This window comes from Moschus berezovskii, chromosome 7, assembly GCF_049115385.1.
Source record: "Moschus berezovskii isolate FMDL1 chromosome 7, NW_MosBer_1.0, whole genome shotgun sequence".
NCBI lineage: Eukaryota > Metazoa > Chordata > Mammalia > Artiodactyla > Moschidae > Moschus > Moschus berezovskii.
Window position 1 is genome coordinate 36,567 of NC_142466.1, and position 67,547 is coordinate 104,113.

Consider the following 67,547-nt stretch of genomic DNA (forward strand, 5'->3'; position numbering starts at 1 on the left):
GCCCTTCCCTCTTCCCCAGGCACAGGAGCAACTGCCCCTGAGCAAAGAGCTCTCCAAGGGCTTTTCCCTCAGGCTGAAGCAGATTTCGCAGGAAGCGGGCCTAGAGAGCTTCCTTCGTGGATGCAGAGGCAGCAGAGCGGCCTGCGTGTGCACAGCTGCATTTGGCAGAGAGGAGCTCGCTTTGGCACTGGGAGGCTGGGAGACCTGCTCCAAGCACCGGGATTGCTGGGTTGGGGCCTGCATCTCGCTGCCACTTGCTGAGCTTCCAAAGACTTTCCTAGCTCACAGCCTCGCTAGCCATGAAGGAGCAGGCTGAGGGAGTGTGTCAGACATGACTCAGCACTTTCCTGGGCTTGCCTGTGGTTTCGCCTTTCCACTCCAACTGGGCCCCGGGACTCCCTGCAGAGGAGGAGGAGCCCGGTTGTCTCCAAACTTCCTAGGGCTAGAGTAGAGCAGGGAGAACTCTGTCAGCTGGAAGGGAAGAGCAGAAGGGTAGATGGGGCAGAGGTTGCCTGGCCGCTCTGGTGAAGCAACGCCCAGGGAGAAACAGGCACCATGGGCCTCCAGGCAGGGGATGCGAGATCCCAGCCAGAGTGCTTCTGCGTCTCAGCCGAGAAGCTTCCTGAGAGTTTGAGGTTGCCTGCAGCTCTCCAGAGGAGCAAAGACATGTGGGGTGTGTTTGGCCTTTCCCTGGGAGGGTGGTGCCCTTGCGGCAGCCCCAGGCCCAGGAGCAACGGCCCCAGAGGAAAGACCGTTCCCAGTGAGATTCGCTGAGGCTGAGAAGCAGATTTCGCAGGAAGCGGGAGGAGAGAACTTCCTTCGCCAATGCAGAGGCAGCCTAGCGGCCTGCGTCTGCACAGCTGGATTTGGCAGAGAGGCGTTCGCTTTGCCCCTGGGAGACGCTGAGATTGGCTCCAAGCACCGAGATTTCCGGGTGCGCGGCCTGCATCTCTCTTGCACTCTCCGAGCTTGAGAAGGCTTTCCTAGCTCCCAGCGTTGCTTCCCTGAAAGGAGCAGGCTGAGGAAGTGTGTCCGACGTGACTCAGCCCCTTCCTAGGCTTCCCCGTGCTATTGCCTTTCAGTGCAATCGAAGGCGCAGGACTCCTTGGAAAGGAGGCTGGGCTCGGTTGTCTCCCCACTTCAGAGGTCTAGAGCAGAGCACTGAGACGTCTGTCAGGCGGAAGGGAAGCGCTGTTGTGCCCATGGTGAAGACGTTGCTTGGCCGCACTGTGGAAGCAACGCCCAGAGAGAAACAGGCACCGTGGGCCTCCAGGCAGGGGCTGCGGGATCACAGCCAGAATGCCCCTGCGTCTCCGCTGAGAAGCGACCTCCCAGTTGGAGGCTCCATGCCGCCCTCCAGAGGAGCAAAGACGTGTGGAGTGTGTCTGGCCTTTCCTTGGGAGTGTGGTGCCCTTCCCTCTTCCCCAGGCACAGGAGCAACTGCCCCTGAGCAAAGAGCTCTCCAAGGGCTTTTCCCTCAGGCTGAAGCAGATTTCGCAGGAAGCGGGCCTAGAGAGCTTCCTTCGTGGATGCAGAGGCAGCAGAGCGGCCTGCGTGTGCACAGCTGCATTTGGCAGAGAGGAGCTCGCTTTGGCACTGGGAGGCTGGGAGACCTGCTCCAAGCACCGGGATTGCTGGGTTGGGGCCTGCATCTCGCTGCCACTTGCTGAGCTTCCAAAGACTTTCCTAGCTCACAGCCTCGCTAGCCATGAAGGAGCAGGCTGAGGGAGTGTGTCAGACATGACTCAGCACTTTCCTGGGCTTGCCTGTGGTTTCGCCTTTCCACTCCAACTGGGCCCCGGGACTCCCTGCAGAGGAGGAGGAGCCCGGTTGTCTCCAAACTTCCTAGGGCTAGAGTAGAGCAGGGAGAACTCTGTCAGCTGGAAGGGAAGAGCAGAAGGGTAGATGGGGCAGAGGTTGCCTGGCCGCTCTGGTGAAGCAACGCCCAGGGAGAAACAGGCACCATGGGCCTCCAGGCAGGGGATGCGAGATCCCAGCCAGAGTGCTTCTGCGTCTCAGCCGAGAAGCTTCCTGAGAGTTTGAGGTTGCCTGCAGCTCTCCAGAGGAGCAAAGACATGTGGGGTGTGTTTGGCCTTTCCCTGGGAGGGTGGTGCCCTTGCGGCAGCCCCAGGCCCAGGAGCAACGGCCCCAGAGGAAAGACCGTTCCCAGTGAGATTCGCTGAGGCTGAGAAGCAGATTTCGCAGGAAGCGGGAGGAGAGAACTTCCTTCGCCAATGCAGAGGCAGCCTAGCGGCCTGCGTCTGCACAGCTGGATTTGGCAGAGAGGCGTTCGCTTTGCCCCTGGGAGACGCTGAGATTGGCTCCAAGCACCGAGATTTCCGGGTGCGCGGCCTGCATCTCTCTTGCACTCTCCGAGCTTGAGAAGGCTTTCCTAGCTCCCAGCGTTGCTTCCCTGAAAGGAGCAGGCTGAGGAAGTGTGTCCGACGTGACTCAGCCCCTTCCTAGGCTTCCCCGTGCTATTGCCTTTCAGTGCAATCGAAGGCGCAGGACTCCTTGGAAAGGAGGCTGGGCTCGGTTGTCTCCCCACTTCAGAGGTCTAGAGCAGAGCACTGAGACGTCTGTCAGGCGGAAGGGAAGCGCTGTTGTGCCCATGGTGAAGACGTTGCTTGGCCGCACTGTGGAAGCAACGCCCAGAGAGAAACAGGCACCGTGGGCCTCCAGGCAGGGGCTGCGGGATCACAGCCAGAATGCCCCTGCGTCTCCGCTGAGAAGCGACCTCCCAGTTGGAGGCTCCATGCCGCCCTCCAGAGGAGCAAAGACGTGTGGAGTGTGTCTGGCCTTTCCTTGGGAGTGTGGTGCCCTTCCCTCTTCCCCAGGCACAGGAGCAACTGCCCCTGAGCAAAGAGCTCTCCAAGGGCTTTTCCCTCAGGCTGAAGCAGATTTCGCAGGAAGCGGGCCTAGAGAGCTTCCTTCGTGGATGCAGAGGCAGCAGAGCGGCCTGCGTGTGCACAGCTGCATTTGGCAGAGAGGAGCTCGCTTTGGCACTGGGAGGCTGGGAGACCTGCTCCAAGCACCGGGATTGCTGGGTTGGGGCCTGCATCTCGCTGCCACTTGCTGAGCTTCCAAAGACTTTCCTAGCTCACAGCCTCGCTAGCCATGAAGGAGCAGGCTGAGGGAGTGTGTCAGACATGACTCAGCACTTTCCTGGGCTTGCCTGTGGTTTCGCCTTTCCACTCCAACTGGGCCCCGGGACTCCCTGCAGAGGAGGAGGAGCCCGGTTGTCTCCAAACTTCCTAGGGCTAGAGTAGAGCAGGGAGAACTCTGTCAGCTGGAAGGGAAGAGCAGAAGGGTAGATGGGGCAGAGGTTGCCTGGCCGCTCTGGTGAAGCAACGCCCAGGGAGAAACAGGCACCATGGGCCTCCAGGCAGGGGATGCGAGATCCCAGCCAGAGTGCTTCTGCGTCTCAGCCGAGAAGCTTCCTGAGAGTTTGAGGTTGCCTGCAGCTCTCCAGAGGAGCAAAGACATGTGGGGTGTGTTTGGCCTTTCCCTGGGAGGGTGGTGCCCTTGCGGCAGCCCCAGGCCCAGGAGCAACGGCCCCAGAGGAAAGACCGTTCCCACTGAGATTCGCTGAGGCTGAGAAGCAGATTTCGCAGGAAGCGGGAGGAGAGAGCTTCCTTCGCCAATGCAGAGGCAGCCTAGCGGCCTGCGTCTGCACAGCTGGATTTGGCAGAGAGGCGTTCGCTTTGCCCCTGGGAGACGCTGAGATTGGCTCCAAGCACCGAGATTTCCGGGTGCGCGGCCTGCATCTCTCTTGCACTCTCCGAGCTTGAGAAGGCTTTCCTAGCTCCCAGCGTTGCTTCCCTGAAAGGAGCAGGCTGAGGAAGTGTGTCCGACGTGACTCAGCCCCTTCCTAGGCTTCCCCGTGCTATTGCCTTTCAGTGCAATCGAAGGCGCAGGACTCCTTGGAAAGGAGGCTGGGCTCGGTTGTCTCCCCACTTCAGAGGTCTAGAGCAGAGCACTGAGACGTCTGTCAGGCGGAAGGGAAGCGCTGTTGTGCCCATGGTGAAGACGTTGCTTGGCCGCACTGTGGAAGCAACGCCCAGAGAGAAACAGGCACCGTGGGCCTCCAGGCAGGGGCTGCGGGATCACAGCCAGAATGCCCCTGCGTCTCCGCTGAGAAGCGACCTCCCAGTTGGAGGCTCCATGCCGCCCTCCAGAGGAGCAAAGACGTGTGGAGTGTGTCTGGCCTTTCCTTGGGAGTGTGGTGCCCTTCCCTCTTCCCCAGGCACAGGAGCAACTGCCCCTGAGCAAAGAGCTCTCCAAGGGCTTTTCCCTCAGGCTGAAGCAGATTTCGCAGGAAGCGGGCCTAGAGAGCTTCCTTCGTGGATGCAGAGGCAGCAGAGCGGCCTGCGTGTGCAAAGCTGCATTTGGCAGAGAGGAGCTCGCTTTGGCACTGGGAGGCTGGGAGACCTGCTCCAAGCACCGGGATTGCTGGGTTGGGGCCTGCATCTCGCTGCCACTTGCTGAGCTTCCAAAGACTTTCCTAGCTCACAGCCTCGCTAGCCATGAAGGAGCAGGCTGAGGGAGTGTGTCAGACATGACTCAGCACTTTCCTGGGCTTGCCTGTGGTTTCGCCTTTCCACTCCAACTGGGCCCCGGGACTCCCTGCAGAGGAGGAGGAGCCCGGTTGTCTCCAAACTTCCTAGGGCTAGAGTAGAGCAGGGAGAACTCTGTCAGCTGGAAGGGAAGAGCAGAAGGGTAGATGGGGCAGAGGTTGCCTGGCCGCTCTGGTGAAGCAACGCCCAGGGAGAAACAGGCACCATGGGCCTCCAGGCAGGCGATGCGAGATCCCAGCCAGAGTGCTTCTGCGTCTCAGCCGAGAAGCTTCCTGAGAGTTTGAGGTTGCCTGCAGCTCTCCAGAGGAGCAAAGACATGTGGGGTGTGTTTGGCCTTTCCCTGGGAGGGTGGTGCCCTTGCGGCAGCCCCAGGCCCAGGAGCAAAGGCCCCAGAGGAAAGACCGTTCCCACTGAGATTCGCTGAGGCTGAGAAGCAGATTTCGCAGGAAGCGGGAGGAGAGAGCTTCCTTCGCCAATGCAGAGGCAGCCTAGCGGCCTGCGTCTGCACAGCTGGATTTGGCAGAGAGGCGTTCGCTTTGCCCCTGGGAGACGCTGAGATTGGCTCCAAGCACCGAGATTTCCGGGTGCGCGGCCTGCATCTCTCTTGCACTCTCCGAGCTTGAGAAGGCTTTCCTAGCTCCCAGCGTTGCTTCCCTGAAAGGAGCAGGCTGAGGAAGTGTGTCCGACGTGACTCAGCCCCTTCCTAGGCTTCCCCGTGCTATTGCCTTTCAGTGCAATCGAAGGCGCAGGACTCCTTGGAAAGGAGGCTGGGCTCGGTTGTCTCCCCACTTCAGAGGTCTAGAGCAGAGCACTGAGACGTCTGTCAGGCGGAAGGGAAGCGCTGTTGTGCCCATGGTGAAGACGTTGCTTGGCCGCACTGTGGAAGCAACGCCCAGAGAGAAACAGGCACCGTGGGCCTCCAGGCAGGGGCTGCGGGATCACAGCCAGAATGCCCCTGCGTCTCCGCTGAGAAGCGACCACCCTGTTGGAGGCTCCATGCCGCCCTCCAGAGGAGCAAAGACGTGTGGAGTGTGTCTGGCCTTTCCTTGGGAGTGTGGTGCCCTTCCCTCTTCCCCAGGCACAGGAGCAACTGCCCCTGAGCAAAGAGCTCTCCAAGGGCTTTTCCCTCAGGCTGAAGCAGATTTCGCAGGAAGCGGGCCTAGAGAGCTTCCTTCGTGGATGCAGAGGCAGCAGAGCGGCCTGCGTGTGCACAGCTGCATTTGGCAGAGAGGAGCTCGCTTTGGCACTGGGAGGCTGGGAGACCTGCTCCAAGCACCGGGATTGCTGGGTTGGGGCCTGCATCTCGCTGCCACTTGCTGAGCTTCCAAAGACTTTCCTAGCTCACAGCCTCGCTAGCCATGAAGGAGCAGGCTGAGGGAGTGTGTCAGACATGACTCAGCACTTTCCTGGGCTTGCCTGTGGTTTCGCCTTTCCACTCCAACTGGGCCCCGGGACTCCTTGCAGAGGAGGAGGAGCCCGGTTGTCTCCAAACTTCCTAGGGCTAGAGTAGAGCAGGGAGAACTCTGTCAGCTGGAAGGGAAGAGCAGAAGGGTAGATGGGGCAGAGGTTGCCTGGCCGCTCTGGTGAAGCAACGCCCAGGGAGAAACAGGCACCATGGGCCTCCAGGCAGGGGATGCGAGATCCCAGCCAGAGTGCTTCTGCGTCTCAGCCGAGAAGCTTCCTGAGAGTTTGAGGTTGCCTGCAGCTCTCCAGAGGAGCAAAGACATGTGGGGTGTGTTTGGCCTTTCCCTGGGAGGGTGGTGCCCTTGCGGCAGCCCCAGGCCCAGGAGCAACGGCCCCAGAGGAAAGACCGTTCCCACTGAGATTCGCTGAGGCTGAGAAGCAGATTTCACAGGAAGCGGGAGGAGAGAGCTTCCTTCGCCAATGCAGAGGCAGCCTAGCGGCCTGCGTCTGCACAGCTGGATTTGGCAGAGAGGCGTTCGCTTTGCCCCTGGGAGACGCTGAGATTGGCTCCAAGCACCGAGATTTCCGGGTGCGCGGCCTGCATCTCTCTTGCACTCTCCGAGCTTGAGAAGGCTTTCCTAGCTCCCAGCGTTGCTTCCCTGAAAGGAGCAGGCTGAGGAAGTGTGTCCGACGTGACTCAGCCCCTTCCTAGGCTTCCCCGTGCTATTGCCTTTCAGTGCAATGGAAGGCGCAGGACTCCTTGGAAAGGAGGCTGGGCTCGGTTGTCTCCCCACTTCAGAGGTCTAGAGCAGAGCACTGAGACGTCTGTCAGGCGGAAGGGAAGCGCTGTTGTGCCCATGGTGAAGACGTTGCTTGGCCGCACTGTGGAAGCAACGCCCAGAGAGAAACAGGCACCGTGGGCCTCCAGGCAGGGGCTGCGGGATCACAGCCAGAATGCCCCTGCGTCTCCGCTGAGAAGCGACCTCCCAGTTGGAGGCTCCATGCCGCCCTCCAGAGGAGCAAAGACGTGTGGAGTGTGTCTGGCCTTTCCTTGGGAGTGTGGTGCCCTTCCCTCTTCCCCAGGCACAGGAGCAACTGCCCCTGAGCAAAGAGCTCTCCAAGGGCTTTTCCCTCAGGCTGAAGCAGATTTCGCAGGAAGCGGGCCTAGAGAGCTTCCTTCGTGGATGCAGAGGCAGCAGAGCGGCCTGCGTGTGCACAGCTGCATTTGGCAGAGAGGAGCTCGCTTTGGCACTGGGAGGCTGGGAGACCTGCTCCAAGCACCGGGATTGCTGGGTTGGGGCCTGCATCTCGCTGCCACTTGCTGAGCTTCCAAAGACTTTCCTAGCTCACAGCCTCGCTAGCCATGAAGGAGCAGGCTGAGGGAGTGTGTCAGACATGACTCAGCACTTTCCTGGGCTTGCCTGTGGTTTCGCCTTTCCACTCCAACTGGGCCCCGGGACTCCCTGCAGAGGAGGAGGAGCCCGGTTGTCTCCAAACTTCCTAGGGCTAGAGTAGAGCAGGGAGAACTCTGTCAGCTGGAAGGGAAGAGCAGAAGGGTAGATGGGGCAGAGGTTGCCTGGCCGCTCTGGTGAAGCAACGCCCAGGGAGAAACAGGCACCATGGGCCTCCAGGCAGGGGATGCGAGATCCCAGCCAGAGTGCTTCTGCGTCTCAGCCGAGAAGCTTCCTGAGAGTTTGAGGTTGCCTGCAGCTCTCCAGAGGAGCAAAGACATGTGGGGTGTGTTTGGCCTTTCCCTGGGAGGGTGGTGCCCTTGCGGCAGCCCCAGGCCCAGGAGCAACGGCCCCAGAGGAAAGACCGTTCCCACTGAGATTCGCTGAGGCTGAGAAGCAGATTTCGCAGGAAGCGGGAGGAGAGAGCTTCCTTCGCCAATGCAGAGGCAGCCTAGCGGCCTGCGTCTGCACAGCTGGATTTGGCAGAGAGGCGTTCGCTTTGCCCCTGGGAGACGCTGAGATTGGCTCCAAGCACCGAGATTTCCGGGTGCGCGGCCTGCATCTCTCTTGCACTCTCCGAGCTTGAGAAGGCTTTCCTAGCTCCCAGCGTTGCTTCCCTGAAAGGAGCAGGCTGAGGAAGTGTGTCCGACGTGACTCAGCCCCTTCCTAGGCTTCCCCGTGCTATTGCCTTTCAGTGCAATGGAAGGCGCAGGACTCCTTGGAAAGGAGGCTGGGCTCGGTTGTCTCCCCACTTCAGAGGTCTAGAGCAGAGCACTGAGACGTCTGTCAGGCGGAAGGGAAGCGCTGTTGTGCCCATGGTGAAGACGTTGCTTGGCCGCACTGTGGAAGCAACGCCCAGAGAGAAACAGGCACCGTGGGCCTCCAGGCAGGGGCTGCGGGATCACAGCCAGAATGCCCCTGCGTCTCCGCTGAGAAGCGACCTCCCAGTTGGAGGCTCCATGCCGCCCTCCAGAGGAGCAAAGACGTGTGGAGTGTGTCTGGCCTTTCCTTGGGAGTGTGGTGCCCTTCCCTCTTCCCCAGGCACAGGAGCAACTGCCCCTGAGCAAAGACCTCTCCAAGGGCTTTTCCCTCAGGCTGAAGCAGATTTCGCAGGAAGCGGGCCTAGAGAGCTTCCTTCGTGGATGCAGAGGCAGCAGAGCGGCCTGCGTGTGCACAGCTGCATTTGGCAGAGAGGAGCTCGCTTTGGCACTGGGAGGCTGGGAGACCTGCTCCAAGCACCGGGATTGCTGGGTTGGGGCCTGCATCTCGCTGCCACTTGCTGAGCTTCCAAAGACTTTCCTAGCTCACAGCCTCGCTAGCCATGAAGGAGCAGGCTGAGGGAGTGTGTCAGACATGACTCAGCACTTTCCTGGGCTTGCCTGTGGTTTCGCCTTTCCACTCCAACTGGGCCCCGGGACTCCTTGCAGAGGAGGAGGAGCCCGGTTGTCTCCAAACTTCCTAGGGCTAGAGTAGAGCAGGGAGAACTCTGTCAGCTGGAAGGGAAGAGCAGAAGGGTAGATGGGGCAGAGGTTGCCTGGCCGCTCTGGTGAAGCAACGCCCAGGGAGAAACAGGCACCATGGGCCTCCAGGCAGGGGATGCGAGATCCCAGCCAGAGTGCTTCTGCGTCTCAGCCGAGAAGCTTCCTGAGAGTTTGAGGTTGCCTGCAGCTCTCCAGAGGAGCAAAGACATGTGGGGTGTGTTTGGCCTTTCCCTGGGAGGGTGGTGCCCTTGCGGCAGCCCCAGGCCCAGGAGCAACGGCCCCAGAGGAAAGACCGTTCCCACTGAGATTCGCTGAGGCTGAGAAGCAGATTTCGCAGGAAGCGGGAGGAGAGAGCTTCCTTCGCCAATGCAGAGGCAGCCTAGCGGCCTGCGTCTGCACAGCTGGATTTGGCAGAGAGGCGTTCGCTTTGCCCCTGGGAGACGCTGAGATTGGCTCCAAGCACCGAGATTTCCGGGTGCGCGGCCTGCATCTCTCTTGCACTCTCCGAGCTTGAGAAGGCTTTCCTAGCTCCCAGCGTTGCTTCCCTGAAAGGAGCAGGCTGAGGAAGTGTGTCCGACGTGACTCAGCCCCTTCCTAGGCTTCCCCGTGCTATTGCCTTTCAGTGCAATCGAAGGCGCAGGACTCCTTGGAAAGGAGGCTGGGCTCGGTTGTCTCCCCACTTCAGAGGTCTAGAGCAGAGCACTGAGACGTCTGTCAGGCGGAAGGGAAGCGCTGTTGTGCCCATGGTGAAGACGTTGCTTGGCCGCACTGTGGAAGCAACGCCCAGAGAGAAACAGGCACCGTGGGCCTCCAGGCAGGGGCTGCGGGATCACAGCCAGAATGCCCCTGCGTCTCCGCTGAGAAGCGACCTCCCAGTTGGAGGCTCCATGCCGCCCTCCAGAGGAGCAAAGACGTGTGGAGTGTGTCTGGCCTTTCCTTGGGAGTGTGGTGCCCTTCCCTCTTCCCCAGGCACAGGAGCAACTGCCCCTGAGCAAAGACCTCTCCAAGGGCTTTTCCCTCAGGCTGAAGCAGATTTCGCAGGAAGCGGGCCTAGAGAGCTTCCTTCGTGGATGCAGAGGCAGCAGAGCGGCCTGCGTGTGCACAGCTGCATTTGGCAGAGAGGAGCTCGCTTTGGCACTGGGAGGCTGGGAGACCTGCTCCAAGCACCGGGATTGCTGGGTTGGGGCCTGCATCTCGCTGCCACTTGCTGAGCTTCCAAAGACTTTCCTAGCTCACAGCCTCGCTAGCCATGAAGGAGCAGGCTGAGGGAGTGTGTCAGACATGACTCAGCACTTTCCTGGGCTTGCCTGTGGTTTCGCCTTTCCACTCCAACTGGGCCCCGGGACTCCTTGCAGAGGAGGAGGAGCCCGGTTGTCTCCAAACTTCCTAGGGCTAGAGTAGAGCAGGGAGAACTCTGTCAGCTGGAAGGGAAGAGCAGAAGGGTAGATGGGGCAGAGGTTGCCTGGCCGCTCTGGTGAAGCAACGCCCAGGGAGAAACAGGCACCATGGGCCTCCAGGCAGGGGATGCGAGATCCCAGCCAGAGTGCTTCTGCGTCTCAGCCGAGAAGCTTCCTGAGAGTTTGAGGTTGCCTGCAGCTCTCCAGAGGAGCAAAGACATGTGGGGTGTGTTTGGCCTTTCCCTGGGAGGGTGGTGCCCTTGCGGCAGCCCCAGGCCCAGGAGCAACGGCCCCAGAGGAAAGACCGTTCCCACTGAGATTCGCTGAGGCTGAGAAGCAGATTTCGCAGGAAGCGGGAGGAGAGAGCTTCCTTCGCCAATGCAGAGGCAGCCTAGCGGCCTGCGTCTGCACAGCTGGATTTGGCAGAGAGGCGTTCGCTTTGCCCCTGGGAGACGCTGAGATTGGCTCCAAGCACCGAGATTTCCGGGTGCGCGGCCTGCATCTCTCTTGCACTCTCCGAGCTTGAGAAGGCTTTCCTAGCTCCCAGCGTTGCTTCCCTGAAAGGAGCAGGCTGAGGAAGTGTGTCCGACGTGACTCAGCCCCTTCCTAGGCTTCCCCGTGCTATTGCCTTTCAGTGCAATGGAAGGCGCAGGACTCCTTGGAAAGGAGGCTGGGCTCGGTTGTCTCCCCACTTCAGAGGTCTAGAGCAGAGCACTGAGACGTCTGTCAGGCGGAAGGGAAGCGCTGTTGTGCCCATGGTGAAGACGTTGCTTGGCCGCACTGTGGAAGCAACGCCCAGAGAGAAACAGGCACCGTGGGCCTCCAGGCAGGGGCTGCGGGATCACAGCCAGAATGCCCCTGCGTCTCCGCTGAGAAGCGACCTCCCAGTTGGAGGCTCCATGCCGCCCTCCAGAGGAGCAAAGACGTGTGGAGTGTGTCTGGCCTTTCCTTGGGAGTGTGGTGCCCTTCCCTCTTCCCCAGGCACAGGAGCAACTGCCCCTGAGCAAAGACCTCTCCAAGGGCTTTTCCCTCAGGCTGAAGCAGATTTCGCAGGAAGCGGGCCTAGAGAGCTTCCTTCGTGGATGCAGAGGCAGCAGAGCGGCCTGCGTGTGCACAGCTGCATTTGGCAGAGAGGAGCTCGCTTTGGCACTGGGAGGCTGGGAGACCTGCTCCAAGCACCGGGATTGCTGGGTTGGGGCCTGCATCTCGCTGCCACTTGCTGAGCTTCCAAAGACTTTCCTAGCTCACAGCCTCGCTAGCCATGAAGGAGCAGGCTGAGGGAGTGTGTCAGACATGACTCAGCACTTTCCTGGGCTTGCCTGTGGTTTCGCCTTTCCACTCCAACTGGGCCCCGGGACTCCTTGCAGAGGAGGAGGAGCCCGGTTGTCTCCAAACTTCCTAGGGCTAGAGTAGAGCAGGGAGAACTCTGTCAGCTGGAAGGGAAGAGCAGAAGGGTAGATGGGGCAGAGGTTGCCTGGCCGCTCTGGTGAAGCAACGCCCAGGGAGAAACAGGCACCATGGGCCTCCAGGCAGGGGATGCGAGATCCCAGCCAGAGTGCTTCTGCGTCTCAGCCGAGAAGCTTCCTGAGAGTTTGAGGTTGCCTGCAGCTCTCCAGAGGAGCAAAGACATGTGGGGTGTGTTTGGCCTTTCCCTGGGAGGGTGGTGCCCTTGCGGCAGCCCCAGGCCCAGGAGCAACGGCCCCAGAGGAAAGACCGTTCCCACTGAGATTCGCTGAGGCTGAGAAGCAGATTTCGCAGGAAGCGGGAGGAGAGAGCTTCCTTCGCCAATGCAGAGGCAGCCTAGCGGCCTGCGTCTGCACAGCTGGATTTGGCAGAGAGGCGTTCGCTTTGCCCCTGGGAGACGCTGAGATTGGCTCCAAGCACCGAGATTTCCGGGTGCGCGGCCTGCATCTCTCTTGCACTCTCCGAGCTTGAGAAGGCTTTCCTAGCTCCCAGCGTTGCTTCCCTGAAAGGAGCAGGCTGAGGAAGTGTGTCCGACGTGACTCAGCCCCTTCCTAGGCTTCCCCGTGCTATTGCCTTTCAGTGCAATCGAAGGCGCAGGACTCCTTGGAAAGGAGGCTGGGCTCGGTTGTCTCCCCACTTCAGAGGTCTAGAGCAGAGCACTGAGACGTCTGTCAGGCGGAAGGGAAGCACTGTTGTGCCCATGGTGAAGACGTTGCTTGGCCGCACTGTGGAAGCAACGCCCAGAGAGAAACAGGCACCGTGGGCCTCCAGGCAGGGGCTGCGGGATCACAGCCAGAATGCCCCTGCGTCTCCGCTGAGAAGCGACCTCCCAGTTGGAGGCTCCATGCCGCCCTCCAGAGGAGCAAAGACGTGTGGAGTGTGTCTGGCCTTTCCTTGGGAGTGTGGTGCCCTTCCCTCTTCCCCAGGCACAGGAGCAACTGCCCCTGAGCAAAGACCTCTCCAAGGGCTTTTCCCTCAGGCTGAAGCAGATTTCGCAGGAAGCGGGCCTAGAGAGCTTCCTTCGTGGATGCAGAGGCAGCAGAGCGGCCTGCGTGTGCACAGCTGCATTTGGCAGAGAGGAGCTCGCTTTGGCACTGGGAGGCTGTGAGACCTGCTCCAAGCACCGGGATTGCTGGGTTGGGGCCTGCATCTCGCTGCCACTTGCTGAGCTTCCAAAGACTTTCCTAGCTCACAGCCTCGCTAGCCATGAAGGAGCAGGCTGAGGGAGTGTGTCAGACATGACTCAGCACTTTCCTGGGCTTGCCTGTGGTTTCGCCTTTCCACTCCAACTGGGCCCCGGGACTCCTTGCAGAGGAGGAGGAGCCCGGTTGTCTCCAAACTTCCTAGGGCTAGAGTAGAGCAGGGAGAACTCTGTCAGCTGGAAGGGAAGAGCAGAAGGGTAGATGGGGCAGAGGTTGCCTGGCCGCTCTGGTGAAGCAACGCCCAGGGAGAAACAGGCACCATGGGCCTCCAGGCAGGGGATGCGAGATCCCAGCCAGAGTGCTTCTGCGTCTCAGCCGAGAAGCTTCCTGAGAGTTTGAGGTTGCCTGCAGCTCTCCAGAGGAGCAAAGACATGTGGGGTGTGTTTGGCCTTTCCCTGGGAGGGTGGTGCCCTTGCGGCAGCCCCAGGCCCAGGAGCAACGGCCCCAGAGGAAAGACCGTTCCCACTGAGATTCGCTGAGGCTGAGAAGCAGATTTCGCAGGAAGCGGGAGGAGAGAGCTTCCTTCGCCAATGCAGAGGCAGCCTAGCGGCCTGCGTCTGCACAGCTGGATTTGGCAGAGAGGCGTTCGCTTTGCCCCTGGGAGACGCTGAGATTGGCTCCAAGCACCGAGATTTCCGGGTGCGCGGCCTGCATCTCTCTTGCACTCTCCGAGCTTGAGAAGGCTTTCCTAGCTCCCAGCGTTGCTTCCCTGAAAGGAGCAGGCTGAGGAAGTGTGTCCGACGTGACTCAGCCCCTTCCTAGGCTTCCCCGTGCTATTGCCTTTCAGTGCAATCGAAGGCGCAGGACTCCTTGGAAAGGAGGCTGGGCTCGGTTGTCTCCCCACTTCAGAGGTCTAGAGCAGAGCACTGAGACGTCTGTCAGGCGGAAGGGAAGCGCTGTTGTGCCCATGGTGAAGACGTTGCTTGGCCGCACTGTGGAAGCAACGCCCAGAGAGAAACAGGCACCGTGGGCCTCCAGGCAGGGGCTGCGGGATCACAGCCAGAATGCCCCTGCGTCTCCGCTGAGAAGCGACCTCCCAGTTGGAGGCTCCATGCCGCCCTCCAGAGGAGCAAAGACGTGTGGAGTGTGTCTGGCCTTTCCTTGGGAGTGTGGTGCCCTTCCCTCTTCCCCAGGCACAGGAGCAACTGCCCCTGAGCAAAGAGCTCTCCAAGGGCTTTTCCCTCAGGCTGAAGCAGATTTCGCAGGAAGCGGGCCTAGAGAGCTTCCTTCGTGGATGCAGAGGCAGCAGAGCGGCCTGCGTGTGCACAGCTGCATTTGGCAGAGAGGAGCTCGCTTTGGCACTGGGAGGCTGGGAGACCTGCTCCAAGCACCGGGATTGCTGGGTTGGGGCCTGCATCTCGCTGCCACTTGCTGAGCTTCCAAAGACTTTCCTAGCTCACAGCCTCGCTAGCCATGAAGGAGCAGGCTGAGGGAGTGTGTCAGACATGACTCAGCACTTTCCTGGGCTTGCCTGTGGTTTCGCCTTTCCACTCCAACTGGGCCCCGGGACTCCTTGCAGAGGAGGAGGAGCCCGGTTGTCTCCAAACTTCCTAGGGCTAGAGTAGAGCAGGGAGAACTCTGTCAGCTGGAAGGGAAGAGCAGAAGGGTAGATGGGGCAGAGGTTGCCTGGCCGCTCTGGTGAAGCAACGCCCAGGGAGAAACAGGCACCATGGGCCTCCAGGCAGGGGATGCGAGATCCCAGCCAGAGTGCTTCTGCGTCTCAGCCCAGAAGCTTCCTGAGAGTTTGAGGTTGCCTGCAGCTCTCCAGAGGAGCAAAGACATGTGGGGTGTGTTTGGCCTTTCCCTGGGAGGGTGGTGCCCTTGCGGCAGCCCCAGGCCCAGGAGCAACGGCCCCAGAGGAAAGACCGTTCCCACTGAGATTCGCTGAGGCTGAGAAGCAGATTTCGCAGGAAGCGGGAGGAGAGAGCTTCCTTCGCCAATGCAGAGGCAGCCTAGCGGCCTGCGTCTGCACAGCTGGATTTGGCAGAGAGGCGTTCGCTTTGCCCCTGGGAGACGCTGAGATTGGCTCCAAGCACCGAGATTTCCGGGTGCGCGGCCTGCATCTCTCTTGCACTCTCCGAGCTTGAGAAGGCTTTCCTAGCTCCCAGCGTTGCTTCCCTGAAAGGAGCAGGCTGAGGAAGTGTGTCCGACGTGACTCAGCCCCTTCCTAGGCTTCCCCGTGCTATTGCCTTTCAGTGCAATGGAAGGCGCAGGACTCCTTGGAAAGGAGGCTGGGCTCGGTTGTCTCCCCACTTCAGAGGTCTAGAGCAGAGCACTGAGACGTCTGTCAGGCGGAAGGGAAGCGCTGTTGTGCCCATGGTGAAGACGTTGCTTGGCCGCACTGTGGAAGCAACGCCCAGAGAGAAACAGGCACCGTGGGCCTCCAGGCAGGGGCTGCGGGATCACAGCCAGAATGCCCCTGCGTCTCCGCTGAGAAGCGACCTCCCAGTTGGAGGCTCCATGCCGCCCTCCAGAGGAGCAAAGACGTGTGGAGTGTGTCTGGCCTTTCCTTGGGAGTGTGGTGCCCTTCCCTCTTCCCCAGGCACAGGAGCAACTGCCCCTGAGCAAAGACCTCTCCAAGGGCTTTTCCCTCAGGCTGAAGCAGATTTCGCAGGAAGCGGGCCTAGAGAGCTTCCTTCGTGGATGCAGAGGCAGCAGAGCGGCCTGCGTGTGCACAGCTGCATTTGGCAGAGAGGAGCTCGCTTTGGCACTGGGAGGCTGGGAGACCTGCTCCAAGCACCGGGATTGCTGGGTTGGGGCCTGCATCTCGCTGCCACTTGCTGAGCTTCCAAAGACTTTCCTAGCTCACAGCCTCGCTAGCCATGAAGGAGCAGGCTGAGGGAGTGTGTCAGACATGACTCAGCACTTTCCTGGGCTTGCCTGTGGTTTCGCCTTTCCACTCCAACTGGGCCCCGGGACTCCCTGCAGAGGAGGAGGAGCCCGGTTGTCTCCAAACTTCCTAGGGCTAGAGTAGAGCAGGGAGAACTCTGTCAGCTGGAAGGGAAGAGCAGAAGGGTAGATGGGGCAGAGGTTGCCTGGCCGCTCTGGTGAAGCAACGCCCAGGGAGAAACAGGCACCATGGGCCTCCAGGCAGGGGATGCGAGATCCCAGCCAGAGTGCTTCTGCGTCTCAGCCGAGAAGCTTCCTGAGAGTTTGAGGTTGCCTGCAGCTCTCCAGAGGAGCAAAGACATGTGGGGTGTGTTTGGCCTTTCCCTGGGAGGGTGGTGCCCTTGCGGCAGCCCCAGGCCCAGGAGCAACGGCCCCAGAGGAAAGACCGTTCCCACTGAGATTCGCTGAGGCTGAGAAGCAGATTTCGCAGGAAGCGGGAGGAGAGAGCTTCCTTCGCCAATGCAGAGGCAGCCTAGCGGCCTGCGTCTGCACAGCTGGATTTGGCAGAGAGGCGTTCGCTTTGCCCCTGGGAGACGCTGAGATTGGCTCCAAGCACCGAGATTTCCGGGTGCGCGGCCTGCATCTCTCTTGCACTCTCCGAGCTTGAGAAGGCTTTCCTAGCTCCCAGCGTTGCTTCCCTGAAAGGAGCAGGCTGAGGAAGTGTGTCCGACGTGACTCAGCCCCTTCCTAGGCTTCCCCGTGCTATTGCCTTTCAGTGCAATCGAAGGCGCAGGACTCCTTGGAAAGGAGGCTGGGCTCGGTTGTCTCCCCACTTCAGAGGTCTAGAGCAGAGCACTGAGACGTCTGTCAGGCGGAAGGGAAGCGCTGTTGTGCCCATGGTGAAGACGTTGCTTGGCCGCACTGTGGAAGCAACGCCCAGAGAGAAACAGGCACCGTGGGCCTCCAGGCAGGGGCTGCGGGATCACAGCCAGAATGCCCCTGCGTCTCCGCTGAGAAGCGACCTCCCAGTTGGAGGCTCCATGCCGCCCTCCAGAGGAGCAAAGACGTGTGGAGTGTGTCTGGCCTTTCCTTGGGAGTGTGGTGCCCTTCCCTCTTCCCCAGGCACAGGAGCAACTGCCCCTGAGCAAAGACCTCTCCAAGGGCTTTTCCCTCAGGCTGAAGCAGATTTCGCAGGAAGCGGGCCTAGAGAGCTTCCTTCGTGGATGCAGAGGCAGCAGAGCGGCCTGCGTGTGCACAGCTGCATTTGGCAGAGAGGAGCTCGCTTTGGCACTGGGAGGCTGTGAGACCTGCTCCAAGCACCGGGATTGCTGGGTTGGGGCCTGCATCTCGCTGCCACTTGCTGAGCTTCCAAAGACTTTCCTAGCTCACAGCCTCGCTAGCCATGAAGGAGCAGGCTGAGGGAGTGTGTCAGACATGACTCAGCACTTTCCTGGGCTTGCCTGTGGTTTCGCCTTTCCACTCCAACTGGGCCCCGGGACTCCTTGCAGAGGAGGAGGAGCCCGGTTGTCTCCAAACTTCCTAGGGCTAGAGTAGAGCAGGGAGAACTCTGTCAGCTGGAAGGGAAGAGCAGAAGGGTAGATGGGGCAGAGGTTGCCTGGCCGCTCTGGTGAAGCAACGCCCAGGGAGAAACAGGCACCATGGGCCTCCAGGCAGGGGATGCGAGATCCCAGCCAGAGTGCTTCTGCGTCTCAGCCGAGAAGCTTCCTGAGAGTTTGAGGTTGCCTGCAGCTCTCCAGAGGAGCAAAGACATGTGGGGTGTGTTTGGCCTTTCCCTGGGAGGGTGGTGCCCTTGCGGCAGCCCCAGGCCCAGGAGCAACGGCCCCAGAGGAAAGACCGTTCCCAGTGAGATTCGCTGAGGCTGAGAAGCAGATTTCGCAGGAAGCGGGAGGAGAGAACTTCCTTCGCCAATGCAGAGGCAGCCTAGCGGCCTGCGTCTGCACAGCTGGATTTGGCAGAGAGGCGTTCGCTTTGCCCCTGGGAGACGCTGAGATTGGCTCCAAGCACCGAGATTTCCGGGTGCGCGGCCTGCATCTCTCTTGCACTCTCCGAGCTTGAGAAGGCTTTCCTAGCTCCCAGCGTTGCTTCCCTGAAAGGAGCAGGCTGAGGAAGTGTGTCCGACGTGACTCAGCCCCTTCCTAGGCTTCCCCGTGCTATTGCCTTTCAGTGCAATCGAAGGCGCAGGACTCCTTGGAAAGGAGGCTGGGCTCGGTTGTCTCCCCACTTCAGAGGTCTAGAGCAGAGCACTGAGACGTCTGTCAGGCGGAAGGGAAGCGCTGTTGTGCCCATGGTGAAGACGTTGCTTGGCCGCACTGTGGAAGCAACGCCCAGAGAGAAACAGGCACCGTGGGCCTCCAGGCAGGGGCTGCGGGATCACAGCCAGAATGCCCCTGCGTCTCCGCTGAGAAGCGACCTCCCAGTTGGAGGCTCCATGCCGCCCTCCAGAGGAGCAAAGACGTGTGGAGTGTGTCTGGCCTTTCCTTGGGAGTGTGGTGCCCTTCCCTCTTCCCCAGGCACAGGAGCAACTGCCCCTGAGCAAAGAGCTCTCCAAGGGCTTTTCCCTCAGGCTGAAGCAGATTTCGCAGGAAGCGGGCCTAGAGAGCTTCCTTCGTGGATGCAGAGGCAGCAGAGCGGCCTGCGTGTGCACAGCTGCATTTGGCAGAGAGGAGCTCGCTTTGGCACTGGGAGGCTGGGAGACCTGCTCCAAGCACCGGGATTGCTGGGTTGGGGCCTGCATCTCGCTGCCACTTTCTGAGCTTCCAAAGACTTTCCTAGCTCACAGCCTCGCTAGCCATGAAGGAGCAGGCTGAGGGAGTGTGTCAGACATGACTCAGCACTTTCCTGGGCTTGCCTGTGGTTTCGCCTTTCCACTCCAACTGGGCCCCGGGACTCCTTGCAGAGGAGGAGGAGCCCGGTTGTCTCCAAACTTCCTAGGGCTAGAGTAGAGCAGGGAGAACTCTGTCAGCTGGAAGGGAAGAGCAGAAGGGTAGATGGGGCAGAGGTTGCCTGGCCGCTCTGGTGAAGCAACGCCCAGGGAGAAACAGGCACCATGGGCCTCCAGGCAGGGGATGCGAGATCCCAGCCAGAGTGCTTCTGCGTCTCAGCCGAGAAGCTTCCTGAGAGTTTGAGGTTGCCTGCAGCTCTCCAGAGGAGCAAAGACATGTGGGGTGTGTTTGGCCTTTCCCTGGGAGGGTGGTGCCCTTGCGGCAGCCCCAGGCCCAGGAGCAACGGCCCCAGAGGAAAGACCGTTCCCACTGAGATTCGCTGAGGCTGAGAAGCAGATTTCGCAGGAAGCGGGAGGAGAGAGCTTCCTTCGCCAATGCAGAGGCAGCCTAGCGGCCTGCGTCTGCACAGCTGGATTTGGCAGAGAGGCGTTCGCTTTGCCCCTGGGAGACGCTGAGATTGGCTCCAAGCACCGAGATTTCCGGGTGCGCGGCCTGCATCTCTCTTGCACTCTCCGAGCTTGAGAAGGCTTTCCTAGCTCCCAGCGTTGCTTCCCTGAAAGGAGCAGGCTGAGGAAGTGTGTCCGACGTGACTCAGCCCCTTCCTAGGCTTCCCCGTGCTATTGCCTTTCAGTGCAATCGAAGGCGCAGGACTCCTTGGAAAGGAGGCTGGGCTCGGTTGTCTCCCCACTTCAGAGGTCTAGAGCAGAGCACTGAGACGTCTGTCAGGCGGAAGGGAAGCGCTGTTGTGCCCATGGTGAAGACGTTGCTTGGCCGCACTGTGGAAGCAACGCCCAGAGAGAAACAGGCACCGTGGGCCTCCAGGCAGGGGCTGCGGGATCACAGCCAGAATGCCCCTGCGTCTCCGCTGAGAAGCGACCTCCCAGTTGGAGGCTCCATGCCGCCCTCCAGAGGAGCAAAGACGTGTGGAGTGTGTCTGGCCTTTCCTTGGGAGTGTGGTGCCCTTCCCTCTTCCCCAGGCACAGGAGCAACTGCCCCTGAGCAAAGAGCTCTCCAAGGGCTTTTCCCTCAGGCTGAAGCAGATTTCGCAGGAAGCGGGCCTAGAGAGCTTCCTTCGTGGATGCAGAGGCAGCAGAGCGGCCTGCGTGTGCACAGCTGCATTTGGCAGAGAGGAGCTCGCTTTGGCACTGGGAGGCTGGGAGACCTGCTCCAAGCACCGGGATTGCTGGGTTGGGGCCTGCATCTCGCTGCCACTTGCTGAGCTTCCAAAGACTTTCCTAGCTCACAGCCTCGCTAGCCATGAAGGAGCAGGCTGAGGGAGTGTGTCAGACATGACTCAGCACTTTCCTGGGCTTGCCTGTGGTTTCGCCTTTCCACTCCAACTGGGCCCCGGGACTCCCTGCAGAGGAGGAGGAGCCCGGTTGTCTCCAAACTTCCTAGGGCTAGAGTAGAGCAGGGAGAACTCTGTCAGCTGGAAGGGAAGAGCAGAAGGGTAGATGGGGCAGAGGTTGCCTGGCCGCTCTGGTGAAGCAACGCCTAGGGAGAAACAGGCACCATGGGCCTCCAGGCAGGGGATGCGAGATCCCAGCCAGAGTGCTTCTGCGTCTCAGCCGAGAAGCTTCCTGAGAGTTTGAGGTTGCCTGCAGCTCTCCAGAGGAGCAAAGACATGTGGGGTGTGTTTGGCCTTTCCCTGGGAGGGTGGTGCCCTTGCGGCAGCCCCAGGCCCAGGAGCAAAGGCCCCAGAGGAAAGACCGTTCCCACTGAGATTCGCTGAGGCTGAGAAGCAGATTTCGCAGGAAGCGGGAGGAGAGAGCTTCCTTCGCCAATGCAGAGGCAGCCTAGCGGCCTGCGTCTGCACAGCTGGATTTGGCAGAGAGGCGTTCGCTTTGCCCCTGGGAGACGCTGAGATTGGCTCCAAGCACCGAGATTTCCGGGTGCGCGGCCTGCATCTCTCTTGCACTCTCCGAGCTTGAGAAGGCTTTCCTAGCTCCCAGCGTTGCTTCCCTGAAAGGAGCAGGCTGAGGAAGTGTGTCCGACGTGACTCAGCCCCTTCCTAGGCTTCCCCGTGCTATTGCCTTTCAGTGCAATCGAAGGCGCAGGACTCCTTGGAAAGGAGGCTGGGCTCGGTTGTCTCCCCACTTCAGAGGTCTAGAGCAGAGCACTGAGACGTCTGTCAGGCGGAAGGGAAGCGCTGTTGTGCCCATGGTGAAGACGTTGCTTGGCCGCACTGTGGAAGCAACGCCCAGAGAGAAACAGGCACCGTGGGCCTCCAGGCAGGGGCTGCGGGATCACAGCCAGAATGCCCCTGCGTCTCCGCTGAGAAGCGACCACCCAGTTGGAGGCTCCATGCCGCCCTCCAGAGGAGCAAAGACGTGTGGAGTGTGTCTGGCCTTTCCTTGGGAGTGTGGTGCCCTTCCCTCTTCCCCAGGCACAGGAGCAACTGCCCCTGAGCAAAGACCTCTCCAAGGGCTTTTCCCTCAGGCTGAAGCAGATTTCGCAGGAAGCGGGCCTAGAGAGCTTCCTTCGTGGATGCAGAGGCAGCAGAGCGGCCTGCGTGTGCACAGCTGCATTTGGCAGAGAGGAGCTCGCTTTGGCACTGGGAGGCTGGGAGACCTGCTCCAAGCACCGGGATTGCTGGGTTGGGGCCTGCATCTCGCTGCCACTTGCTGAGCTTCCAAAGACTTTCCTAGCTCACAGCCTCGCTAGCCATGAAGGAGCAGGCTGAGGGAGTGTGTCAGACATGACTCAGCACTTTCCTGGGCTTGCCTGTGGTTTCGCCTTTCCACTCCAACTGGGCCCCGGGACTCCCTGCAGAGGAGGAGGAGCCCGGTTGTCTCCAAACTTCCTAGGGCTAGAGTAGAGCAGGGAGAACTCTGTCAGCTGGAAGGGAAGAGCAGAAGGGTAGATGGGGCAGAGGTTGCCTGGCCGCTCTGGTGAAGCAACGCCCAGGGAGAAACAGGCACCATGGGCCTCCAGGCAGGGGATGCGAGATCCCAGCCAGAGTGCTTCTGTGTCTCAGCCGAGAAGCTTCCTGAGAGTTTGAGGTTGCCTGCAGCTCTCCAGAGGAGCAAAGACATGTGGGGTGTGTTTGGCCTTTCCCTGGGAGGGTGGTGCCCTTGCGGCAGCCCCAGGCCCAGGAGCAACGGCCCCAGAGGAAAGACCGTTCCCAGTGAGATTCGCTGAGGCTGAGAAGCAGATTTCGCAGGAAGCGGGAGGAGAGAACTTCCTTCGCCAATGCAGAGGCAGCCTAGCGGCCTGCGTCTGCACAGCTGGATTTGGCAGAGAGGCGTTCGCTTTGCCCCTGGGAGACGCTGAGATTGGCTCCAAGCACCGAGATTTCCGGGTGCGCGGCCTGCATCTCTCTTGCACTCTCCGAGCTTGAGAAGGCTTTCCTAGCTCCCAGCGTTGCTTCCCTGAAAGGAGCAGGCTGAGGAAGTGTGTCCGACGTGACTCAGCCCCTTCCTAGGCTTCCCCGTGCTATTGCCTTTCAGTGCAATCGAAGGCGCAGGACTCCTTGGAAAGGAGGCTGGGCTCGGTTGTCTCCCCACTTCAGAGGTCTAGAGCAGAGCACTGAGACGTCTGTCAGGCGGAAGGGAAGCGCTGTTGTGCCCATGGTGAAGACGTTGCTTGGCCGCACTGTGGAAGCAACGCCCAGAGAGAAACAGGCACCGTGGGCCTCCAGGCAGGGGCTGCGGGATCACAGCCAGAATGCCCCTGCGTCTCCGCTGAGAAGCGACCTCCCAGTTGGAGGCTCCATGCCGCCCTCCAGAGGAGCAAAGACGTGTGGAGTGTGTCTGGCCTTTCCTTGGGAGTGTGGTGCCCTTCCCTCTTCCCCAGGCACAGGAGCAACTGCCCCTGAGCAAAGAGCTCTCCAAGGGCTTTTCCCTCAGGCTGAAGCAGATTTCGCAGGAAGCGGGCCTAGAGAGCTTCCTTCGTGGATGCAGAGGCAGCAGAGCGGCCTGCGTGTGCACAGCTGCATTTGGCAGAGAGGAGCTCGCTTTGGCACTGGGAGGCTGGGAGACCTGCTCCAAGCACCGGGATTGCTGGGTTGGGGCCTGCATCTCGCTGCCACTTGCTGAGCTTCCAAAGACTTTCCTAGCTCACAGCCTCGCTAGCCATGAAGGAGCAGGCTGAGGGAGTGTGTCAGACATGACTCAGCACTTTCCTGGGCTTGCCTGTGGTTTCGCCTTTCCACTCCAACTGGGCCCCGGGACTCCCTGCAGAGGAGGAGGAGCCCGGTTGTCTCCAAACTTCCTAGGGCTAGAGTAGAGCAGGGAGAACTCTGTCAGCTGGAAGGGAAGAGCAGAAGGGTAGATGGGGCAGAGGTTGCCTGGCCGCTCTGGTGAAGCAACGCCCAGGGAGAAACAGGCACCATGGGCCTCCAGGCAGGGGATGCGAGATCCCAGCCAGAGTGCTTCTGCGTCTCAGCCGAGAAGCTTCCTGAGAGTTTGAGGTTGCCTGCAGCTCTCCAGAGGAGCAAAGACATGTGGGGTGTGTTTGGCCTTTCCCTGGGAGGGTGGTGCCCTTGCGGCAGCCCCAGGCCCAGAAGCAACGGCCCCAGAGGAAAGACCGTTCCCACTGAGATTCGCTGAGGCTGAGAAGCAGATTTCGCAGGAAGCGGGAGGAGAGAACTTCCTTCGCCAATGCAGAGGCAGCCTAGCGGCCTGCGTCTGCACAGCTGGATTTGGCAGAGAGGCGTTCGCTTTGCCCCTGGGAGACGCTGAGATTGGCTCCAAGCACCGAGATTTCCGGGTGCGCGGCCTGCATCTCTCTTGCACTCTCCGAGCTTGAGAAGGCTTTCCTAGCTCCCAGCGTTGCTTCCCTGAAAGGAGCAGGCTGAGGAAGTGTGTCCGACGTGACTCAGCCCCTTCCTAGGCTTCCCCGTGCTATTGCCTTTCAGTGCAATCGAAGGCGCAGGACTCCTTGGAAAGGAGGCTGGGCTCGGTTGTCTCCCCACTTCAGAGGTCTAGAGCAGAGCACTGAGACGTCTGTCAGGCGGAAGGGAAGCGCTGTTGTGCCCATGGTGAAGACGTTGCTTGGCCGCACTGTGGAAGCAACGCCCAGAGAGAAACAGGCACCGTGGGCCTCCAGGCAGGGGCTGCGGGATCACAGCCAGAATGCCCCTGCGTCTCCGCTGAGAAGCGACCTCCCAGTTGGAGGCTCCATGCCGCCCTCCAGAGGAGCAAAGACGTGTGGAGTGTGTCTGGCCTTTCCTTGGGAGTGTGGTGCCCTTCCCTCTTCCCCAGGCACAGGAGCAACTGCCCCTGAGCAAAGAGCTCTCCAAGGGCTTTTCCCTCAGGCTGAAGCAGATTTCGCAGGAAGCGGGCCTAGAGAGCTTCCTTCGTGGATGCAGAGGCAGCAGAGCGGCCTGCGTGTGCAAAGCTGCATTTGGCAGAGAGGAGCTCGCTTTGGCACTGGGAGGCTGGGAGACCTGCTCCAAGCACCGGGATTGCTGGGTTGGGGCCTGCATCTCGCTGCCACTTGCTGAGCTTCCAAAGACTTTCCTAGCTCACAGCCTCGCTAGCCATGAAGGAGCAGGCTGAGGGAGTGTGTCAGACATGACTCAGCACTTTCCTGGGCTTGCCTGTGGTTTCGCCTTTCCACTCCAACTGGGCCCCGGGACTCCCTGCAGAGGAGGAGGAGCCCGGTTGTCTCCAAACTTCCTAGGGCTAGAGTAGAGCAGGGAGAACTCTGTCAGCTGGAAGGGAAGAGCAGAAGGGTAGATGGGGCAGAGGTTGCCTGGCCGCTCTGGTGAAGCAACGCCCAGGGAGAAACAGGCACCATGGGCCTCCAGGCAGGCGATGCGAGATCCCAGCCAGAGTGCTTCTGCGTCTCAGCCGAGAAGCTTCCTGAGAGTTTGAGGTTGCCTGCAGCTCTCCAGAGGAGCAAAGACATGTGGGGTGTGTTTGGCCTTTCCCTGGGAGGGTGGTGCCCTTGCGGCAGCCCCAGGCCCAGGAGCAAAGGCCCCAGAGGAAAGACCGTTCCCACTGAGATTCGCTGAGGCTGAGAAGCAGATTTCGCAGGAAGCGGGAGGAGAGAGCTTCCTTCGCCAATGCAGAGGCAGCCTAGCGGCCTGCGTCTGCACAGCTGGATTTGGCAGAGAGGCGTTCGCTTTGCCCCTGGGAGACGCTGAGATTGGCTCCAAGCACCGAGATTTCCGGGTGCGCGGCCTGCATCTCTCTTGCACTCTCCGAGCTTGAGAAGGCTTTCCTAGCTCCCAGCGTTGCTTCCCTGAAAGGAGCAGGCTGAGGAAGTGTGTCCGACGTGACTCAGCCCCTTCCTAGGCTTCCCCGTGCTATTGCCTTTCAGTGCAATCGAAGGCGCAGGACTCCTTGGAAAGGAGGCTGGGCTCGGTTGTCTCCCCACTTCAGAGGTCTAGAGCAGAGCACTGAGACGTCTGTCAGGCGGAAGGGAAGCGCTGTTGTGCCCATGGTGAAGACGTTGCTTGGCCGCACTGTGGAAGCAACGCCCAGAGAGAAACAGGCACCGTGGGCCTCCAGGCAGGGGCTGCGGGATCACAGCCAGAATGCCCCTGCGTCTCCGCTGAGAAGCGACCACCCTGTTGGAGGCTCCATGCCGCCCTCCAGAGGAGCAAAGACGTGTGGAGTGTGTCTGGCCTTTCCTTGGGAGTGTGGTGCCCTTCCCTCTTCCCCAGGCACAGGAGCAACTGCCCCTGAGCAAAGAGCTCTCCAAGGGCTTTTCCCTCAGGCTGAAGCAGATTTCGCAGGAAGCGGGCCTAGAGAGCTTCCTTCGTGGATGCAGAGGCAGCAGAGCGGCCTGCGTGTGCACAGCTGCATTTGGCAGAGAGGAGCTCGCTTTGGCACTGGGAGGCTGGGAGACCTGCTCCAAGCACCGGGATTGCTGGGTTGGGGCCTGCATCTCGCTGCCACTTGCTGAGCTTCCAAAGACTTTCCTAGCTCACAGCCTCGCTAGCCATGAAGGAGCAGGCTGAGGGAGTGTGTCAGACATGACTCAGCACTTTCCTGGGCTTGCCTGTGGTTTCGCCTTTCCACTCCAACTGGGCCCCGGGACTCCTTGCAGAGGAGGAGGAGCCCGGTTGTCTCCAAACTTCCTAGGGCTAGAGTAGAGCAGGGAGAACTCTGTCAGCTGGAAGGGAAGAGCAGAAGGGTAGATGGGGCAGAGGTTGCCTGGCCGCTCTGGTGAAGCAACGCCCAGGGAGAAACAGGCACCATGGGCCTCCAGGCAGGGGATGCGAGATCCCAGCCAGAGTGCTTCTGCGTCTCAGCCGAGAAGCTTCCTGAGAGTTTGAGGTTGCCTGCAGCTCTCCAGAGGAGCAAAGACATGTGGGGTGTGTTTGGCCTTTCCCTGGGAGGGTGGTGCCCTTGCGGCAGCCCCAGGCCCAGGAGCAACGGCCCCAGAGGAAAGACCGTTCCCACTGAGATTCGCTGAGGCTGAGAAGCAGATTTCGCAGGAAGCGGGAGGAGAGAACTTCCTTCGCCAATGCAGAGGCAGCCTAGCGGCCTGCGTCTGCACAGCTGGATTTGGCAGAGAGGCGTTCGCTTTGCCCCTGGGAGACGCTGAGATTGGCTCCAAGCACCGAGATTTCCGGGTGCGCGGCCTGCATCTCTCTTGCACTCTCCGAGCTTGAGAAGGCTTTCCTAGCTCCCAGCGTTGCTTCCCTGAAAGGAGCAGGCTGAGGAAGTGTGTCCGACGTGACTCAGCCCCTTCCTAGGCTTCCCCGTGCTATTGCCTTTCAGTGCAATCGAAGGCGCAGGACTCCTTGGAAAGGAGGCTGGGCTCGGTTGTCTCCCCACTTCAGAGGTCTAGAGCAGAGCACTGAGACGTCTGTCAGGCGGAAGGGAAGCGCTGTTGTGCCCATGGTGAAGACGTTGCTTGGCCGCACTGTGGAAGCAACGCCCAGAGAGAAACAGGCACCGTGGGCCTCCAGGCAGGGGCTGCGGGATCACAGCCAGAATGCCCCTGCGTCTCCGCTGAGAAGCGACCTCCCAGTTGGAGGCTCCATGCCGCCCTCCAGAGGAGCAAAGACGTGTGGAGTGTGTCTGGCCTTTCCTTGGGAGTGTGGTGCCCTTCCCTCTTCCCCAGGCACAGGAGCAACTGCCCCTGAGCAAAGACCTCTCCAAGGGCTTTTCCCTCAGGCTGAAGCAGATTTCGCAGGAAGCGGGCCTAGAGAGCTTCCTTCGTGGATGCAGAGGCAGCAGAGCGGCCTGCGTGTGCACAGCTGCATTTGGCAGAGAGGAGCTCGCTTTGGCACTGGGAGGCTGGGAGACCTGCTCCAAGCACCGGGATTGCTGGGTTGGGGCCTGCATCTCGCTGCCACTTGCTGAGCTTCCAAAGACTTTCCTAGCTCACAGCCTCGCTAGCCATGAAGGAGCAGGCTGAGGGAGTGTGTCAGACATGACTCAGCACTTTCCTGGGCTTGCCTGTGGTTTCGCCTTTCCACTCCAACTGGGCCCCGGGACTCCTTGCAGAGGAGGAGGAGCCCGGTTGTCTCCAAACTTCCTAGGGCTAGAGTAGAGCAGGGAGAACTCTGTCAGCTGGAAGGGAAGAGCAGAAGGGTAGATGGGGCAGAGGTTGCCTGGCCGCTCTGGTGAAGCAACGCCCAGGGAGAAACAGGCACCATGGGCCTCCAGGCAGGGGATGCGAGATCCCAGCCAGAGTGCTTCTGCGTCTCAGCCGAGAAGCTTCCTGAGAGTTTGAGGTTGCCTGCAGCTCTCCAGAGGAGCAAAGACATGTGGGGTGTGTTTGGCCTTTCCCTGGGAGGGTGGTGCCCTTGCGGCAGCCCCAGGCCCAGGAGCAACGGCCCCAGAGGAAAGACCGTTCCCACTGAGATTCGCTGAGGCTGAGAAGCAGATTTCGCAGGAAGCGGGAGGAGAGAGCTTCCTTCGCCAATGCAGAGGCAGCCTAGCGGCCTGCGTCTGCACAGCTGGATTTGGCAGAGAGGCGTTCGCTTTGCCCCTGGGAGACGCTGAGATTGGCTCCAAGCACCGAGATTTCCGGGTGCGCGGCCTGCATCTCTCTTGCACTCTCCGAGCTTGAGAAGGCTTTCCTAGCTCCCAGCGTTGCTTCCCTGAAAGGAGCAGGCTGAGGAAGTGTGTCCGACGTGACTCAGCCCCTTCCTAGGCTTCCCCGTGCTATTGCCTTTCAGTGCAATCGAAGGCGCAGGACTCCTTGGAAAGGAGGCTGGGCTCGGTTGTCTCCCCACTTCAGAGGTCTAGAGCAGAGCACTGAGACGTCTGTCAGGCGGAAGGGAAGCGCTGTTGTGCCCATGGTGAAGACGTTGCTTGGCCGCACTGTGGAAGCAACGCCCAGAGAGAAACAGGCACCGTGGGCCTCCAGGCAGGGGCTGCGGGATCACAGCCAGAATGCCCCTGCGTCTCCGCTGAGAAGCGACCTCCCAGTTGGAGGCTCCATGCCGCCCTCCAGAGGAGCAAAGACGTGTGGAGTGTGTCTGGCCTTTCCTTGGGAGTGTGGTGCCCTTCCCTCTTCCCCAGGCACAGGAGCAACTGCCCCTGAGCAAAGACCTCTCCAAGGGCTTTTCCCTCAGGCTGAAGCAGATTTCGCAGGAAGCGGGCCTAGAGAGCTTCCTTCGTGGATGCAGAGGCAGCAGAGCGGCCTGCGTGTGCAAAGCTGCATTTGGCAGAGAGGAGCTCGCTTTGGCACTGGGAGGCTGGGAGACCTGCTCCAAGCACCGGGATTGCTGGGTTGGGGCCTGCATCTCGCTGCCACTTGCTGAGCTTCCAAAGACTTTCCTAGCTCACAGCCTCGCTAGCCATGAAGGAGCAGGCTGAGGGAGTGTGTCAGACATGACTCAGCACTTTCCTGGGCTTGCCTGTGGTTTCGCCTTTCCACTCCAACTGGGCCCCGGGACTCCCTGCAGAGGAGGAGGAGCCCGGTTGTCTCCAAACTTCCTAGGGCTAGAGTAGAGCAGGGAGAACTCTGTCAGCTGGAAGGGAAGAGCAGAAGGGTAGATGGGGCAGAGGTTGCCTGGCCGCTCTGGTGAAGCAACGCCCAGGGAGAAACAGGCACCATGGGCCTCCAGGCAGGCGATGCGAGATCCCAGCCAGAGTGCTTCTACGTCTCAGCCGAGAAGCTTCCTGAGAGTTTGAGGTTGCCTGCAGCTCTCCAGAGGAGCAAAGACATGTGGGGTGTGTTTGGCCTTTCCCTGGGAGGGTGGTGCCCTTGCGGCAGCCCCAGGCCCAGGAGCAAAGGCCCCAGAGGAAAGACCGTTCCCACTGAGATTCGCTGAGGCTGAGAAGCAGATTTCGCAGGAAGCGGGAGGAGAGAGCTTCCTTCGCCAATGCAGAGGCAGCCTAGCGGCCTGCGTCTGCACAGCTGGATTTGGCAGAGAGGCGTTCGCTTTGCCCCTGGGAGACGCTGAGATTGGCTCCAAGCACCGAGATTTCCGGGTGCGCGGCCTGCATCTCTCTTGCACTCTCCGAGCTTGAGAAGGCTTTCCTAGCTCCCAGCGTTGCTTCCCTGAAAGGAGCAGGCTGAGGAAGTGTGTCCGACGTGACTCAGCCCCTTCCTAGGCTTCCCCGTGCTATTGCCTTTCAGTGCAATCGAAGGCGCAGGACTCCTTGGAAAGGAGGCTGGGCTCGGTTGTCTCCCCACTTCAGAGGTCTAGAGCAGAGCACTGAGACGTCTGTCAGGCGGAAGGGAAGCGCTGTTGTGCCCATGGTGAAGACGTTGCTTGGCCGCACTGTGGAAGCAACGCCCAGAGAGAAACAGGCACCGTGGGCCTCCAGGCAGGGGCTGCGGGATCACAGCCAGAATGCCCCTGCGTCTCCCCTGAGAAGCGACCACCCAGTTGGAGGCTCCATGCCGCCCTCCAGAGGAGCAAAGACGTGTGGAGTGTGTCTGGCCTTTCCTTGGGAGTGTGGTGCCCTTCCCTCTTCCCCAGGCACAGGAGCAACTGCCCCTGAGCAAAGAGCTCTCCAAGGGCTTTTCCCTCAGGCTGAAGCAGATTTCGCAGGAAGCGGGCCTAGAGAGCTTCCTTCGTGGATGCAGAGGCAGCAGAGCGGCCTGCGTGTGCACAGCTGCATTTGGCAGAGAGGAGCTCGCTTTGGCACTGGGAGGCTGGGAGACCTGCTCCAAGCACCGGGATTGCTGGGTTGGGGCCTGCATCTCGCTGCCACTTGCTGAGCTTCCAAAGACTTTCCTAGCTCACAGCCTCGCTAGCCATGAAGGAGCAGGCTGAGGGAGTGTGTCAGACATGACTCAGCACTTTCCTGGGCTTGCCTGTGGTTTCGCCTTTCCACTCCAACTGGGCCCCGGGACTCCTTGCAGAGGAGGAGGAGCCCGGTTGTCTCCAAACTTCCTAGGGCTAGAGTAGAGCAGGGAGAACTCTGTCAGCTGGAAGGGAAGAGCAGAAGGGTAGATGGGGCAGAGGTTGCCTGGCCGCTCTGGTGAAGCAACGCCCAGGGAGAAACAGGCACCATGGGCCTCCAGGCAGGGGATGCGAGATCCCAGCCAGAGTGCTTCTGCGTCTCAGCCGAGAAGCTTCCTGAGAGTTTGAGGTTGCCTGCAGCTCTCCAGAGGAGCAAAGACATGTGGGGTGTGTTTGGCCTTTCCCTGGGAGGGTGGTGCCCTTGCGGCAGCCCCAGGCCCAGGAGCAACGGCCCCAGAGGAAAGACCGTTCCCACTGAGATTCGCTGAGGCTGAGAAGCAGATTTCGCAGGAAGCGGGAGGAGAGAGCTTCCTTCGCCAATGCAGAGGCAGCCTAGCGGCCTGCGTCTGCACAGCTGGATTTGGCAGAGAGGCGTTCGCTTTGCCCCTGGGAGACGCTGAGATTGGCTCCAAGCACCGAGATTTCCGGGTGCGCGGCCTGCATCTCTCTTGCACTCTCCGAGCTTGAGAAGGCTTTCCTAGCTCCCAGCGTTGCTTCCCTGAAAGGAGCAGGCTGAGGAAGTGTGTCCGACGTGACTCAGCCCCTTCCTAGGCTTCCCCGTGCTATTGCCTTTCAGTGCAATCGAAGGCGCAGGACTCCTTGGAAAGGAGGCTGGGCTCGGTTGTCTCCCCACTTCAGAGGTCTAGAGCAGAGCACTGAGACGTCTGTCAGGCGGAAGGGAAGCGCTGTTGTGCCCATGGTGAAGACGTTGCTTGGCCGCACTGTGGAAGCAACGCCCAGAGAGAAACAGGCACCGTGGGCCTCCAGGCAGGGGCTGCGGGATCACAGCCAGAATGCCCCTGCGTCTCCGCTGAGAAGCGACCTCCCAGTTGGAGGCTCCATGCCGCCCTCCAGAGGAGCAAAGACGTGTGGAGTGTGTCTGGCCTTTCCTTGGGAGTGTGGTGCCCTTCCCTCTTCCCCAGGCACAGGAGCAACTGCCCCTGAGCAAAGAGCTCTCCAAGGGCTTTTCCCTCAGGCTGAAGCAGATTTCGCAGGAAGCGGGCCTAGAGAGCTTCCTTCGTGGATGCAGAGGCAGCAGAGCGGCCTGCGTGTGCAAAGCTGCATTTGGCAGAGAGGAGCTCGCTTTGGCACTGGGAGGCTGGGAGACCTGCTCCAAGCACCGGGATTGCTGGGTTGGGGCCTGCATCTCGCTGCCACTTGCTGAGCTTCCAAAGACTTTCCTAGCTCACAGCCTCGCTAGCCATGAAGGAGCAGGCTGAGGGAGTGTGTCAGACATGACTCAGCACTTTCCTGGGCTTGCCTGTGGTTTCGCCTTTCCACTCCAACTGGGCCCCGGGACTCCTTGCAGAGGAGGAGGAGCCCGGTTGTCTCCAAACTTCCTAGGGCTAGAGTAGAGCAGGGAGAACTCTGTCAGCTGGAAGGGAAGAGCAGAAGGGTAGATGGGGCAGAGGTTGCCTGGCCGCTCTGGTGAAGCAACGCCCAGGGAGAAACAGGCACCATGGGCCTCCAGGCAGGGGATGCGAGATCCCAGCCAGAGTGCTTCTGCGTCTCAGCCGAGAAGCTTCCTGAGAGTTTGAGGTTGCCTGCAGCTCTCCAGAGGAGCAAAGACATGTGGGGTGTGTTTGGCCTTTCCCTGGGAGGGTGGTGCCCTTGCGGCAGCCCCAGGCCCAGGAGCAACGGCCCCAGAGGAAAGACCGTTCCCACTGAGATTCGCTGAGGCTGAGAAGCAGATTTCGCAGGAAGCGGGAGGAGAGAGCTTCCTTCGCCAATGCAGAGGCAGCCTAGCGGCCTGCGTCTGCACAGCTGGATTTGGCAGAGAGGCGTTCGCTTTGCCCCTGGGAGACGCTGAGATTGGCTCCAAGCACCGAGATTTCCGGGTGCGCGGCCTGCATCTCTCTTGCACTCTCCGAGCTTGAGAAGGCTTTCCTAGCTCCCAGCGTTGCTTCCCTGAAAGGAGCAGGCTGAGGAAGTGTGTCCGACGTGACTCAGCCCCTTCCTAGGCTTCCCCGTGCTATTGCCTTTCAGTGCAATCGAAGGCGCAGGACTCCTTGGAAAGGAGGCTGGGCTCGGTTGTCTCCCCACTTCAGAGGTCTAGAGCAGAGCACTGAGACGTCTGTCAGGCGGAAGGGAAGCGCTGTTGTGCCCATGGTGAAGACGTTGCTTGGCCGCACTGTGGAAGCAACGCCCAGAGAGAAACAGGCACCGTGGGCCTCCAGGCAGGGGCTGCGGGATCACAGCCAGAATGCCCCTGCGTCTCCGCTGAGAAGCGACCTCCCAGTTGGAGGCTCCATGCCGCCCTCCAGAGGAGCAAAGACGTGTGGAGTGTGTCTGGCCTTTCCTTGGGAGTGTGGTGCCCTTCCCTCTTCCCCAGGCACAGGAGCAACTGCCCCTGAGCAAAGACCTCTCCAAGGGCTTTTCCCTCAGGCTGAAGCAGATTTCGCAGGAAGCGGGCCTAGAGAGCTTCCTTCGTGGATGCAGAGGCAGCAGAGCGGCCTGCGTGTGCAAAGCTGCATTTGGCAGAGAGGAGCTCGCTTTGGCACTGGGAGGCTGGGAGACCTGCTCCAAGCACCGGGATTGCTGGGTTGGGGCCTGCATCTCGCTGCCACTTGCTGAGCTTCCAAAGACTTTCCTAGCTCACAGCCTCGCTAGCCATGAAGGAGCAGGCTGAGGGAGTGTGTCAGACATGACTCAGCACTTTCCTGGGCTTGCCTGTGGTTTCGCCTTTCCACTCCAACTGGGCCCCGGGACTCCTTGCAGAGGAGGAGGAGCCCGGTTGTCTCCAAACTTCCTAGGGCTAGAGTAGAGCAGGGAGAACTCTGTCAGCTGGAAGGGAAGAGCAGAAGGGTAGATGGGGCAGAGGTTGCCTGGCCGCTCTGGTGAAGCAACGCCCAGGGAGAAACAGGCACCATGGGCCTCCAGGCAGGGGATGCGAGATCCCAGCCAGAGTGCTTCTGCGTCTCAGCCGAGAAGCTTCCTGAGAGTTTGAGGTTGCCTGCAGCTCTCCAGAGGAGCAAAGACATGTGGGGTGTGTTTGGCCTTTCCCTGGGAGGGTGGTGCCCTTGCGGCAGCCCCAGGCCCAGGAGCAACGGCCCCAGAGGAAAGACCGTTCCCACTGAGATTCGCTGAGGCTGAGAAGCAGATTTCGCAGGAAGCGGGAGGAGAGAGCTTCCTTCGCCAATGCAGAGGCAGCCTAGCGGCCTGCGTCTGCACAGCTGGATTTGGCAGAGAGGCATTCGCTTTGCCCCTGGGAGACGCTGAGATTGGCTCCAAGCACCGAGATTTCCGGGTGCGCGGCCTGCATCTCTCTTGCACTCTCCGAGCTTGAGAAGGCTTTCCTAGCTCCCAGCGTTGCTTCCCTGAAAGGAGCAGGCTGAGGAAGTGTGTCCGACGTGACTCAGCCCCTTCCTAGGCTTCCCCGTGCTATTGCCTTTCAGTGCAATCGAAGGCGCAGGACTCCTTGGAAAGGAGGCTGGGCTCGGTTGTCTCCCCACTTCAGAGGTCTAGAGCAGAGCACTGAGACGTCTGTCAGGCGGAAGGGAAGCGCTGTTGTGCCCATGGTGAAGACGTTGCTTGGCCGCACTGTGGAAGCAACGCCCAGAGAGAAACAGGCACCGTGGGCCTCCAGGCAGGGGCTGCGGGATCACAGCCAGAATGCCCCTGCGTCTCCGCTGAGAAGCGACCTCCCAGTTGGAGGCTCCATGCCGCCCTCCAGAGGAGCAAAGACGTGTGGAGTGTGTCTGGCCTTTCCTTGGGAGTGTGGTGCCCTTCCCTCTTCCCCAGGCACAGGAGCAACTGCCCCTGAGCAAAGAGCTCTCCAAGGGCTTTTCCCTCAGGCTGAAGCAGATGTCGCAGGAAGCGGGCCTAGAGAGCTTCCTTCGTGGATGCAGAGGCAGCAGAGCGGCCTGCGTGTGCAAAGCTGCATTTGGCAGAGAGGAGCTCGCTTTGGCACTGGGAGGCTGTGAGACCTGCTCCAAGCACCGGGATTGCTGGGTTGGGGCCTGCATCTCGCTGCCACTTGCTGAGCTTCCAAAGACTTTCCTAGCTCACAGCCTCGCTAGCCATGAAGGAGCAGGCTGAGGGAGTGTGTCAGACATGACTCAGCACTTTCCTGGGCTTGCCTGTGGTTTCGCCTTTCCACTCCAACTGGGCCCCGGGACTCCTTGCAGAGGAGGAGGAGCCCGGTTGTCTCCAAACTTCCTAGGGCTAGAGTAGAGCAGGGAGAACTCTGTCAGCTGGAAGGGAAGAGCAGAAGGGTAGATGGGGCAGAGGTTGCCTGGCCGCTCTGGTGAAGCAACGCCCAGGGAGAAACAGGCACCATGGGCCTCCAGGCAGGGGATGCGAGATCCCAGCCAGAGTGCTTCTGCGTCTCAGCCGAGAAGCTTCCTGAGAGTTTGAGGTTGCCTGCAGCTCTCCAGAGGAGCAAAGACATGTGGGGTGTGTTTGGCCTTTCCCTGGGAGGGTGGTGCCCTTGCGGCAGCCCCAGGCCCAGGAGCAACGGCCCCAGAGGAAAGACCGTTCCCACTGAGATTCGCTGAGGCTGAGAAGCAGATTTCGCAGGAAGCGGGAGGAGAGAGCTTCCTTCGCCAATGCAGAGGCAGCCTAGCGGCCTGCGTCTGCACAGCTGGATTTGGCAGAGAGGCGTTCGCTTTGCCCCTGGGAGACGCTGAGATTGGCTCCAAGCACCGAGATTTCCGGGTGCGCGGCCTGCATCTCTCTTGCACTCTCCGAGCTTGAGAAGGCTTTCCTAGCTCCCAGCGTTGCTTCCCTGAAAGGAGCAGGCTGAGGAAGTGTGTCCGACGTGACTCAGCCCCTTCCTAGGCTTCCCCGTGCTATTGCCTTTCAGTGCAATCGAAGGCGCAGGACTCCTTGGAAAGGAGGCTGGGCTCGGTTGTCTCCCCACTTCAGAGGTCTAGAGCAGAGCACTGAGACGTCTGTCAGGCGGAAGGGAAGCGCTGTTGTGCCCATGGTGAAGACGTTGCTTGGCCGCACTGTGGAAGCAACGCCCAGAGAGAAACAGGCACCGTGGGCCTCCAGGCAGGGGCTGCGGGATCACAGCCAGAATGCCCCTGCGTCTCCGCTGAGAAGCGACCACCCAGTTGGAGGCTCCATGCCGCCCTCCAGAGGAGCAAAGACGTGTGGAGTGTGTCTGGCCTTTCCTTGGGAGTGTGGTGCCCTTCCCTCTTCCCCAGGCACAGGAGCAACTGCCCCTGAGCAAAGAGCTCTCCAAGGGCTTTTCCCTCAGGCTGAAGCAGATTTCGCAGGAAGCGGGCCTAGAGAGCTTCCTTCGTGGATGCAGAGGCAGCAGAGCGGCCTGCGTGTGCAAAGCTGCATTTGGCAGAGAGGAGCTCGCTTTGGCACTGGGAGGCTGGGAGACCTGCTCCAAGCACCGGGATTGCTGGGTTGGGGCCTGCATCTCGCTGCCACTTGCTGAGCTTCCAAAGACTTTCCTAGCTCACAGCCTCGCTAGCCATGAAGGAGCAGGCTGAGGGAGTGTGTCAGACATGACTCAGCACTTTCCTGGGCTTGCCTGTGGTTTCGCCTTTCCACTCCAACTGGGCCCCGGGACTCCCTGCAGAGGAGGAGGAGCCCGGTTGTCTCCAAACTTCCTAGGGCTAGAGTAGAGCAGGGAGAACTCTGTCAGCTGGAAGGGAAGAGCAGAAGGGTAGATGGGGCAGAGGTTGCCTGGCCGCTCTGGTGAAGCAACGCCCAGGGAGAAACAGGCACCATGGGCCTCCAGGCAGGGGATGCGAGATCCCAGCCAGAGTGCTTCTGCGTCTCAGCCGAGAAGCTTCCTGAGAGTTTGAGGTTGCCTGCAGCTCTCCAGAGGAGCAAAGACATGTGGGGTGTGTTTGGCCTTTCCCTGGGAGGGTGGTGCCCTTGCGGCAGCCCCAGGCCCAGGAGCAACGGCCCCAGAGGAAAGACCGTTCCCACTGAGATTCGCTGAGGCTGAGAAGCAGATTTCGCAGGAAGCGGGAGGAGAGAGCTTCCTTCGCCAATGCAGAGGCAGCCTAGCGGCCTGCGTCTGCACAGCTGGATTTGGCAGAGAGGCGTTCGCTTTGCCCCTGGGAGACGCTGAGATTGGCTCCAAGCACCGAGATTTCCGGGTGCGCGGCCTGCATCTCTCTTGCACTCTCCGAGCTTGAGAAGGCTTTCCTAGCTCCCAGCGTTGCTTCCCTGAAAGGAGCAGGCTGAGGAAGTGTGTCCGACGTGACTCAGCCCCTTCCTAGGCTTCCCCGTGCTATTGCCTTTCAGTGCAATCGAAGGCGCAGGACTCCTTGGAAAGGAGGCTGGGCTCGGTTGTCTCCCCACTTCAGAGGTCTAGAGCAGAGCACTGAGACGTCTGTCAGGCGGAAGGGAAGCGCTGTTGTGCCCATGGTGAAGACGTTGCTTGGCCGCACTGTGGAAGCAACGCCCAGAGAGAAACAGGCACCGTGGGCCTCCAGGCAGGGGCTGCGGGATCACAGCCAGAATGCCCCTGCGTCTCCGCTGAGAAGCGACCTCCCAGTTGGAGGCTCCATGCCGCCCTCCAGAGGAGCAAAGACGTGTGGAGTGTGTCTGGCCTTTCCTTGGGAGTGTGGTGCCCTTCCCTCTTCCCCAGGCACAGGAGCAACTGCCCCTGAGCAAAGACCTCTCCAAGGGCTTTTCCCTCAGGCTGAAGCAGATGTCGCAGGAAGCGGGCCTAGAGAGCTTCCTTCGTGGATGCAGAGGCAGCAGAGCGGCCTGCGTGTGCAAAGCTGCATTTGGCAGAGAGGAGCTCGCTTTGGCACTGGGAGGCTGGGAGACCTGCTCCAAGCACCGGGATTGCTGGGTTGGGGCCTGCATCTCGCTGCCACTTGCTGAGCTTCCAAAGACTTTCCTAGCTCACAGCCTCGCTAGCCATGAAGGAGCAGGCTGAGGGAGTGTGTCAGACATGACTCAGCACTTTCCTGGGCTTGCCTGTGGTTTCGCCTTTCCACTCCAACTGGGCCCCGGGACTCCTTGCAGAGGAGGAGGAGCCCGGTTGTCTCCAAACTTCCTAGGGCTAGAGTAGAGCAGGGAGAACTCTGTCAGCTGGAAGGGAAGAGCAGAAGGGTAGATGGGGCAGAGGTTGCCTGGCCGCTCTGGTGAAGCAACGCCCAGGGAGAAACAGGCACCATGGGCCTCCAGGCAGGGGATGCGAGATCCCAGCCAGAGTGCTTCTGCGTCTCAGCCGAGAAGCTTCCTGAGAGTTTGAGGTTGCCTGCAGCTCTCCAGAGGAGCAAAGACATGTGGGGTGTGTTTGGCCTTTCCCTGGGAGGGTGGTGCCCTTGCGGCAGCCCCAGGCCCAGGAGCAACGGCCCCAGAGGAAAGACCGTTCCCACTGAGATTCGCTGAGGCTGAGAAGCAGATTTCGCAGGAAGCGGGAGGAGAGAGCTTCCTTCGCCAATGCAGAGGCAGCCTAGCGGCCTGCGTCTGCACAGCTGGATTTGGCAGAGAGGCGTTCGCTTTGCCCCTGGGAGACGCTGAGATTGGCTCCAAGCACCGAGATTTCCGGGTGCGCGGCCTGCATCTCTCTTGCACTCTCCGAGCTTGAGAAGGCTTTCCTAGCTCCCAGCGTTGCTTCCCTGAAAGGAGCAGGCTGAGGAAGTGTGTCCGACGTGACTCAGCCCCTTCCTAGGCTTCCCCGTGCTATTGCCTTTCAGTGCAATGGAAGGCGCAGGACTCCTTGGAAAGGAGGCTGGGCTCGGTTGTCTCCCCACTTCAGAGGTCTAGAGCAGAGCACTGAGACGTCTGTCAGGCGGAAGGGAAGCGCTGTTGTGCCCATGGTGAAGACGTTGCTTGGCCGCACTGTGGAAGCAACGCCCAGAGAGAAACAGGCACCGTGGGCCTCCAGGCAGGGGCTGCGGGATCACAGCCAGAATGCCCCTGCGTCTCCGCTGAGAAGCGACCTCCCAGTTGGAGGCTCCATGCCGCCCTCCAGAGGAGCAAAGACGTGTGGAGTGTGTCTGGCCTTTCCTTGGGAGTGTGGTGCCCTTCCCTCTTCCCCAGGCACAGGAGCAACTGCCCCTGAGCAAAGACCTCTCCAAGGGCTTTTCCCTCAGGCTGAAGCAGATTTCGCAGGAAGCGGGCCTAGAGAGCTTCCTTCGTGGATGCAGAGGCAGCAGAGCGGCCTGCGTGTGCAAAGCTGCATTTGGCAGAGAGGAGCTCGCTTTGGCCCTGGGAGGCTGGGAGACCTGCTCCAAGCACCGGGATTGCTGGGTTGGGGCCTGCATCTCGCTGCCACTTGCTGAGCTTCCAAAGACTTTCCTAGCTCACAGCCTCGCTAGCCATGAAGGAGCAGGCTGAGGGAGTGTGTCAGACATGACTCAGCACTTTCCTGGGCTTGCCTGTGGTTTCGCCTTTCCACTCCAACTGGGCCCCGGGACTCCCTGCAGAGGAGGAGGAGCCCGGTTGTCTCCAAACTTCCTAGGGCTAGAGTAGAGCAGGGAGAACTCTGTCAGCTGGAAGGGAAGAGCAGAAGGGTAGATGGGGCAGAGGTTGCCTGGCCGCTCTGGTGAAGCAACGCCCAGGGAGAAACAGGCACCATGGGCCTCCAGGCAGGGGATGCGAGATCCCAGCCAGAGTGCTTCTGCGTCTCAGCCGAGAAGCTTCCTGAGAGTTTGAGGTTGCCTGCAGCTCTCCAGAGGAGCAAAGACATGTGGGGTGTGTTTGGCCTTTCCCTGGGAGGGTGGTGCCCTTGCGGCAGCCCCAGGCCCAGGAGCAACGGCCCCAGAGGAAAGACCGTTCCCACTGAGATTCGCTGAGGCTGAGAAGCAGATTTCGCAGGAAGCGGGAGGAGAGAGCTTCCTTCGCCAATGCAGAGGCAGCCTAGCGGCCTGCGTCTGCACAGCTGGATTTGGCAGAGAGGCGTTCGCTTTGCCCCTGGGAGACGCTGAGATTGGCTCCAAGCACCGAGATTTCCGGGTGCGCGGCCTGCATCTCTCTTGCACTCTCCGAGCTTGAGAAGGCTTTCCTAGCTCCCAGCGTTGCTTCCCTGAAAGGAGCAGGCTGAGGAAGTGTGTCCGACGTGACTCAGCCCCTTCCTAGGCTTCCCCGTGCTATTGCCTTTCAGTGCAATCGAAGGCGCAGGACTCCTTGGAAAGGAGGCTGGGCTCGGTTGTCTCCCCACTTCAGAGGTCTAGAGCAGAGCACTGAGACGTCTGTCAGGCGGAAGGGAAGCGCTGTTGTGCCCATGGTGAAGACGTTGCTTGGCCGCACTGTGGAAGCAACGCCCAGAGAGAAACAGGCACCGTGGGCCTCCAGGCAGGGGCTGCGGGATCACAGCCAGAATGCCCCTGCGTCTCCGCTGAGAAGCGACCTCCCAGTTGGAGGCTCCATGCCGCCCTCCAGAGGAGCAAAGACGTGTGGAGTGTGTCTGGCCTTTCCTTGGGAGTGTGGTGCCCTTCCCTCTTCCCCAGGCACAGGAGCAACTGCCCCTGAGCAAAGAGCTCTCCAAGGGCTTTTCCCTCAGGCTGAAGCAGATTTCGCAGGAAGCGGGCCTAGAGAGCTTCCTTCGTGGATGCAGAGGCAGCAGAGCGGCCTGCGTGTGCAAAGCTGCATTTGGCAGAGAGGAGCTCGCTTTGGCACTGGGAGGCTGTGAGACCTGCTCCAAGCACCGGGATTGCTGGGTTGGGGCCTGCATCTCGCTGCCACTTGCTGAGCTTCCAAAGACTTTCCTAGCTCACAGCCTCGCTAGCCATGAAGGAGCAGGCTGAGGGAGTGTGTCAGACATGACTCAGCACTTTCCTGGGCTTGCCTGTGGTTTCGCCTTTCCACTCCAACTGGGCCCCGGGACTCCCTGCAGAGGAGGAGGAGCCCGGTTGTCTCCAAACTTCCTAGGGCTAGAGTAGAGCAGGGAGAACTCTGTCAGCTGGAAGGGAAGAGCAGAAGGGTAGATGGGGCAGAGGTTGCCTGGCCGCTCTGGTGAAGCAACGCCCAGGGAGAAACAGGCACCATGGGCCTCCAGGCAGGGGATGCGAGATCCCAGCCAGAGTGCTTCTGCGTCTCAGCCGAGAAGCTTCCTGAGAGTTTGAGGTTGCCTGCAGCTCTCCAGAGGAGCAAAGACATGTGGGGTGTGTTTGGCCTTTCCCTGGGAGGGTGGTGCCCTTGCGGCAGCCCCAGGCCCAGGAGCAACGGCCCCAGAGGAAAGACCGTTCCCACTGAGATTCGCTGAGGCTGAGAAGCAGATTTCGCAGGAAGCGGGAGGAGAGAGCTTCCTTCGCCAATGCAGAGGCAGCCTAGCGGCCTGCGTCTGCACAGCTGGATTTGGCAGAGAGGCGTTCGCTTTGCCCCTGGGAGACGCTGAGATTGGCTCCAAGCACCGAGATTTCCGGGTGCGCGGCCTGCATCTCTCTTGCACTCTCCGAGCTTGAGAAGGCTTTCCTAGCTCCCAGCGTTGCTTCCCTGAAAGGAGCAGGCTGAGGAAGTGTGTCCGACGTGACTCAGCCCCTTCCTAGGCTTCCCCGTGCTATTGCCTTTCAGTGCAATCGAAGGCGCAGGACTCCTTGGAAAGGAGGCTGGGCTCGGTTGTCTCCCCACTTCAGAGGTCTAGAGCAGAGCACTGAGACGTCTGTCAGGCGGAAGGGAAGCGCTGTTGTGCCCATGGTGAAGACGTTGCTTGGCCGCACTGTGGAAGCAACGCCCAGAGAGAAACAGGCACCGTGGGCCTCCAGGCAGGGGCTGCGGGATCACAGCCAGAATGCCCCTGCGTCTCCGCTGAGAAGCGACCTCCCAGTTGGAGGCTCCATGCCGCCCTCCAGAGGAGCAAAGACGTGTGGAGTGTGTCTGGCCTTTCCTTGGGAGTGTGGTGCCCTTCCCTCTTCCCCAGGCACAGGAGCAACTGCCCCTGAGCAAAGAGCTCTCCAAGGGCTTTTCCCTCAGGCTGAAGCAGATTTCGCAGGAAGCGGGCCTAGAGAGCTTCCTTCGTGGATGCAGAGGCAGCAGAGCGGCCTGCGTGTGCAAAGCTGCATTTGGCAGAGAGGAGCTCGCTTTGGCACTGGGAGGCTGTGAGACCTGCTCCAAGCACCGGGATTGCTGGGTTGGGGCCTGCATCTCGCTGCCACTTGCTGAGCTTCCAAAGACTTTCCTAGCTCACAGCCTCGCTAGCCATGAAGGAGCAGGCTGAGGGAGTGTGTCAGACATGACTCAGCACTTTCCTGGGCTTGCCTGTGGTTTCGCCTTTCCACTCCAACTGGGCCCCGGGACTCCCTGCAGAGGAGGAGGAGCCCGGTTGTCTCCAAACTTCCTAGGGCTAGAGTAGAGCAGGGAGAACTCTGTCAGCTGGAAGGGAAGAGCAGAAGGGTAGATGGGGCAGAGGTTGCCTGGCCGCTCTGGTGAAGCAACGCCCAGGGAGAAACAGGCACCATGGGCCTCCAGGCAGGGGATGCGAGATCCCAGCCAGAGTGCTTCTGCGTCTCAGCCGAGAAGCTTCCTGAGAGTTTGAGGTTGCCTGCAGCTCTCCAGAGGAGCAAAGACATGTGGGGTGTGTTTGGCCTTTCCCTGGGAGGGTGGTGCCCTTGCGGCAGCCCCAGGCCCAGGAGCAACGGCCCCAGAGGAAAGACCGTTCCCACTGAGATTCGCTGAGGCTGAGAAGCAGATTTCGCAGGAAGCGGGAGGAGAGAGCTTCCTTCGCCAATGCAGAGGCAGCCTAGCGGCCTGCGTCTGCACAGCTGGATTTGGCAGAGAGGCGTTCGCTTTGCCCCTGGGAGACGCTGAGATTGGCTCCAAGCACCGAGATTTCCGGGTGCGCGGCCTGCATCTCTCTTGCACTCTCCGAGCTTGAGAAGGCTTTCCTAGCTCCCAGCGTTGCTTCCCTGAAAGGAGCAGGCTGAGGAAGTGTGTCCGACGTGACTCAGCCCCTTCCTAGGCTTCCCCGTGCTATTGCCTTTCAGTGCAATCGAAGGCGCAGGACTCCTTGGAAAGGAGGCTGGGCTCGGTTGTCTCCCCACTTCAGAGGTCTAGAGCAGAGCACTGAGACGTCTGTCAGGCGGAAGGGAAGCGCTGTTGTGCCCATGGTGAAGACGTTGCTTGGCCGCACTGTGGAAGCAACGCCCAGAGAGAAACAGGCACCGTGGGCCTCCAGGCAGGGGCTGCGGGATCACAGCCAGAATGCCCCTGCGTCTCCGCTGAGAAGCGACCTCCCAGTTGGAGGCTCCATGCCGCCCTCCAGAGGAGCAAAGACGTGTGGAGTGTGTCTGGCCTTTCCTTGGGAGTGTGGTGCCCTTCCCTCTTCCCCAGGCACAGGAGCAACTGCCCCTGAGCAAAGACCTCTCCAAGGGCTTTTCCCTCAGGCTGAAGCAGATTTCGCAGGAAGCGGGCCTAGAGAGCTTCCTTCGTGGATGCAGAGGCAGCAGAGCGGCCTGCGTGTGCAAAGCTGCATTTGGCAGACAGGAGCTCGCTTTGGCCCTGGGAGGCTGGGAGACCTGCTCCAAGCACCGGGATTGCTGGGTTGGGGCCTGCATCTCGCTGCCACTTGCTGAGCTTCCAAAGACTTTCCTAGCTCACAGCCTCGCTAGCCATGAAGGAGCAGGCTGAGGGAGTGTGTCAGACATGACTCAGCACTTTCCTGGGCTTGCCTGTGGTTTCGCCTTTCCACTCCAACTGGGCCCCGGGACTCCCTGCAGAGGAGGAGGAGCCCGGTTGTCTCCAAACTTCCTAGGGCTAGAGTAGAGCAGGGAGAACTCTGTCAGCTGGAAGGGAAGAGCAGAAGGGTAGATGGGGCAGAGGTTGCCTGGCCGCTCTGGTGAAGCAACGCCCAGGGAGAAACAGGCACCATGGGCCTCCAGGCAGGGGATGCGAGATCCCAGCCAGAGTGCTTCTGCGTCTCAGCCGAGAAGCTTCCTGAGAGTTTGAGGTTGCCTGCAGCTCTCCAGAGGAGCAAAGACATGTGGGGTGTGTTTGGCCTTTCCCTGGGAGGGTGGTGCCCTTGCGGCAGCCCCAGGCCCAGGAGCAACGGCCCCAGAGGAAAGACCGTTCCCACTGAGATTCGCTGAGGCTGAGAAGCAGATTTCGCAGGAAGCGGGAGGAGAGAGCTTCCTTCGCCAATGCAGAGGCAGCCTAGCGGCCTGCGTCTGCACAGCTGGATTTGGCAGAGAGGCGTTCGCTTTGCCCCTGGGAGACGCTGAGATTGGCTCCAAGCACCGAGATTTCCGGGTGCGCGGCCTGCATCTCTCTTGCACTCTCCGAGCTTGAGAAGGCTTTCCTAGCTCCCAGCGTTGCTTCCCTGAAAGGAGCAGGCTGAGGAAGTGTGTCCGACGTGACTCAGCCCCTTCCTAGGCTTCCCCGTGCTATTGCCTTTCAGTGCAATCGAAGGCGCAGGACTCCTTGGAAAGGAGGCTGGGCTCGGTTGTCTCCCCACTTCAGAGGTCTAGAGCAGAGCACTGAGACGTCTGTCAGGCGGAAGGGAAGCGCTGTTGTGCCCATGGTGAAGACGTTGCTTGGCCGCACTGTGGAAGCAACGCCCAGAGAGAAACAGGCACCGTGGGCCTCCAGGCAGGGGCTGCGGGATCACAGCCAGAATGCCCCTGCGTCTCCGCTGAGAAGCGACCTCCCAGTTGGAGGCTCCATGCCGCCCTCCAGAGGAGCAAAGACGTGTGGAGTGTGTCTGGCCTTTCCTTGGGAGTGTGGTGCCCTTCCCTCTTCCCCAGGCACAGGAGCAACTGCCCCTGAGCAAAGACCTCTCCAAGGGCTTTTCCCTCAGGCTGAAGCAGATTTCGCAGGAAGCGGGCCTAGAGAGCTTCCTTCGTGGATGCAGAGGCAGCAGAGCGGCCTGCGTGTGCACAGCTGCATTTGGCAGAGAGGAGCTCGCTTTGGCACTGGGAGGCTGGGAGACCTGCTCCAAGCACCGGGATTGCTGGGTTGGGGCCTGCATCTCGCTGCCACTTGCTGAGCTTCCAAAGACTTTCCTAGCTCACAGCCTCGCTAGCCATGAAGGAGCAGGCTGAGGGAGTGTGTCAGACATGACTCAGCACTTTCCTGGGCTTGCCTGTGGTTTCGCCTTTCCACTCCAACTGGGCCCCGGGACTCCTTGCAGAGGAGGAGGAGCCCGGTTGTCTCCAAACTTCCTAGGGCTAGAGTAGAGCAGGGAGAACTCTGTCAGCTGGAAGGGAAGAGCAGAAGGGTAGATGGGGCAGAGGTTGCCTGGCCGCTCTGGTGAAGCAACGCCCAGGGAGAAACAGGCACCATGGGCCTCCAGGCAGGGGATGCGAGATCCCAGCCAGAGTGCTTCTGCGTCTCAGCCCAGAAGCTTCCTGAGAGTTTGAGGTTGCCTGCAGCTCTCCAGAGGAGCAAAGACATGTGGGGTGTGTTTGGCCTTTCCCTGGGAGGGTGGTGCCCTTGCGGCAGCCCCAGGCCCAGGAGCAACGGCCCCAGAGGAAAGACCGTTCCCACTGAGATTCGCTGAGGCTGAGAAGCAGATTTCGCAGGAAGCGGGAGGAGAGAGCTTCCTTCGCCAATGCAGAGGCAGCCTAGCGGCCTGCGTCTGCACAGCTGGATTTGGCAGAGAGGCGTTCGCTTTGCCCCTGGGAGACGCTGAGATTGGCTCCAAGCACCGAGATTTCCGGGTGCGCGGCCTGCATCTCTCTTGCACTCTCCGAGCTTGAGAAGGCTTTCCTAGCTCCCAGCGTTGCTTCCCTGAAAGGAGCAGGCTGAGGAAGTGTGTCCGACGTGACTCAGCCCCTTCCTAGGCTTCCCCGTGCTATTGCCTTTCAGTGCAATCGAAGGCGCAGGACTCCTTGGAAAGGAGGCTGGGCTCGGTTGTCTCCCCACTTCAGAGGTCTAGAGCAGAGCACTGAGACGTCTGTCAGGCGGAAGGGAAGCGCTGTTGTGCCCATGGTGAAGACGTTGCTTGGCCGCACTGTGGAAGCAACGCCCAGAGAGAAACAGGCACCGTGGGCCTCCAGGCAGGGGCTGCGGGATCACAGCCAGAATGCCCCTGCGTCTCCGCTGAGAAGCGACCTCCCAGTTGGAGGCTCCATGCCGCCCTCCAGAGGAGCAAAGACGTGTGGAGTGTGTCTGGCCTTTCCTTGGGAGTGTGGTGCCCTTCCCTCTTCCCCAGGCACAGGAGCAACTGCCCCTGAGCAAAGACCTCTCCAAGGGCTTTTCCCTCAGGCTGAAGCAGATTTCGCAGGAAGCGGGCCTAGAGAGCTTCCTTCGTGGATGCAGAGGCAGCAGAGCGGCCTGCGTGTGCAAAGCTGCATTTGGCAGAGAGGAGCTCGCTTTGGCACTGGGAGGCTGGGAGACCTGCTCCAAGCACCGGGATTGCTGGGTTGGGGCCTGCATCTCGCTGCCACTTGCTGAGCTTCCAAAGAGTTTCCTAGCTCACAGCCTCGCTAGCCATGAAGGAGCAGGCTGAGGGAGTGTGTCAGACATGACTCAGCACTTTCCTGGGCTTGCCTGTGGTTTCGCCTTTCCACTCCAACTGGGCCCCGGGACTCCCTGCAGAGGAGGAGGAGCCCGGTTGTCTCCAAACTTCCTAGGGCTAGAGTAGAGCAGGGAGAACTCTGTCAGCTGGAAGGGAAGAGCAGAAGGGTAGATGGGGCAGAGGTTGCCTGGCCGCTCTGGTGAAGCAACGCCCAGGGAGAAACAGGCACCATGGGCCTCCAGGCAGGGGATGCGAGATCCCAGCCAGAGTGCTTCTGCGTCTCAGCCGAGAAGCTTCCTGAGAGTTTGAGGTTGCCTGCAGCTCTCCAGAGGAGCAAAGACATGTGGGGTGTGTTTGGCCTTTCCCTGGGAGGGTGGTGCCCTTGCGGCAGCCCCAGGCCCAGGAGCAACGGCCCCAGAGGAAAGACCGTTCCCACTGAGATTCGCTGAGGCTGAGAAGCAGATTTCGCAGGAAGCGGGAGGAGAGAGCTTCCTTCGCCAATGCAGAGGCAGCCTAGCGGCCTGCGTCTGCACAGCTGGATTTGGCAGAGAGGCGTTCGCTTTGCCCCTGGGAGACGCTGAGATTGGCTCCAAGCACCGAGATTTCCGGGTGCGCGGCCTGCATCTCTCTTGCACTCTCCGAGCTTGAGAAGGCTTTCCTAGCTCCCAGCGTTGCTTCCCTGAAAGGAGCAGGCTGAGGAAGTGTGTCCGACGTGACTCAGCCCCTTCCTAGGCTTCCCCGTGCTATTGCCTTTCAGTGCAATCGAAGGCGCAGGACTCCTTGGAAAGGAGGCTGGGCTCGGTTGTCTCCCCACTTCAGAGGTCTAGAGCAGAGCACTGAGACGTCTGTCAGGCGGAAGGGAAGCGCTGTTGTGCCCATGGTGAAGACGTTGCTTGGCCGCACTGTGGAAGCAACGCCCAGAGAGAAACAGGCACCGTGGGCCTCCAGGCAGGGGCTGCGGGATCACAGCCAGAATGCCCCTGCGTCTCCGCTGAGAAGCGACCTCCCAGTTGGAGGCTCCATGCCGCCCTCCAGAGGAGCAAAGACGTGTGGAGTGTGTCTGGCCTTTCCTTGGGAGTGTGGTGCCCTTCCCTCTTCCCCAGGCACAGGAGCAACTGCCCCTGAGCAAAGACCTCTCCAAGGGCTTTTCCCTCAGGCTGAAGCAGATTTCGCAGGAAGCGGGCCTAGAGAGCTTCCTTCGTGGATGCAGAGGCAGCAGAGCGGCCTGCGTGTGCAAAGCTGCATTTGGCAGAGAGGAGCTCGCTTTGGCACTGGGAGGCTGTGAGACCTGCTCCAAGCACCGGGATTGCTGGGTTGGGGCCTGCATCTCGCTGCCACTTGCTGAGCTTCCAAAGACTTTCCTAGCTCACAGCCTCGCTAGCCATGAAGGAGCAGGCTGAGGGAGTGTGTCAGACATGACTCAGCACTTTCCTGGGCTTGCCTGTGGTTTCGCCTTTCCACTCCAACTGGGCCCCGGGACTCCCTGCAGAGGAGGAGGAGCCCGGTTGTCTCCAAACTTCCTAGGGCTAGAGTAGAGCAGGGAGAACTCTGTCAGCTGGAAGGGAAGAGCAGAAGGGTAGATGGGGCAGAGGTTGCCTGGCCGCTCTGGTGAAGCAACGCCCAGGGAGAAACAGGCACCATGGGCCTCCAGGCAGGGGATGCGAGATCCCAGCCAGAGTGCTTCTGCGTCTCAGCCGAGAAGCTTCCTGAGAGTTTGAGGTTGCCTGCAGCTCTCCAGAGGAGCAAAGACATGTGGGGTGTGTTTGGCCTTTCCCTGGGAGGGTGGTGCCCTTGCGGCAGCCCCAGGCCCAGGAGCAACGGCCCCAGAGGAAAGACCGTTCCCACTGAGATTCGCTGAGGCTGAGAAGCAGATTTCGCAGGAAGCGGGAGGAGAGAGCTTCCTTCGCCAATGCAGAGGCAGCCTAGCGGCCTGCGTCTGCACAGCTGGATTTGGCAGAGAGGCGTTCGCTTTGCCCCTGGGAGACGCTGAGATTGGCTCCAAGCACCGAGATTTCCGGGTGCGCGGCCTGCATCTCTCTTGCACTCTCCGAGCTTGAGAAGGCTTTCCTAGCTCCCAGCGTTGCTTCCCTGAAAGGAGCAGGCTGAGGAAGTGTGTCCGACGTGACTCAGCCCCTTCCTAGGCTTCCCCGTGCTATTGCCTTTCAGTGCAATCGAAGGCGCAGGACTCCTTGGAAAGGAGGCTGGGCTCGGTTGTCTCCCCACTTCAGAGGTCTAGAGCAGAGCACTGAGACGTCTGTCAGGCGGAAGGGAAGCGCTGTTGTGCCCATGGTGAAGACGTTGCTTGGCCGCACTGTGGAAGCAACGCCCAGAGAGAAACAGGCACCGTGGGCCTCCAGGCAGGGGCTGCGGGATCACAGCCAGAATGCCCCTGCGTCTCCGATGAGAAGCGACCTCCCAGTTGGAGGCTCCATGCCGCCCTCCAGAGGAGCAAAGACGTGTGGAGTGTGTCTGGCCTTTCCTTGGGAGTGTGGTGCCCTTCCCTCTTCCCCAGGCACAGGAGCAACTGCCCCTGAGCAAAGAGCTCTCCAAGGGCTTTTCCCTCAGGCTGAAGCAGATGTCGCAGGAAGCGGGCCTAGAGAGCTTCCTTCGTGGATGCAGAGGCAGCAGAGCGGCCTGCGTGTGCACAGCTGCATTTGGCAGAGAGGAGCTCGCTTTGGCACTGGGAGGCTGGGAGACCTGCTCCAAGCACCGGGATTGCTGGGTTGGGGCCTGCATCTCGCTGCCACTTGCTGAGCTTCCAAAGACTTTCCTAGCTCACAGCCTCGCTAGCCATGAAGGAGCAGGCTGAGGGAGTGTGTCAGACATGACTCAGCACTTTCCTGGGCTTGCCTGTGGTTTCGCCTTTCCACTCCAACTGGGCCCCGGGACTCCTTGCAGAGGAGGAGGAGCCCGGTTGTCTCCAAACTTCCTAGGGCTAGAGTAGAGCAGGGAGAACTCTGTCAGCTGGAAGGGAAGAGCAGAAGGGTAGATGGGGCAGAGGTTGCCTGGCCGCTCTGGTGAAGCAACGCCCAGGGAGAAACAGGCACCATGGGCCTCCAGGCAGGGGATGCGAGATCCCAGCCAGAGTGCTTCTGCGTCTCAGCCGAGAAGCTTCCTGAGAGTTTGAGGTTGCCTGCAGCTCTCCAGAGGAGCAAAGACATGTGGGGTGTGTTTGGCCTTTCCCTGGGAGGGTGGTGCCCTTGCGGCAGCCCCAGGCCCAGGAGCAACGGCCCCAGAGGAAAGACCGTTCCCACTGAGATTCGCTGAGGCTGAGAAGCAGATTTCGCAGGAAGCGGGAGGAGAGAGCTTCCTTCGCCAATGCAGAGGCAGCCTAGCGGCCTGCGTCTGCACAGCTGGATTTGGCAGAGAGGCGTTCGCTTTGCCCCTGGGAGACGCTGAGATTGGCTCCAAGCACCGAGATTTCCGGGTGCGCGGCCTGCATCTCTCTTGCACTCTCCGAGCTTGAGAAGGCTTTCCTAGCTCCCAGCGTTGCTTCCCTGAAAGGAGCAGGCTGAGGAAGTGTGTCCGACGTGACTCAGCCCCTTCCTAGGCTTCCCCGTGCTATTGCCTTTCAGTGCAATCGAAGGCGCAGGACTCCTTGGAAAGGAGGCTGGGCTCGGTTGTCTCCCCACTTCAGAGGTCTAGAGCAGAGCACTGAGACGTCTGTCAGGCGGAAGGGAAGCGCTGTTGTGCCCATGGTGAAGACGTTGCTTGGCCGCACTGTGGAAGCAACGCCCAGAGAGAAACAGGCACCGTGGGCCTCCAGGCAGGGGCTGCGGGATCACAGCCAGAATGCCCCTGCGTCTCCGCTGAGAAGCGACCTCCCAGTTGGAGGCTCCATGCCGCCCTCCAGAGGAGCAAAGACGTGTGGAGTGTGTCTGGCCTTTCCTTGGGAGTGTGGTGCCCTTCCCTCTTCCCCAGGCACAGGAGCAACTGCCCCTGAGCAAAGAGCTCTCCAAGGGCTTTTCCCTCAGGCTGAAGCAGATTTCGCAGGAAGCGGGCCTAGAGAGCTTCCTTCGTGGATGCAGAGGCAGCAGAGCGGCCTGCGTGTGCAAAGCTGCATTTGGCAGACAGGAGCTCGCTTTGGCCCTGGGAGGCTGGGAGACCTGCTCCAAGCACCGGGATTGCTGGGTTGGGGCCTGCATCTCGCTGCCACTTGCTGAGCTTCCAAAGACTTTCCTAGCTCACAGCCTCGCTAGCCATGAAGGAGCAGGCTGAGGGAGTGTGTCAGACATGACTCAGCACTTTCCTGGGCTTGCCTGTGGTTTCGCCTTTCCACTCCAACTGGGCCCCGGGACTCCCTGCAGAGGAGGAGGAGCCCGGTTGTCTCCAAACTTCCTAGGGCTAGAGTAGAGCAGGGAGAACTCTGTCAGCTGGAAGGGAAGAGCAGAAGGGTAGATGGGGCAGAGGTTGCCTGGCCGCTCTGGTGAAGCAACGCCCAGGGAGAAACAGGCACCATGGGCCTCCAGGCAGGGGATGCGAGATCCCAGCCAGAGTGCTTCTGCGTCTCAGCCGAGAAGCTTCCTGAGAGTTTGAGGTTGCCTGCAGCTCTCCAGAGGAGCAAAGACATGTGGGGTGTGTTTGGCCTTTCCCTGGGAGGGTGGTGCCCTTGCGGCAGCCCCAGGCCCAGGAGCAACGGCCCCAGAGGAAAGACCGTTCCCACTGAGATTCGCTGAGGCTGAGAAGCAGATTTCGCAGGAAGCGGGAGGAGAGAGCTTCCTTCGCCAATGCAGAGGCAGCCTAGCGGCCTGCGTCTGCACAGCTGGATTTGGCAGAGAGGCGTTCGCTTTGCCCCTGGGAGACGCTGAGATTGGCTCCAAGCACCGAGATTTCCGGGTGCGCGGCCTGCATCTCTCTTGCACTCTCCGAGCTTGAGAAGGCTTTCCTAGCTCCCAGCGTTGCTTCCCTGAAAGGAGCAGGCTGAGGAAGTGTGTCCGACGTGACTCAGCCCCTTCCTAGGCTTCCCCGTGCTATTGCCTTTCAGTGCAATGGAAGGCGCAGGACTCCTTGGAAAGGAGGCTGGGCTCGGTTGTCTCCCCACTTCAGAGGTCTAGAGCAGAGCACTGAGACGTCTGTCAGGCGGAAGGGAAGCGCTGTTGTGCCCATGGTGAAGACGTTGCTTGGCCGCACTGTGGAAGCAACGCCCAGAGAGAAACAGGCACCGTGGGCCTCCAGGCAGGGGCTGCGGGATCACAGCCAGAATGCCCCTGCGTCTCCGCTGAGAAGCGACCTCCCAGTTGGAGGCTCCATGCCGCCCTCCAGAGGAGCAAAGACGTGTGGAGTGTGTCTGGCCTTTCCTTGGGAGTGTGGTGCCCTTCCCTCTTCCCCAGGCACAGGAGCAACTGCCCCTGAGCAAAGACCTCTCCAAGGGCTTTTCCCTCAGGCTGAAGCAGATTTCGCAGGAAGCGGGCCTAGAGAGCTTCCTTCGTGGATGCAGAGGCAGCAGAGCGGCCTGCGTGTGCAAAGCTGCATTTGGCAGAGAGGAGCTCGCTTTGGCACTGGGAGGCTGGGAGACCTGCTCCAAGCACCGGGATTGCTGGGTTGGGGCCTGCATCTCGCTGCCACTTGCTGAGCTTCCAAAGACTTTCCTAGCTCACAGCCTCGCTAGCCATGAAGGAGCAGGCTGAGGGAGTGTGTCAGACATGACTCAGCACTTTCCTGGGCTTGCCTGTGGTTTCGCCTTTCCACTCCAACTGGGCCCCGGGACTCCTTGCAGAGGAGGAGGAGCCCGGTTGTCTCCAAACTTCCTAGGGCTAGAGTAGAGCAGGGAGAACTCTGTCAGCTGGAAGGGAAGAGCAGAAGGGTAGATGGGGCAGAGGTTGCCTGGCCGCTCTGGTGAAGCAACGCCCAGGGAGAAACAGGCACCATGGGCCTCCAGGCAGGGGATGCGAGATCCCAGCCAGAGTGCTTCTGCGTCTCAGCCCAGAAGCTTCCTGAGAGTTTGAGGTTGCCTGCAGCTCTCCAGAGGAGCAAAGACATGTGGGGTGTGTTTGGCCTTTCCCTGGGAGGGTGGTGCCCTTGCGGCAGCCCCAGGCCCAGGAGCAACGGCCCCAGAGGAAAGACCGTTCCCACTGAGATTCGCTGAGGCTGAGAAGCAGATTTCGCAGGAAGCGGGAGGAGAGAGCTTCCTTCGCCAATGCAGAGGCAGCCTAGCGGCCTGCGTCTGCACAGCTGGATTTGGCAGAGAGGCGTTCGCTTTGCCCCTGGGAGACGCTGAGATTGGCTCCAAGCACCGAGATTTCCGGGTGCGCGGCCTGCATCTCTCTTGCACTCTCCGAGCTTGAGAAGGCTTTCCTAGCTCCCAGCGTTGCTTCCCTGAAAGGAGCAGGCTGAGGAAGTGTGTCCGACGTGACTCAGCCCCTTCCTAGGCTTCCCCGTGCTATTGCCTTTCAGTGCAATCGAAGGCGCAGGACTCCTTGGAAAGGAGGCTGGGCTCGGTTGTCTCCCCACTTCAGAGGTCTAGAGCAGAGCACTGAGACGTCTGTCAGGCGGAAGGGAAGCGCTGTTGTGCCCATGGTGAAGACGTTGCTTGGCCGCACTGTGGAAGCAACGCCCAGAGAGAAACAGGCACCGTGGGCCTCCAGGCAGGGGCTGCGGGATCACAGCCAGAATGCCCCTGCGTCTCCGCTGAGAAGCGACCTCCCAGTTGGAGGCTCCATGCCGCCCTCCAGAGGAGCAAAGACGTGTGGAGTGTGTCTGGCCTTTCCTTGGGAGTGTGGTGCCCTTCCCTCTTCCCCAGGCACAGGAGCAACTGCCCCTGAGCAAAGACCTCTCCAAGGGCTTTTCCCTCAGGCTGAAGCAGATTTCGCAGGAAGCGGGCCTAGAGAGCTTCCTTCGTGGATGCAGAGGCAGCAGAGCGGCCTGCGTGTGCAAAGCTGCATTTGGCAGAGAGGAGCTCGCTTTGGCACTGGGAGGCTGGGAGACCTGCTCCAAGCACCGGGATTGCTGGGTTGGGGCCTGCATCTCGCTGCCACTTGCTGAGCTTCCAAAGACTTTCCTAGCTCACAGCCTCGCTAGCCATGAAGGAGCAGGCTGAGGGAGTGTGTCAGACATGACTCAGCACTTTCCTGGGCTTGCCTGTGGTTTCGCCTTTCCACTCCAACTGGGCCCCGGGACTCCCTGCAGAGGAGGAGGAGCCCGGTTGTCTCCAAACTTCCTAGGGCTAGAGTAGAGCAGGGAGAACTCTGTCAGCTGGAAGGGAAGAGCAGAAGGGTAGATGGGGCAGAGGTTGCCTGGCCGCTCTGGTGAAGCAACGCCCAGGGAGAAACAGGCACCATGGGCCTCCAGGCAGGGGATGCGAGATCCCAGCCAGAGTGCTTCTGCGTCTCAGCCGAGAAGCTTCCTGAGAGTTTGAGGTTGCCTGCAGCTCTCCAGAGGAGCAAAGACATGTGGGGTGTGTTTGGCCTTTCCCTGGGAGGGTGGTGCCCTTGCGGCAGCCCCAGGCCCAGGAGCAACGGCCCCAGAGGAAAGACCGTTCCCACTGAGATTCGCTGAGGCTGAGAAGCAGATTTCGCAGGAAGCGGGAGGAGAGAGCTTCCTTCGCCAATGCAGAGGCAGCCTAGCGGCCTGCGTCTGCACAGCTGGATTTGGCAGAGAGGCGTTCGCTTTGCCCCTGGGAGACGCTGAGATTGGCTCCAAGCACCGAGATTTCCGGGTGCGCGGCCTGCATCTCTCTTGCACTCTCCGAGCTTGAGAAGGCTTTCCTAGCTCCCAGCGTTGCTTCCCTGAAAGGAGCAGGCTGAGGAAGTGTGTCCGACGTGACTCAGCCCCTTCCTAGGCTTCCCCGTGCTATTGCCTTTCAGTGCAATGGAAGGCGCAGGACTCCTTGGAAAGGAGGCTGGGCTCGGTTGTCTCCCCACTTCAGAGGTCTAGAGCAGAGCACTGAGACGTCTGTCAGGCGGAAGGGAAGCGCTGTTGTGCCCATGGTGAAGACGTTGCTTGGCCGCACTGTGGAAGCAACGCCCAGAGAGAAACAGGCACCGTGGGCCTCCAGGCAGGGGCTGCGGGATCACAGCCAGAATGCCCCTGCGTCTCCGCTGAGAAGCGACCTCCCAGTTGGAGGCTCCATGCCGCCCTCCAGAGGAGCAAAGACGTGTGGAGTGTGTCTGGCCTTTCCTTGGGAGTGTGGTGCCCTTCCCTCTTCCCCAGGCACAGGAGCAACTGCCCCTGAGCAAAGACCTCTCCAAGGGCTTTTCCCTCAGGCTGAAGCAGATTTCGCAGGAAGCGGGCCTAGAGAGCTTCCTTCGTGGATGCAGAGGCAGCAGAGCGGCCTGCGTGTGCAAAGCTGCATTTGGCAGAGAGGAGCTCGCTTTGGCACTGGGAGGCTGGGAGACCTGCTCCAAGCACCGGGATTGCTGGGTTGGGGCCTGCATCTCGCTGCCACTTGCTGAGCTTCCAAAGACTTTCCTAGCTCACAGCCTCGCTAGCCATGAAGGAGCAGGCTGAGGGAGTGTGTCAGACATGACTCAGCACTTTCCTGGGCTTGCCTGTGGTTTCGCCTTTCCACTCCAACTGGGCCCCGGGACTCCCTGCAGAGGAGGAGGAGCCCGGTTGTCTCCAAACTTCCTAGGGCTAGAGTAGAGCAGGGAGAACTCTGTCAGCTGGAAGGGAAGAGCAGAAGGGTAGATGGGGCAGAGGTTGCCTGGCCGCTCTGGTGAAGCAACGCCCAGGGAGAAACAGGCACCATGGGCCTCCAGGCAGGGGATGCGAGATCCCAGCCAGAGTGCTTCTGCGTCTCAGCCCAGAAGCTTCCTGAGAGTTTGAGGTTGCCTGCAGCTCTCCAGAGGAGCAAAGACATGTGGGGTGTGTTTGGCCTTTCCCTGGGAGGGTGGTGCCCTTGCGGCAGCCCCAGGCCCAGGAGCAACGGCCCCAGAGGAAAGACCGTTCCCACTGAGATTCGCTGAGGCTGAGAAGCAGATTTCGCAGGAAGCGGGAGGAGAGAGCTTCCTTCGCCAATGCAGAGGCAGCCTAGCGGCCTGCGTCTGCACAGCTGGATTTGGCAGAGAGGCGTTCGCTTTGCCCCTGGGAGACGCTGAGATTGGCTCCAAGCACCGAGATTTCCGGGTGCGCGGCCTGCATCTCTCTTGCACTCTCCGAGCTTGAGAAGGCTTTCCTAGCTCCCAGCGTTGCTTCCCTGAAAGGAGCAGGCTGAGGAAGTGTGTCCGACGTGACTCAGCCCCTTCCTAGGCTTCCCCGTGCTATTGCCTTTCAGTGCAATCGAAGGCGCAGGACTCCTTGGAAAGGAGGCTGGGCTCGGTTGTCTCCCCACTTCAGAGGTCTAGAGCAGAGCACTGAGACGTCTGTCAGGCGGAAGGGAAGCGCTGTTGTGCCCATGGTGAAGACGTTGCTTGGCCGCACTGTGGAAGCAACGCCCAGAGAGAAACAGGCACCGTGGGCCTCCAGGCAGGGGCTGCGGGATCACAGCCAGAATGCCCCTGCGTCTCCGCTGAGAAGCGACCTCCCAGTTGGAGGCTCCATGCCGCCCTCCAGAGGAGCAAAGACGTGTGGAGTGTGTCTGGCCTTTCCTTGGGAGTGTGGTGCCCTTCCCTCTTCCCCAGGCACAGGAGCAACTGCCCCTGAGCAAAGACCTCTCCAAGGGCTTTTCCCTCAGGCTGAAGCAGATTTCGCAGGAAGCGGGCCTAGAGAGCTTCCTTCGTGGATGCAGAGGCAGCAGAGCGGCCTGCGTGTGCAAAGCTGCATTTGGCAGAGAGGAGCTCGCTTTGGCACTGGGAGGCTGGGAGACCTGCTCCAAGCACCGGGATTGCTGGGTTGGGGCCTGCATCTCGCTGCCACTTGCTGAGCTTCCAAAGACTTTCCTAGCTCACAGCCTCGCTAGCCATGAAGGAGCAGGCTGAGGGAGTGTGTCAGACATGACTCAGCACTTTCCTGGGCTTGCCTGTGGTTTCGCCTTTCCACTCCAACTGGGCCCCGGGACTCCTTGCAGAGGAGGAGGAGCCCGGTTGTCTCCAAACTTCCTAGGGCTAGAGTAGAGCAGGGAGAACTCTGTCAGCTGGAAGGGAAGAGCAGAAGGGTAGATGGGGCAGAGGTTGCCTGGCCGCTCTGGTGAAGCAACGCCCAGGGAGAAACAGGCACCATGGGCCTCCAGGCAGGGGATGCGAGATCCCAGCCAGAGTGCTTCTGCGTCTCAGCCCAGAAGCTTCCTGAGAGTTTGAGGTTGCCTGCAGCTCTCCAGAGGAGCAAAGACATGTGGGGTGTGTTTGGCCTTTCCCTGGGAGGGTGGTGCCCTTGCGGCAGCCCCAGGCCCAGGAGCAACGGCCCCAGAGGAAAGACCGTTCCCACTGAGATTCGCTGAGGCTGAGAAGCAGATTTCGCAGGAAGCGGGAGGAGAGAGCTTCCTTCGCCAATGCAGAGGCAGCCTAGCGGCCTGCGTCTGCACAGCTGGATTTGGCAGAGAGGCGTTCGCTTTGCCCCTGGGAGACGCTGAGATTGGCTCCAAGCACCGAGATTTCCGGGTGCGCGGCCTGCATCTCTCTTGCACTCTCCGAGCTTGAGAAGGCTTTCCTAGCTCCCAGCGTTGCTTCCCTGAAAGGAGCAGGCTGAGGAAGTGTGTCCGACGTGACTCAGCCCCTTCCTAGGCTTCCCCGTGCTATTGCCTTTCAGTGCAATCGAAGGCGCAGGACTCCTTGGAAAGGAGGCTGGGCTCGGTTGTCTCCCCACTTCAGAGGTCTAGAGCAGAGCACTGAGACGTCTGTCAGGCGGAAGGGAAGCGCTGTTGTGCCCATGGTGAAGACGTTGCTTGGCCGCACTGTGGAAGCAACGCCCAGAGAGAAACAGGCACCGTGGGCCTCCAGGCAGGGGCTGCGGGATCACAGCCAGAATGCCCCTGCGTCTCCGCTGAGAAGCGACCTCCCAGTTGGAGGCTCCATGCCGCCCTCCAGAGGAGCAAAGACGTGTGGAGTGTGTCTGGCCTTTCCTTGGGAGTGTGGTGCCCTTCCCTCTTCCCCAGGCACAGGAGCAACTGCCCCTGAGCAAAGACCTCTCCAAGGGCTTTTCCCTCAGGCTGAAGCAGATTTCGCAGGAAGCGGGCCTAGAGAGCTTCCTTCGTGGATGCAGAGGCAGCAGAGCGGCCTGCGTGTGCAAAGCTGCATTTGGCAGAGAGGAGCTCGCTTTGGCACTGGGAGGCTGTGAGACCTGCTCCAAGCACCGGGATTGCTGGGTTGGGGCCTGCATCTCGCTGCCACTTGCTGAGCTTCCAAAGACTTTCCTAGCTCACAGCCTCGCTAGCCATGAAGGAGCAGGCTGAGGGAGTGTGTCAGACATGACTCAGCACTTTCCTGGGCTTGCCTGTGGTTTCGCCTTTCCACTCCAACTGGGCCCCGGGACTCCCTGCAGAGGAGGAGGAGCCCGGTTGTCTCCAAACTTCCTAGGGCTAGAGTAGAGCAGGGAGAACTCTGTCAGCTGGAAGGGAAGAGCAGAAGGGTAGATGGGGCAGAGGTTGCCTGGCCGCTCTGGTGAAGCAACGCCCAGGGAGAAACAGGCACCATGGGCCTCCAGGCAGGGGATGCGAGATCCCAGCCAGAGTGCTTCTGCGTCTCAGCCGAGAAGCTTCCTGAGAGTTTGAGGTTGCCTGCAGCTCTCCAGAGGAGCAAAGACATGTGGGGTGTGTTTGGCCTTTCCCTGGGAGGGTGGTGCCCTTGCGGCAGCCCCAGGCCCAGGAGCAACGGCCCCAGAGGAAAGACCGTTCCCACTGAGATTCGCTGAGGCTGAGAAGCAGATTTCGCAGGAAGCGGGAGGAGAGAGCTTCCTTCGCCAATGCAGAGGCAGCCTAGCGGCCTGCGTCTGCACAGCTGGATTTGGCAGAGAGGCGTTCGCTTTGCCCCTGGGAGACGCTGAGATTGGCTCCAAGCACCGAGATTTCCGGGTGCGCGGCCTGCATCTCTCTTGCACTCTCCGAGCTTGAGAAGGCTTTCCTAGCTCCCAGCGTTGCTTCCCTGAAAGGAGCAGGCTGAGGAAGTGTGTCCGACGTGACTCAGCCCCTTCCTAGGCTTCCCCGTGCTATTGCCTTTCAGTGCAATCGAAGGCGCAGGACTCCTTGGAAAGGAGGCTGGGCTCGGTTGTCTCCCCACTTCAGAGGTCTAGAGCAGAGCACTGAGACGTCTGTCAGGCGGAAGGGAAGCGCTGTTGTGCCCATGGTGAAGACGTTGCTTGGCCGCACTGTGGAAGCAACGCCCAGAGAGAAACAGGCACCGTGGGCCTCCAGGCAGGGGCTGCGGGATCACAGCCAGAATGCCCCTGCGTCTCCGCTGAGAAGCGACCTCCCAGTTGGAGGCTCCATGCCGCCCTCCAGAGGAGCAAAGACGTGTGGAGTGTGTCTGGCCTTTCCTTGGGAGTGTGGTGCCCTTCCCTCTTCCCCAGGCACAGGAGCAACTGCCCCTGAGCAAAGACCTCTCCAAGGGCTTTTCCCTCAGGCTGAAGCAGATTTCGCAGGAAGCGGGCCTAGAGAGCTTCCTTCGTGGATGCAGAGGCAGCAGAGCGGCCTGCGTGTGCAAAGCTGCATTTGGCAGAGAGGAGCTCGCTTTGGCACTGGGAGGCTGGGAGACCTGCTCCAAGCACCGGGATTGCTGGGTTGGGGCCTGCATCTCGCTGCCACTTGCTGAGCTTCCAAAGACTTTCCTAGCTCACAGCCTCGCTAGCCATGAAGGAGCAGGCTGAGGGAGTGTGTCAGACATGACTCAGCACTTTCCTGGGCTTGCCTGTGGTTTCGCCTTTCCACTCCAACTGGGCCCCGGGACTCCCTGCAGAGGAGGAGGAGCCCGGTTGTCTCCAAACTTCCTAGGGCTAGAGTAGAGCAGGGAGAACTCTGTCAGCTGGAAGGGAAGAGCAGAAGGGTAGATGGGGCAGAGGTTGCCTGGCCGCTCTGGTGAAGCAACGCCCAGGGAGAAACAGGCACCATGGGCCTCCAGGCAGGGGATGCGAGATCCCAGCCAGAGTGCTTCTGCGTCTCAGCCGAGAAGCTTCCTGAGAGTTTGAGGTTGCCTGCAGCTCTCCAGAGGAGCAAAGACATGTGGGGTGTGTTTGGCCTTTCCCTGGGAGGGTGGTGCCCTTGCGGCAGCCCCAGGCCCAGGAGCAACGGCCCCAGAGGAAAGACCGTTCCCACTGAGATTCGCTGAGGCTGAGAAGCAGATTTCGCAGGAAGCGGGAGGAGAGAGCTTCCTTCGCCAATGCAGAGGCAGCCTAGCGGCCTGCGTCTGCACAGCTGGATTTGGCAGAGAGGCGTTCGCTTTGCCCCTGGGAGACGCTGAGATTGGCTCCAAGCACCGAGATTTCCGGGTGCGCGGCCTGCATCTCTCTTGCACTCTCCGAGCTTGAGAAGGCTTTCCTAGCTCCCAGCGTTGCTTCCCTGAAAGGAGCAGGCTGAGGAAGTGTGTCCGACGTGACTCAGCCCCTTCCTAGGCTTCCCCGTGCTATTGCCTTTCAGTGCAATCGAAGGCGCAGGACTCCTTGGAAAGGAGGCTGGGCTCGGTTGTCTCCCCACTTCAGAGGTCTAGAGCAGAGCACTGAGACGTCTGTCAGGCGGAAGGGAAGCGCTGTTGTGCCCATGGTGAAGACGTTGCTTGGCCGCACTGTGGAAGCAACGCCCAGAGAGAAACAGGCACCGTGGGCCTCCAGGCAGGGGCTGCGGGATCACAGCCAGAATGCCCCTGCGTCTCCGCTGAGAAGCGACCTCCCAGTTGGAGGCTCCATGCCGCCCTCCAGAGGAGCAAAGACGTGTGGAGTGTGTCTGGCCTTTCCTTGGGAGTGTGGTGCCCTTCCCTCTTCCCCAGGCACAGGAGCAACTGCCCCTGAGCAAAGACCTCTCCAAGGGCTTTTCCCTCAGGCTGAAGCAGATTTCGCAGGAAGCGGGCCTAGAGAGCTTCCTTCGTGGATGCAGAGGCAGCAGAGCGGCCTGCGTGTGCAAAGCTGCATTTGGCAGAGAGGAGCTCGCTTTGGCACTGGGAGGCTGGGAGACCTGCTCCAAGCACCGGGATTGCTGGGTTGGGGCCTGCATCTCGCTGCCACTTGCTGAGCTTCCAAAGACTTTCCTAGCTCACAGCCTCGCTAGCCATGAAGGAGCAGGCTGAGGGAGTGTGTCAGACATGACTCAGCACTTTCCTGGGCTTGCCTGTGGTTTCGCCTTTCCACTCCAACTGGGCCCCGGGACTCCCTGCAGAGGAGGAGGAGCCCGGTTGTCTCCAAACTTCCTAGGGCTAGAGTAGAGCAGGGAGAACTCTGTCAGCTGGAAGGGAAGAGCAGAAGGGTAGATGGGGCAGAGGTTGCCTGGCCGCTCTGGTGAAGCAACGCCCAGGGAGAAACAGGCACCATGGGCCTCCAGGCAGGGGATGCGAGATCCCAGCCAGAGTGCTTCTGCGTCTCAGCCGAGAAGCTTCCTGAGAGTTTGAGGTTGCCTGCAGCTCTCCAGAGGAGCAAAGACATGTGGGGTGTGTTTGGCCTTTCCCTGGGAGGGTGGTGCCCTTGCGGCAGCCCCAGGCCCAGGAGCAACGGCCCCAGAGGAAAGACCGTTCCCACTGAGATTCGCTGAGGCTGAGAAACAGATTTCGCAGGAAGCGGGAGGAAAGAGCTTCCTTCGCCAATGCAGAGGCAGCCTAGCGGCCTGCGTCTGCACAGCTGGATTTGGCAGAGAGGCGTTCGCTTTGCCCCTGGGAGACGCTGAGATTGGCTCCAAGCACCGAGATTTCCGGGTGCGCGGCCTGCATCTCTCTTGCACTCTCCGAGCTTGAGAAGGCTTTCCTAGCTCCCAGCGTTGCTTCCCTGAAAGGAGCAGGCTGAGGAAGTGTGTCCGACGTGACTCAGCCCCTTCCTAGGCTTCCCCGTGCTATTGCCTTTCAGTGCAATCGAAGGCGCAGGACTCCTTGGAAAGGAGGCTGGGCTCGGTTGTCTCCCCACTTCAGAGGTCTAGAGCAGAGCACTGAGACGTCTGTCAGGCGGAAGGGAAGCGCTGTTGTGCCCATGGTGAAGACGTTGCTTGGCCGCACTGTGGAAGCAACGCCCAGAGAGAAACAGGCACCGTGGGCCTCCAGGCAGGGGCTGCGGGATCACAGCCAGAATGCCCCTGCGTCTCCGCTGAGAAGCGACCTCCCAGTTGGAGGCTCCATGCCGCCCTCCAGAGGAGCAAAGACGTGTGGAGTGTGTCTGGCCTTTCCTTGGGAGTGTGGTGCCCTTCCCTCTTCCCCAGGCACAGGAGCAACTGCCCCTGAGCAAAGACCTCTCCAAGGGCTTTTCCCTCAGGCTGAAGCAGATTTCGCAGGAAGCGGGCCTAGAGAGCTTCCTTCGTGGATGCAGAGGCAGCAGAGCGGCCTGCGTGTGCACAGCTGCATTTGGCAGAGAGGAGCTCGCTTTGGCACTGGGAGGCTGGGAGACCTGCTCCAAGCACCGGGATTGCTGGGTTGGGGCCTGCATCTCGCTGCCACTTGCTGAGCTTCCAAAGACTTTCCTAGCTCACAGCCTCGCTAGCCATGAAGGAGCAGGCTGAGGGAGTGTGTCAGACATGACTCAGCACTTTCCTGGGCTTGCCTGTGGTTTCGCCTTTCCACTCCAACTGGGCCCCGGGACTCCCTGCAGAGGAGGAGGAGCCCGGTTGTCTCCAAACTTCCTAGGGCTAGAGTAGAGCAGGGAGAACTCTGTCAGCTGGAAGGGAAGAGCAGAAGGGTAGATGGGGCAGAGGTTGCCTGGCCGCTCTGGTGAAGCAACGCCCAGGGAGAAACAGGCACCATGGGCCTCCAGGCAGGGGATGCGAGATCCCAGCCAGAGTGCTTCTGCGTCTCAGCCGAGAAGCTTCCTGAGAGTTTGAGGTTGCCTGCAGCTCTCCAGAGGAGCAAAGACATGTGGGGTGTGTTTGGCCTTTCCCTGGGAGGGTGGTGCCCTTGCGGCAGCCCCAGGCCCAGGAGCAACGGCCCCAGAGGAAAGACCGTTCCCACTGAGATTCGCTGAGGCTGAGAAGCAGATTTCGCAGGAAGCGGGAGGAGAGAGCTTCCTTCGCCAATGCAGAGGCAGCCTAGCGGCCTGCGTCTGCACAGCTGGATTTGGCAGAGAGGCGTTCGCTTTGCCCCTGGGAGACGCTGAGATTGGCTCCAAGCACCGAGATTTCCGGGTGCGCGGCCTGCATCTCTCTTGCACTCTCCGAGCTTGAGAAGGCTTTCCTAGCTCCCAGCGTTGCTTCCCTGAAAGGAGCAGGCTGAGGAAGTGTGTCCGACGTGACTCAGCCCCTTCCTAGGCTTCCCCGTGCTATTGCCTTTCAGTGCAATCGAAGGCGCAGGACTCCTTGGAAAGGAGGCTGGGCTCGGTTGTCTCCCCACTTCAGAGGTCTAGAGCAGAGCACTGAGACGTCTGTCAGGCGGAAGGGAAGCGCTGTTGTGCCCATGGTGAAGACGTTGCTTGGCCGCACTGTGGAAGCAACGCCCAGAGAGAAACAGGCACCGTGGGCCTCCAGGCAGGGGCTGCGGGATCACAGCCAGAATGCCCCTGCGTCTCCGCTGAGAAGCGACCTCCCAGTTGGAGGCTCCATGCCGCCCTCCAGAGGAGCAAAGACGTGTGGAGTGTGTCTGGCCTTTCCTTGGGAGTGTGGTGCCCTTCCCTCTTCCCCAGGCACAGGAGCAACTGCCCCTGAGCAAAGACCTCTCCAAGGGCTTTTCCCTCAGGCTGAAGCAGATTTCGCAGGAAGCGGGCCTAGAGAGCTTCCTTCGTGGATGCAGAGGCAGCAGAGCGGCCTGCGTGTGCAAAGCTGCATTTGGCAGAGAGGAGCTCGCTTTGGCACTGGGAGGCTGGGAGACCTGCTCCAAGCACCGGGATTGCTGGGTTGGGGCCTGCATCTCGCTGCCACTTGCTGAGCTTCCAAAGACTTTCCTAGCTCACAGCCTCGCTAGCCATGAAGGAGCAGGCTGAGGGAGTGTGTCAGACATGACTCAGCACTTTCCTGGGCTTGCCTGTGGTTTCGCCTTTCCACTCCAACTGGGCCCCGGGACTCCCTGCAGAGGAGGAGGAGCCCGGTTGTCTCCAAACTTCCTAGGGCTAGAGTAGAGCAGGGAGAACTCTGTCAGCTGGAAGGGAAGAGCAGAAGGGTAGATGGGGCAGACGTTGCCTGGCCGCTCTGGTGAAGCAACGCCCAGGGAGAAACAGGCACCATGGGCCTCCAGGCAGGGGATGCGAGATCCCAGCCAGAGTGCTTCTGCGTCTCAGCCGAGAAGCTTCCTGAGAGTTTGAGGTTGCCTGCAGCTCTCCAGAGGAGCAAAGACATGTGGGGTGTGTTTGGCCTTTCCCTGGGAGGGTGGTGCCCTTGCGGCAGCCCCAGGCCCAGGAGCAACGGCCCCAGAGGAAAGACCGTTCCCACTGAGATTCGCTGAGGCTGAGAAGCAGATTTCGCAGGAAGCGGGAGGAGAGAGCTTCCTTCGCCAATGCAGAGGCAGCCTAGCGGCCTGCGTCTGCACAGCTGGATTTGGCAGAGAGGCGTTCGCTTTGCCCCTGGGAGACGCTGAGATTGGCTCCAAGCACCGAGATTTCCGGGTGCGCGGCCTGCATCTCTCTTGCACTCTCCGAGCTTGAGAAGGCTTTCCTAGCTCCCAGCGTTGCTTCCCTGAAAGGAGCAGGCTGAGGAAGTGTGTCCGACGTGACTCAGCCCCTTCCTAGGCTTCCCCGTGCTATTGCCTTTCAGTGCAATCGAAGGCGCAGGACTCCTTGGAAAGGAGGCTGGGCTCGGTTGTCTCCCCACTTCAGAGGTCTAGAGCAGAGCACTGAGACGTCTGTCAGATGGAAGGGAAGCGCTGTTGTGCCCATGGTGAAGACGTTGCTTGGCCGCACTGTGGAAGCAACGCCCAGAGAGAAACAGGCACCGTGGGCCTCCAGGCAGGGGCTGCGGGATCACAGCCAGAATGCCCCTGCGTCTCCGCTGAGAAGCGACCTCCCAGTTGGAGGCTCCATGCCGCCCTCCAGAGGAGCAAAGACGTGTGGAGTGTGTCTGGCCTTTCCTTGGGAGTGTGGTGCCCTTCCCTCTTCCCCAGGCACAGGAGCAACTGCCCCTGAGCAAAGACCTCTCCAAGGGCTTTTCCCTCAGGCTGAAGCAGATTTCGCAGGAAGCGGGCCTAGAGAGCTTCCTTCGTGGATGCAGAGGCAGCAGAGCGGCCTGCGTGTGCACAGCTGCATTTGGCAGAGAGGAGCTCGCTTTGGCACTGGGAGGCTGTGAGACCTGCTCCAAGCACCGGGATTGCTGGGTTGGGGCCTGCATCTCGCTGCCACTTTCTGAGCTTCCAAAGACTTTCCTAGCTCACAGCCTCGCTAGCCATGAAGGAGCAGGCTGAGGGAGTGTGTCAGACATGACTCAGCACTTTCCTGGGCTTGCCTGTGGTTTCGCCTTTCCACTCCAACTGGGCCCCGGGACTCCCTGCAGAGGAGGAGGAGCCCGGTTGTCTCCAAACTTCCTAGGGCTAGAGTAGAGCAGGGAGAACTCTGTCAGCTGGAAGGGAAGAGCAGAAGGGTAGATGGGGCAGAGGTTGCCTGGCCGCCCTGGTGAAGCAACGCCCAGGGAGAAACAGGCACCATGGGCCTCCAGGCAGGGGATGCGAGATCCCAGCCAGAGTGCTTCTGCGTCTCAGCCGAGAAGCTTCCTGAGAGTTTGAGGTTGCCTGCAGCTCTCCAGAGGAGCAAAGACATGTGGGGTGTGTTTGGCCTTTCCCTGGGAGGGTGGTGCCCTTGCGGCAGCCCCAGGCCCAGGAGCAACGGCCCCAGAGGAAAGACCGTTCCCACTGAGATTCGCTGAGGCTGAGAAGCAGATTTCGCAGGAAGCGGGAGGAGAGAGCTTCCTTCGCCAATGCAGAGGCAGCCTAGCGGCCTGCGTCTGCACAGCTGGATTTGGCAGAGAGGCGTTCGCTTTGCCCCTGGGAGACGCTGAGATTGGCTCCAAGCACCGAGATTTCCGGGTGCGCGGCCTGCATCTCTCTTGCACTCTCCGAGCTTGAGAAGGCTTTCCTAGCTCCCAGCGTTGCTTCCCTGAAAGGAGCAGGCTGAGGAAGTGTGTCCGACGTGACTCAGCCCCTTCCTAGGCTTCCCCGTGCTATTGCCTTTCAGTGCAATCGAAGGCGCAGGACTCCTTGGAAAGGAGGCTGGGCTCGGTTGTCTCCCCACTTCAGAGGTCTAGAGCAGAGCACTGAGACGTCTGTCAGGCGGAAGGGAAGCGCTGTTGTGCCCATGGTGAAGACGTTGCTTGGCCGCACTGTGGAAGCAACGCCCAGAGAGAAACAGGCACCGTGGGCCTCCAGGCAGGGGCTGCGGGATCACAGCCAGAATGCCCCTGCGTCTCCGCTGAGAAGCGACCTCCCAGTTGGAGGCTCCATGCCGCCCTCCAGAGGAGCAAAGACGTGTGGAGTGTGTCTGGCCTTTCCTTGGGAGTGTGGTGCCCTTCCCTCTTCCCCAGGCACAGGAGCAACTGCCCCTGAGCAAAGACCTCTCCAAGGGCTTTTCCCTCAGGCTGAAGCAGATTTCGCAGGAAGCGGGCCTAGAGAGCTTCCTTCGTGGATGCAGAGGCAGCAGAGCGGCCTGCGTGTGCACAGCTGCATTTGGCAGAGAGGAGCTCGCTTTGGCACTGGGAGGCTGGGAGACCTGCTCCAAGCACCGGGATTGCTGGGTTGGGGCCTGCATCTCGCTGCCACTTGCTGAGCTTCCAAAGACTTTCCTAGCTCACAGCCTCGCTAGCCATGAAGGAGCAGGCTGAGGGAGTGTGTCAGACATGACTCAGCACTTTCCTGGGCTTGCCTGTGGTTTCGCCTTTCCACTCCAACTGGGCCCCGGGACTCCCTGCAGAGGAGGAGGAGCCCGGTTGTCTCCAAACTTCCTAGGGCTAGAGTAGAGCAGGGAGAACTCTGTCAGCTGGAAGGGAAGAGCAGAAGGGTAGATGGGGCAGAGGTTGCCTGGCCGCTCTGGTGAAGCAACGCCCAGGGAGAAACAGGCACCATGGGCCTCCAGGCAGGGGATGCGAGATCCCAGCCAGAGTGCTTCTGCGTCTCAGCCGAGAAGCTTCCTGAGAGTTTGAGGTTGCCTGCAGCTCTCCAGAGGAGCAAAGACATGTGGGGTGTGTTTGGCCTTTCCCTGGGAGGGTGGTGCCCTTGCGGCAGCCCCAGGCCCAGGAGCAACGGCCCCAGAGGAAAGACCGTTCCCACTGAGATTCGCTGAGGCTGAGAAGCAGATTTCGCAGGAAGCGGGAGGAGAGAGCTTCCTTCGCCAATGCAGAGGCAGCCTAGCGGCCTGCGTCTGCACAGCTGGATTTGGCAGAGAGGCGTTCGCTTTGCCCCTGGGAGACGCTGAGATTGGCTCCAAGCACCGAGATTTCCGGGTGCGCGGCCTGCATCTCTCTTGCACTCTCCGAGCTTGAGAAGGCTTTCCTAGCTCCCAGCGTTGCTTCCCTGAAAGGAGCAGGCTGAGGAAGTGTGTCCGACGTGACTCAGCCCCTTCCTAGGCTTCCCCGTGCTATTGCCTTTCAGTGCAATCGAAGGCGCAGGACTCCTTGGAAAGGAGGCTGGGCTCGGTTGTCTCCCCACTTCAGAGGTCTAGAGCAGAGCACTGAGACGTCTGTCAGGCGGAAGGGAAGCGCTGTTGTGCCCATGGTGAAGACGTTGCTTGGCCGCACTGTGGAAGCAACGCCCAGAGAGAAACAGGCACCGTGGGCCTCCAGGCAGGGGCTGCGGGATCACAGCCAGAATGCCCCTGCGTCTCCGCTGAGAAGCGACCTCCCAGTTGGAGGCTCCATGCCGCCCTCCAGAGGAGCAAAGACGTGTGGAGTGTGTCTGGCCTTTCCTTGGGAGTGTGGTGCCCTTCCCTCTTCCCCAGGCACAGGAGCAACTGCCCCTGAGCAAAGACCTCTCCAAGGGCTTTTCCCTCAGGCTGAAGCAGATTTCGCAGGAAGCGGGCCTAGAGAGCTTCCTTCGTGGATGCAGAGGCAGCAGAGCGGCCTGCGTGTGCACAGCTGCATTTGGCAGAGAGGAGCTCGCTTTGGCACTGGGAGGCTGGGAGACCTGCTCCAAGCACCGGGATTGCTGGGTTGGGGCCTGCATCTCGCTGCCACTTGCTGAGCTTCCAAAGACTTTCCTAGCTCACAGCCTCGCTAGCCATGAAGGAGCAGGCTGAGGGAGTGTGTCAGACATGACTCAGCACTTTCCTGGGCTTGCCTGTGGTTTCGCCTTTCCACTCCAACTGGGCCCCGGGACTCCCTGCAGAGGAGGAGGAGCCCGGTTGTCTCCAAACTTCCTAGGGCTAGAGTAGAGCAGGGAGAACTCTGTCAGCTGGAAGGGAAGAGCAGAAGGGTAGATGGGGCAGAGGTTGCCTGGCCGCTCTGGTGAAGCAACGCCCAGGGAGAAACAGGCACCATGGGCCTCCAGGCAGGGGATGCGAGATCCCAGCCAGAGTGCTTCTGCGTCTCAGCCGAGAAGCTTCCTGAGAGTTTGAGGTTGCCTGCAGCTCTCCAGAGGAGCAAAGACATGTGGGGTGTGTTTGGCCTTTCCCTGGGAGGGTGGTGCCCTTGCGGCAGCCCCAGGCCCAGGAGCAACGGCCCCAGAGGAAAGACCGTTCCCACTGAGATTCGCTGAGGCTGAGAAGCAGATTTCGCAGGAAGCGGGAGGAGAGAGCTTCCTTCGCCAATGCAGAGGCAGCCTAGCGGCCTGCGTCTGCACAGCTGGATTTGGCAGAGAGGCGTTCGCTTTGCCCCTGGGAGACGCTGAGATTGGCTCCAAGCACCGAGATTTCCGGGTGCGCGGCCTGCATCTCTCTTGCACTCTCCGAGCTTGAGAAGGCTTTCCTAGCTCCCAGCGTTGCTTCCCTGAAAGGAGCAGGCTGAGGAAGTGTGTCCGACGTGACTCAGCCCCTTCCTAGGCTTCCCCGTGCTATTGCCTTTCAGTGCAATCGAAGGCGCAGGACTCCTTGGAAAGGAGGCTGGGCTCGGTTGTCTCCCCACTTCAGAGGTCTAGAGCAGAGCACTGAGACGTCTGTCAGGCGGAAGGGAAGCGCTGTTGTGCCCATGGTGAAGACGTTGCTTGGCCGCACTGTGGAAGCAACGCCCAGAGAGAAACAGGCACCGTGGGCCTCCAGGCAGGGGCTGCGGGATCACAGCCAGAATGCCCCTGCGTCTCCGCTGAGAAG